Here is a 72,089-nt window from a genome sequence, read left to right as displayed (position 1 = left end):
AGCAACAACAGCTTCGAGCTGATCAAGATTTGCTAGTAGACAGATGGGCCGAAGTCCTTGCGGCCGAGGAATATGAACTCGAGCGCCCCTCCAAGAGTTACCCAAAGTGCAGGTCGCTACCCCGACTCAAGGAGGAAGCATTGAAACCTACATCACCAGTGTACGATGCGGCTGACCAGCCACCTCGTGGCCGAGCCAGAGAGGCGTTTCGGCCTGAAGTTCAGCCTGCACCCCGCCGCCACTCAAACAAAAATACCAAGGCCCGGGGCAACACATGGGACCTGCGAGACGTATTGGAAAGAAGGGCAAAACATGCAAGGTCGATATACAGGTCACGGGGGCGCGCACTAACGCGGGGCGATGACCGTCACGCCGGATACACTAAAAGTAAATCCGGCCGGGCCGAATACAGCAGACAAGACTCATATGAACTGCGTCGTGATATAGCCTGGCACAGAGGCGCCGCACACCCCCTATGCTTCACTAATGAAGTTATGGATCACGAATTCCCAAAGGGTTTTAAACCCGTAAATATCGAATCGTATGATGGTACAACAGATCCCGCTATATGGATTGACGATTTCCTCCTCCACATCCACATGGCTCGCGGTGATGATCTGCATGCCATTGAGTACCTCCCACTAAAACTCAAAGGACCAGCTCGGCATTGGCTGAATAGCTTGCCAGCATACTCCGTCGGCAGTTGGGAGGATTTGGAAGACGCATTCCTTGACAACTTCTAGGGCACTTATGTGCGCCCACCGGATGCTGATGACATGAGACATATAACTCAGTAGCCAGGGGAATCGGCCAGGCAATTCTGGACACGGTTCCTAACTAAGAAAAACCAAATTGTCGACTGTCCAGATGCAGAGGCCTTAGCGGCATTCAAGCATAACATCCGTGACGAGTGGCTCGCCCGACACCTCGGCCAGGAGAAGCCGAAGTCTATGGCAGCCCTCACGACACTCATGACCCGCTTTTGCGTGGGCGAGGATAGCTGGCTGGCTCGCAGCAACAACACATCAAGGAATTTGGGCACTTCGGATACCAAAGATGCCTATGGCATACCACGTCGTAACAGACACAAGCGCCGCAACAACGGCGATAACGTCGATGATACGGCAGTCAATGCCGGATTCAGAGGCTTTAGATCCGGTCAGCGAAAAAAACCATTCAAAAGAAGTACTCTGGGCCCGTCTAGTTTGGATCGCATACTTGATCACTCGTGTCAAATCCACGGCACCCCCGATAAGCCAGCCAATCACACTAACAGAGAATGCTGGGTGTTCAAGCAGGCCGGCAAGTTGAATGCCGAAAACAAGGACAAGGGGCTGCATAGTGATGACGAGGAGGAGCCCCGGCCGCCGAACACGGGAGGACAGAAGAGGTTCCCCCCACAAGTGAAGAAGGTGAGCATGATATACGCAACCTAAATTCCCAAGAGGGAACGGAAGCGTGCACTAAGGGACGTCTATGCGATGGAGCCCGTCGCCCCAAAGATCAACCCATGGTCCTCTTGTCCGATCACCTTCGATCGCAGGGACCACCCCACTAGTATCCGTCATGGCGGATCCGCCGCATTGGTCCTAGACCCCATCATCGACGAATTTCACCTCACTCGAGTCCTTATGGACGGCAGCAGCAGCCTGAACCTGCTCTATCAGGATATAGTGCGCAAAATGGGTATTAGATCCCTCGAGGATCGAACCCACCAAAACCACCTTTAAGGGCGTCATCCCAGGTGTAGAGGCCCATTGAACGGGCTCAATCACACTGGAAGTGGTCTTCGGATCTCCGGACAACTTCCGAAGCGAGGAGTTAATCTTCGATATCGTCCCGTTCCGCAATGGCTATCACGCACTGCTCGGGCGAACCGCATTTGCAAAATTCAATGCGGTACCGCATTACGCATACCTCAAGCTCAAGATGCCAGGACCTAGGGGGGTCATAACAGTCAATGGAAACACAGAACGCTCGCTCCGCGGGGAAGAGCACACTGCGGCCCTCGCAACAGAAGCACAAAGCAGCCTTTTAAGGCAAACCGCCAATTCGGCGATACAGCCCCCGGACACCATCAAGCGAGTCTGGAGTAACCTGCAACAGGATCGCCTGGCACGTTCAAAGCTCGCCTAGCAATTTGGCCCCCGTCCCAGTCCCAGTCAAGCGACGAAATTCGTGTCGCGCGTACATAATTACGTACTGAAAATACCATGGGCATAGGCGGGGGCACGATCAGGGCACGTCCCGCAATGCGGCTTAACCGCCCTAGGGGCTGCATACCTTTATCATTTTTTCTCTTTCAGGACCTTACTCTCTGGAAGCCCTTTCCGGCAGTATGATTGCCGGACACATTACAGGAAGGGACAACCAAGGAGGCAAGAAGCTAAGACGTGCAAGGGAACCCCCAGGTGGTCTTTAATAACAATCGATATACCCGCTTTTTACTACCCATATGCAGCTTGCCCTTGGATAGGACATGTCAAATAGTCCTATTTTTTGCTTATTGCACTACTTGTATCAGTACGCTTCGACGTATTATTTAAATAACAATGCATAGCATTAGTCTATTATTGCATTATCCATTCCCTTTTTCTTATATGTTCATTTATGACAACTTGCACCCGTACATTCTGGTACAGTCAGTACGCCAGGGGCTTTCGTTTACCCCATAATACGGCGTGAGAAGTCCGAACACTTTCGACAGTGCAACACTCCGAACTTATAGCATTATATGCATCAGCTCCAAATCATGTCTTGGGTCAATAGTTGGGTTTTCCCGGCTCCCATGTTTTGGTACCTTACATTCCGCTATATCGGCTAAGGTAGCATTGGGAGAACTACTACGATTGTGTCCCTATTCTTCCGGACAAGCACCTCAGTAGAGAAAGCCGAAAATTGACTGTCATGATAAGGTGAGAGCTGGTCGCTGTTCGAGAGGTCTCAAGTCCATAAAGACTTTTTCCGGCGAGGAGTCGGCCTTGCCCGACTTAGGCGTATATAGCGCCCCAAATTCGGCCTTCTGAATACTAGAGGCTTCGCCAAAATTTAAAATTGTAGACTTCTATGGCTAAGTGAGTGATAAAGCCTTATAGTCCGATTGCCTGGTTCGTTGTGCTGAACACCTCCCTCGAAGGACCCAAAATTGGGATAAAGAGTGCTCAGGTTTATCCCGAACACCCCAGTACTAGTTACATGGGGGCAGAAGCCGACGACTGGCCAACTCTCGGATTTTATAAACGGCCGCACAGAAGGTAATATTTTAAATTCAAAAAGCATTGCATAGCGCAAATGAACTCGTTTCACATTACAGGATCACATGAGCATGTTCATTCAAAAATTACATCTCTAGCACATTCCTCCGCCACAAGGTGGGAACCCTTCAGGACACTGTCATAATACATTTCGGGGCAGCGATGCTCCTTGCCCTCCGGCGGCCCCTCCTTCACCAGCTTTACGGCGTCCAGCTTCGCCCAGTGCACCTTTGCCCGGGCAAAAGCCCTGCGCGCACCCTTGATGCAGACGGACCGCTTTATGACTTCAAGTCGTGGGCAGGCATCCACAAGCCACCTCACCAGACCGAAGTAGCTGCTAGGCAGGGGATCGCCAGGCCACATCCGGACTATAAGACCCTTCATGGCCTGTTCGGCCGCCTTGTGAAGCTCGACCAGTTGCTTCAGCTGGTCGCTCAAGGGCATTGGGTGTTCGGTCCTAGTATACTGAGACCAGAACAACTTTTCCATCGAGCTCCCCTCCTCAGCTCAGTAAAACTCCGCGGCATCCAGTACACTACGGGGAAGATCTGCGAACGCTCCTGGAGAGCTCCGAACTCGGGTAAGTAAAAGGAAAGCTTCCTTCACATGCTTTCTTTGCATAATGAATGCCTTACCCGCTACTATCTTCTTCACCGCATCAATCTCCTGGAGGGCCTTGTGGGCTTCATCCTTGGTGCTCCGTGCGCTTTCGAGCGCCTTCGCAAGCTCGTACTCTCGCGTCTTAGAGTCAAGCTCCAAGGACTCGTGTTTTTTGGCGAGAGCCTCGAGCTCTTGCTGCACCTCGCCTACCCGGGCTTCTTGCTTTTCCCGCTCAATGCGCTCCTTGGCCGCTTTGTCTTCGGCCTCGGACAACGCCTTCTTTAGGGTCGCCACCTCGGTCGTGGCTCCTGGCAAATTCATGATGATCCTATTACTTTACAACCGGATTTCTTTTTAATATATAGACAAGGTATTGCTTACCTTTGCTCTCCTCGAGCAGCCTCTTGGTAAGGCCGAGCTCGTCCTCGGACCGCTTAAGGTCCTGCTTTAGTGCAGCGACCTCCGCAGTACGTGCGGCAGTAGGCAGCAGTGAAGCCTGCATATGCACATAGACATATTCTGATTAGACTCCTGAGTCATTATTTGATCCTCTATTCGGCCTTTCTTCGCGAATGCCAAATAGAACATCAGGGGCTAATGTCTATGCGGTAATATTTTCCTATATTTTGATTGCTTACCTGAAAGCCTGTTAGGAGGCTGGCACAAGCTTCGGTTAGTCCATTTTCGGCGGACTGAACTTTCTCGATCACCGCACTCATGATAGTGCGGTGCTCTTCGTTGATGGAAGCGTTGCGAAGCACTTCCAGCAAGTTTTCCGGTGCCTCTGGATGGACAGAGGCCACCGGCATGAGCGGCTTGCCCCTCTTAACGGGGGGTCGCCTGCCGGAGTCCAGAACCACTGAAGGTTCCGGCGCGGTGTTCGGCTGGGGGCCGAACTTGGAGCCCATGGGAGTCTTTCTCCCTTTGTGCCCAGGGTCCGGAAGGTCGCCTCGAGGCGCCCCCAGGACTACCTCCCCTCGGCTCGGTGCCTTTTGAGACAACACCTCGACGTTTTCCGTAGGGCAAGGGGTGGAGGCGGTCGAAAGTGAATCGCTATTCATATCTGACGAATCCAAAGAACCGTCCGACAAAGATACGTCGAGACGGGCTCGGGACGGACTGCATAATCATATTTGGCGTAAGGAGAAGCAATGCAATAAAACATACCATGAATTACTATGGTATCCGGATACTTACGACTTCGCCAGGGGCTTGTCCCTGGGTAACCACTCATTGTCGTTGTAGGTGGCCGTCGTGGAGCAGTCCGGAAGGAGGGTCCTTCCCTTCTTGGACCCTTCGGCCTCCCCAGTTGGGGCGGCCTTCCTTTTCTTGTCTCCCCCGGCTGGGGGGAGAACTTTCCTCTTCCTCCTCCTCGTTTTCGTGGGAGGAGTGCGCTTCGGAGTTATTGGACGATGAGTCCGATATAACCTTGCGCCAGAGACCCTTTCAGGTCCCCGTGGCCTTCTTCCTGGCCTTCTTTATCGGCACCTCGTAAGGCGCCGGAACCAGCATCTCCGTTAGGAGAGCATCTGCAGGATCTTCAGGCAGGGGGGTTGGGCAATCGATCTGCTCCGCTGTCTTTACCCAGTCCTGTTAATGGCATGGAAGCTTAGATCCCGGACATGATTAAACTGGGGCAAATAAATATCCTGTGAGATATAAAAACTTATCGGATTGGCATGGCGCTTTGCGCTGAGTCCGCGGTCCTCGGTAAGGGAAGGAGGTACCTCAGCACCCTTGAACAGCACCTTCCAGACGTCCTTGTGTGTCGTGTCGAAGAGCTCTCACAGCGTTTGGTGCTTGGCCGGGTCAAACTCCCACAAATTGAATACCCGTCGTTGACACGGGAGGATCCGGCGGAAGAGCATGACTTGGACCACGTTGACGAGCTTGATTTTCTTGCTCATCATGTTCTTGATGCAGGTCTGGAGTCCGGTCAGCTCTACCGGGGAACCCTAGGACAGACCCTTCTCTTTCCAGGAAGTGAGCCGCGTGGGGATTCTGGATCGAAATTCGGGGGCCGCCACCCAGTTAGTATCGCGCGGCTCAGTGATGTAGAACCACCCCAATTGCCACCCCTTTATGGTCTCCACATAGGATCCTTCGAGCCAGGTGACGTTAGGCATTTTGCCCACCATGGCGCCTCCGCACTCTGCTTGCTGGCTGACCACCACCTTCGGTTTAACATTGAAGGTCTTCAGCCACAGGCCAAAGTGGGGCCTGATGCGGAGGAAGGCCTTGCACACGACGATAAACGCCGAGATGTTGAGGATGAAATTGGGGGCCAGATCATGGAAATCCAGCCCATAGTAGAACATGAGCCCGCGGATAAATGGGTGAAGGGGAAATCCCAGTCCGCGGACAAAGTGGGTAAGGAAAACTACCCTATCATGGGGTTCGGGCATAGGGATGATCTGCCCCGCATCTGGCAGCCAGTGCGCGATGTCCGCAGCCAGATATCCGGCTTCCCGTAGCTTTGTGATGTTCTCCTCCGTGACGGAGGAGACCATCCACTTGTCTCCCTCTCCATACATGCTTGGAGTGGTTTAAGGAGAAAGACGTGAACTTGGGTGCTGGAGCTCGAGTGTGCGAGAATGGATAAGCAAGGAGGAAGAAGGTGTGGGTAAAAAGGGTGAATCTTTGTCCCTTTATAAGGGCGGAAGAGGCGATGCACCTCCCCACTTACCTGGTAAAATCGCTTATTCCCCAAGCGTCGTAATTGATGGCGCGGTTGGGTTACCCATACCTGTATTGACGAGAATCCCGTGATAAGGGGACACGATCTCTGCTTCGACAAGACGTGTCAAGAAAACCGCATCGCGATATGTGCAGTTCTGGTTGAGAAAACGGTTTGAATAATGACCGGGCCATGACATGATGTTATGTTGCTAAACGTGTCAGCAGATTATATTTGTGGAAATATTATTCTCTCTACGGTGGTATGTGGAACTTGTTTTGCAGAGCCGGACACTATCCTTGTGTTCAAAATCTTCTATGGAGTTTTCGGAGGAAGAACCCGCCTTGCAATGCCGAAGACAAATCTGCGTGCCGGACTCATCGTCATTGAAGCCTAGTTCAGGGGCTACTGAGGGAGTCCTGGATTAGGGGGTCTCCAGACAGCCGGACTATATCCTTTGGCCGGACTGTTGGACTATGAAGATACAAGATTGAAGACTTCGTCCCGTGTCCGGATGGGACTCTCCTTGGCGTGGAAGGCAAGCTTGGCAATACGGATGTGTAGATCTTCTTCCTTGTAACTGACTCTGTGTAACCCTAGCCCCCTCCGGTGTCTATATAAACCGGAGGGTTTAGTCCGTAGGACAACAACAATCATACCATAGGCTAGCTTCTAGGGTTTAGCCTCTACGATCTCGTGGTAGATCAACTCTTGTAATACTCATATTATCAAGATCAATCAAGTAGGAAGTAGGGTATTACCTCCATCAAGAGGGCCCGAACCTGAGTAAAACATCGTGTCCCCCGCCTCCTGTTACCATCCGCCTTAGACGCACAGTTCGGGACCCCCTACCCGAGATCCGCCGGTTTTGACACCGACACGTTTATTCATAGATTTAATTGTCCTTTATATCACTTAATTGCTAGCGTTACCAGTAACGTTCCACTCTTAATGTACATTGAACCCTGTGTAACGGAGGGGAGCTGGGGTCCTGGCGCACTCTATATAAGCCACCCCCCTCCTCTGGGACAAGGGTTCGCATCTTTTGTAAACCCACACACACATACAAACCAGTCGACCGCCTCAGGGCACCGAGACGTATGGTTGTTACTTCCTCCGCGAAGGGTCTGGACTCGTAAACTCGTGTGTACAACTATTCCATAGCTAGGATCTTGCCTCCTCATACCTACCCCCCATTCTACTGTCAGTCTTAGATCCACGACAACTACTCCCTCCTCATCATGGTGGCCGCCGGGATGATGAAGATGACCTCGGGTGATGATGTCCCCCTCTGGTAGGGTGCCGGAACGGGGTCTAGATTGGTTTTTCGTGGCTACAGAGGCTTGCGACGGCGGAACTTCTGATCTCGGGTTATTTCTGATGGTTTCTATATTTATAGAATTTTCCAGCATTGGAATCACGCGAAGATGGGCCTCGAGGTGACCACAACCCACCGGGCCAAGCCAGGCCCCTCTGGCGCACCCTGGTGGGTTGTGTCCACCTTGTGGCTCTTCTGGCCCTCTGACGAAGCTTCTAGTGCCTCTTTTGTTCCAAAAAAATATCAAAAAATTTCATTGCATTTGGAGAACTTTTATTTCTACATAAAAAATAACAACATGGTAGTTCTGCTGAAAATAGCGTTAGTCTTGGTTAGTTCCATCCAAATCATACCAAAATCATATTAAATTGTTGTAAACATGGAATGAATACTTGATAAATTATAGATACGTTGAAGACGTATCAAACACATGTGTGATAGAAATACCTCTCGCACACACTTATGAAATCGACACGTTTGCGATAGTAGAGGCACAACACACATTTTACAGTTTCTGACTGTGTGATAATGTACCTATCACAAACAAATCGATAGATTAAATGTTTGTGATATCCATCTTTTGCATACGAGTATATCTGCGTAATCGTTTCGGATGTCTGCCGGATCAGAAATGTAACATCAAGGTCTAACGTGTGGGATAGTGTACGACTTCGCATACAACTACTTTAGGAAATCATCAGCAACCGCTCGCCCCATCGCAGACGATGATTTATCTGAGTCGTGTGTGATGGACCTCCCCTCCCCCCCCCCCCCCCCCCCCCAAATCGCGGACACAGGCAAAAAGACGGTTTAAAACGTTGTCCGAAAAGGGGGTAAAAATGATTTGTATAGAAGTTAACTGTACCAGTGACACTTTCCTTTTTTTTCATTCTTTTGGAGAGACATGTGGTAAATATTAAACTTCTAGCTCAGTTATCTAAACACTGTGGGTTCAGCGGTGAGGATAAACCTGCAATTGCAGAGTGGTTCTTGTACTGTCTAAGTATTAATTGTTGAAATCTAGGGCTTGTCCTTAAAATTTGGTTAAAAGTTATCCAACTATATCTTCTTTTGAGACATGTGTCCAACCAGTTACTACATATACTAATACTATTATTGTCTGTATATACCATCATACTGTGTGTGGTATATATGTACACAAAGACATTCTCTGTCTTGTCAACCAGGTTGGCATGCATCTGTTACTGGGATGGATACAAAAAACAAACACAAGCATCTTAAAATTCCTTTTCTCCACCCCAGCTAGGCACACTGTATTTAATTATAAGTACGGGACATTCTTTGTCTTATAGGTTGTTTGTCCATGCGTGTCACTGAACCTTAACAAATAGTAACATATTAGTACATCTCGATCCATATGCAAAAGCTTATAGCTAAGGACAAACCATGTACTGCAATAAAATGAGCACCGTGTAATTTACACCAAATCCCTGTCACGATCGAGAGCTAGCTAGGCTGTAGTGAACAGTGATCTCACTGCTGCATACCTCCACCATTACAATCTCCTATCTGGCATCTACTACCTCCGTCTGAAAAAACTTGTCATCAAAATGGACAAAAAGGGGTGTATCTAGAACTAAAATACATCTAGATACATCCCCTTTTATTCATTTTGATGACAAGTATTTCCAGACGAAGGGAGTAGCTTTTTTTTTCTCACCAATGTTTTTTTTTGCAATATATCGGTAATAATAAGTCTGGGTGTGTCCATTGGCATGGGCTGTGATTTCTTATTAAATTACTGCAGTGCTACTCACAATATGCACACTTGAACAGGATGGTCATCTCTCTGTCAAATCTGAACGTGACACACAGCTGAATGCATGTGATCGAGACAATACATTCCTCATAAGACGACCTGTAGATAGCACAAATAATCAATTCAAAATTTGCTCACCAAGCTAGGTGGTAGTGACATTCCCTTTTCGATTTTGGTAGCATAAGAAACTATGTAACTAATCCAATATACGGAGAATGCGTGCGTCGCGATGCAACCACATACCAGATAAATAATAACCCTCAAGCTGCCGGCCCTGCTTTAGTTGTTGGTGATGTCCACTAGATGCCAATATAATTTATATATGAAATGAACAATTTATTATTATCCTGGTCGTCCTTTGACGTTAGGTGGTAATATAAAAATCAGGACTCATTCTCCGTGACTCGGCTCAATCAAAGTTTGACATTACCCAGAGAAATGGATATGATCAGAGTGTCTAACCTGTTTCTGTTCCTGGAGGTTCATGCACATCTCACCGATGTCTTCGCCAAGCACGATGCGGATAACAGCATGTTAAAAAATAATACATGTGTATCACCACAAATATGTGACGAGGGTAAGGAATTTGAGCAGTGGGATCTGACCCAACACACGAAAATTACGACCGGCTGAATAAATCTGGTTTAAAAGAATTCAAGTAGAACTTTCAAGGATACGATAATCGATACAAATTAATTGCACCCATATTAACGGAATTGGTGTCTTTTCAACTCCAAACCTTCCATCCCACTTGAAGTTTGTGTGATCCCCCAACTTCTCCAATGATGTAGGTTCGACAAGTATCATGCACACGGCTAGAACTTGGAAAGGTTGTTTACCTCGTATAAAGATTGGTAGCTTCCTGTGATGATGAAGGACAACACAAATGCCTCCTAGTTCCACAATAATATAGCCAAATTGGTGGATTCAATAAAAAGTACCAAAATATTAAATATGGACGTCAGATTTTTAAGCATGGAAAATCTGATGCTCGGGATGGCAAATTGTGTTGTCGCGAGTATGGCAATTTCCTTCAACAAGCATGGCAAATTCTGGTAAAACTTGGCATGACAAGGATTTGCCGTGTTTGTTTGAGCGAAATTGCAATGCTCGCGACAACATAATTTACCATCTCAGATGTCAGATTTTCCATGCTTACAAATTCGACATCGGAATTGTAGCGAAATCCTAAAAAGTGTGCATGTAGTATGGGTGCAAACCCATACTACATGCACACTTTTTAGGATGAGTCTGCCCTTGTTAAAGGTGTTGGCTCTTATTCGCAAAAAAAAATTGTGTTGGCTCTAAGTTATGCTTCAAGGATGAAATTCTGAACATCGACCTTTGTTCGAGATAACATCGCGGGTAGATCCAATTTGGATGGCTACATATTTATTTGTAAGCGGGCATCAAAACTTGGCTTTGCTTTGTATTATTGAATAATTACTAATATTTGAGTGTGTGCATCAGTCGATACAAATGACATGAGTTATTCTCTTTTCCAGAAAACAAACGTTCTATAAAAGCTGGGTGTTTACACCTTTTTGGTGAAACGTGTCTGATTTCAAATAAAACATGTGAAATTAATTCGATAAAATCGGGTTGATTCATTAGAGCATGTATGGTGCAAGTTCATAGAGGTGCTTAGCAAATCAAAACATGACTTTTTTTATCCAAATATGATAGCAATGGTACTTATTTGGCGCTATGCATTTAACCACTACTTGATAATATATAATATATCATATAAGCAACTACAATAGAGAGTGGCGTTTTGGCTCCTAGGTGCATATGCACCCATTGTCGAAATCCAAATTCCTAGAAGTTGAAAAATTCGAAACAAAAATCCCGCGTGTATATCCGGACATTTTGTATGCGTTCACAAGGTTTCGGTGAAAAACGACGTTTTTTGTGGCTTGTGTAAAAAAGACAATTTCTGATGCTTCATTCTAACTATTCACGAGGCATTTCTTTATCTTTTTTACACAAGCCACAAAAAACGTCGTTTTTCACTGAAACCTTGTGAACGCACATAAAATGTCCGGATATACACGCGGGATTTTTGTTTCGAATTTTTTAACTTCTCGGAATTTGGATTTCGACAATGGGTGCATATGCACCTAGGAGCCAAAGGCAATTACCGTCATATAAGCAACTACAATAAAAGCAGCACCGGGAGATATGAAATTTGTATAGGTGCTCAATGATGTGGCAATATTCTTTTAATTTGCACACTAACATATAAACACCTTGCACATATCCGGAATTAACATGCCCTAGCTATTAATAGTGCTCCCTCCAAAATAAGTATCTTTCATTTAGCACAATATTACACTTATTTTAGGATGAAGGGAGTAGTACATTACGACGATGAAGGGAATAGAGACCAGACGAATTTGGCCTACTCAATGTGTGTGGTATATTATATAGGCACTCCTAGCCACATACGTATTTTATTATATTTTTTGCAAACCCTAGCCACATACGTATAGTGTCAACGCGAGAGGAAAAATCTTTCATAGAGAATCTACTAGCTAGAGTACATGACAAATAGTCAGTGTAATTTAAGAAGTGTACATTTTTAATTATGCACTGCTATACATATTATATACTGATATTTTATATTCTCGGTAGGCACTTTTTAGACGTGCAGATTCTGGTGTCGACGGTCCATGTGGTCGTATATAAAAACAGCAAAGTCTTGGTGTTTGACTGACTAGATATGTAGCTCCCACACCTGTCTAACGTAACTTTGGTGAAGGAGCAAACATGGCAGGTTTCAGAACTTCGCCAGCAGCTATTTCTGTGACATGCTACCAATAATATTTTCTTGGCTCCATCGAATTAAAGGTATGACTGTAAGATGCAGTACTACAACAATCTATACCAACATAATTACACGATTTGAGATGAGTAGTTTTCGTACAAGCCTTCAGAAATCATGGTTCCTATTGCCGTATGCATGTCGTAATGTGTCGTTTGCAAAGCTATTCAGATATTTTATTTGTCATTCACTTGTTCTGGAGAAAGGTTAGACTCTTCATCACGCATAGCCTCATAACAGTATTGAATTCATTGTAACTAACCCCTAATTTAGACGATACTGGGTTAGAGGCGCGGCTTACGTCGTGCATCACCTGCTGCTAGAGAATGCATGTTTCTGGGTGGTTCAACTGCCTGACAATGAGTAATTTGGGTAGGCCACAAACCTCACCTAGGTTAAGCACGAATATTTTAGAATTCAAGTCCAAGGTAGATGGGTCAAATATTTATGCTGCCATATTACATACTGATATGTCACATGGGATACGATTCATGTTTCACGGAACAACATAATTTCCATAGAGTACTAAGCAATCCTGTAGTTTTCTTGTTCATATGTTTCTTAATTCATGTGCATGAAACATGACGTTAATTGGCAAAAATGCGAGTAGTGAATAGCAAACCAGAAGTCCACATCACAGAGCATTTTAGATGTGGAGTCGAGATGTGTGAAGCAACATTCTTAGTGCACACATAAGCATCCATGTTAGGGCCATGAAACCTTGCTCTGGTTTAGTCGTAACGACAGCTAGTAGGTAACGGTGGTTGTTTAAGGAAACAAGTAAAGTTTTTTGGGGTAATGAAATGAAAAGGACGACAATACTCATAGTTTGTGGATGGTTTTCTACTTCTCCGGGAATATAGTATCAGCGTGACCGTGTGCACGTTCATCTTTTGAGTCTCTTCATGAAGTACATGAAAGTGCATCTAGGCTGCCATATTGGGTTTTGATGATTCATGGGAACAAGATTAAAATACCAACATTTTACTCTAAGTGTTGACTCGCTTTAGTCACAAAAGATGCTAGCTGGAAAATGGCTATTGACCCACGAAATCTATGGAGAATGGATTAGCTATATTAAGGATCTTCTACCTTTTGTAATCAAAGATCACTATGAATTATAGGTATTCTGATACTATCGAAAAGGTATCTAGGACCTAGTAAAGACATCTCCAACGCCAACCATCAAATCACCGCAACCATCCAGACCGCACGGTCCGGACGTGTTGTCATTCAATGCAGGTCTGTATCAGTCCAGACGCATTTTTTCCTGCAAACCGGAAATAAACTAGGGGCTCTTTGTGGGCGCCCAAACCGCTACCACGTCCGCTTCTGTATGCCCTAGCCCACCATTAACCCTCTCCCTCGCCCGCACGCGCTTCCTGCCCGAAATAGTCAGTGCCGCTCTAGAGTATCAGTGCCGTATTCATGCCCAACTAGAGCGGACGCGACCTCTCACTGCTGCCGGCATTGAAGCAACACGCCAGCCGAGAGCGCAACTCGCCCCGCTTCTCGGTGCACGCAACTTATCTCCGCATTCAAACGGCACCAGTCTGTCCGCCTCCCTCCATTAATCGTGTGTGGTTGCTTAGGAACCTACTACAGCGCCACCCATCCGTCCGTCCGTCCGTCTACTGCCCACCATTAACAACACCGTTGTGGCCCATTGTCATCTGCCCACCATATAAACTCTAGCCTCGGTAATAGCCGCAGTCGTCCTCCTTCTATCCCTTTCTCCTCTCTGCACCACGCCAGCCATGACCTCCTCGCACTCCAAATCCCTCTGGGACACCCTCTCCTCAGAGCAGAACAAGGAGATGGCCGGCATTACCGCCGGCTGGCAGTCCGGCCAGCAAACGGAGGTCGACGAACCGGTGCCACCCTCCTTGTCGGTGCATGACAGCCTCACCCTCGGCGAGGCCCGTGCGTACTACACGGACATGCTGCAGGAGGAGTAGGATGCCAAGTTCCGACAGTCACAGGCCGACCAAGCATATAACCTCGGCCTCTTGAGGAGCACCGGCGCGCGAAGGAGCAACTCGCCGCCGGCACAACCATCTTGCCGATCGTGGACGTGGCGGGGCATGAGGCACTCGTCGACTCCTACCACTCCGCTCGCAAGATCCTCCACGACCGCCGGCGGTACCGCCTCTATCAGTCGGAATTGGTGTCCACCTACTGGGAGTTCGACTAGGCGGCGGAAGAGGTGTGGGGCAAGAGCAACAACGATGAGAACATTGCCAGCTCCGCCCCGGCTGCGGCTCGGCGCTACGACCATGAAGTCGGCACCTCCGCGGGCAACGCCGGCAACGGGGAAGGCCACCACTCAGGTCCCAAGAAGGCCACCGCTCTTCCCCTCCCGTTGAAGCAAAGCTTGGTGGCTTGGACATCGTTGGTCATTAGCCGCTTGGTGGTGACGTGGAGGTGGACAACACTTCGCGGGGCTCTGAAGGCGGAGCTGGAGAGCGCCGAGGAGGAACTGAAGAAGAAGAAGAGTTCTTGGGGCTCATGACCGTACATAGGGAACGGGCGTTGTCAATTATTTAGATTAGGTTTAGAGTAGGGATTAGTCCACTTTATATGAAAAATGTAATGAATTTTGTCTGGTTTATATGAAAAATGTTTGAAATGTAATGAATTTCGTCTGGTTTATATGAAATCTCTCGTGTTTGTATGAGTTTCTTCCGTTTAATTCATATAGTGGTTGAAATGTATGCAGGCAGAGTTGGATGGCCGGCTCCCGCATCCGTGTCCACAGACTGGATACCGGAGCAAATTTGCGGGTCGGCGCTGGAAATGCCCTAAGGAGAAGAGTTTTGCTAAGTGCTCGAGCTCAAACCTCCAAAACTCTCATAAACACCTTCGCTCTTCCACTCAAACCTCTCTTAGTTATCCGTGTGCGGAGCCTCCGACTGGTCCACCTTAGATCAGGTGAGAGAGAGAGAGAGAGAGAGAGAGAGAGAGAGAGAGAGAGAGAGAGAGAGAGAGATGGTTAGGTTGAGTGTTATTCGAACTCTACAAATGAGGTGTCCAGATATTCTGGGATGCTATAGAGACATTTTCCTCATGTTTGGTTCCTCTGAGTAACATATGTTTGGAACCTTTGAATTTGTCTATATTAGAGAATAAGGCTAGTTCGGACACTATCCATTTGGGCAAATCAAAAGAGACTAACAGCAAAATTCTAGAGTCCAAGTATAGTTCAGACCCCTAAATGGTGAGTGGTTGGAGCCTTCGAGTTGGGACTACAATGAACTATCCAAAAATTATAACTATTATTTGGGTCCCCTGAATGGTGTTACTCCGATCTTTCAGGACAGGTTCACAAGAGTTGGTTCGAAGCCACATAGTATCTTTTGTTCAGACTCTCCAAGGTATTTTATTTCTGCTCTAGAGCTGTTTGGAACCTCCAAAAGGGGTTGGTTTGAACCTTCCAAGAATAGTACTCCTCCCTTCCAAAATATAAATCATTTTTGACACTACCATAGTGTCAAAAACGGTCTTGCATTTTGGGACCGAGGGAGTACAACTTATCAGGTATAGCCTTCCGGACCTCGTAGCCGTGTAGCTTCGCACGTAACACTCAGGGTCTTTTGAATACTTTTTTCTAGAACGTCACACACACCAAGTTGAAGCTCGAGCTGAACCAGAGCACATGGCACAAGCAGAAAAGGAAGAAACAAAAGGGGAGACTGGCAACAGGAGCCATCCGAACCCCTCGAGGCCTCGACAGAAACAACCTCGGGGAAACAACACCTTAGAGCCTGACAAGGTAACCGCTGACGTCGTTGAAAGCCCTGCTCGCCCGAGACAACATTGCACACACTAGTGTGCTACCAACGTTGTCGAACCGCACCACAAAGACCAAACTATATAATCAACCAACAAAATCACCAACCTGACCAGAAGACACCACCACGAGGTCTCCAAGCCACGACCCGATGAGGATCACTGACGGCACGGAAGGCACGTCGCACAGAACAAACTCACCGAACCTCGGGAGCAAAAAAACCCACCACAAAGGACATTGTTTTGAATAATCCTTCCTCCCTAAAACCTAAAGATCTATACTGTGGGAGTTTGAGAGTAGAGGAGATTGATTTGAGTACAAGCAAGGGATTCTCCATCAAGCCAATAGCAAGCTCTTATTACTTTTGAAGGGCGTGCACATCCTATATCACTATTCTCACCCCAGAGTAATTAAATTCTCTTTTTTAATCTCTCCCAAACAAAACAGCATACAAACTTGAAATTTGTAAGGTCAACAAAACATTGAACTACAGTATGTGAAAAACATTTCTAATTTGTAATTCTGATGCTTTAGGAAAACAAAACATTGACATGTGAAGCTTCAAAAAGATTAGGAAATTTCTATGCACAGATCTTGATGCAGCAACAAAAAATGGCTAGCAAAGGGTGTGCCTGCTAAGGCCTTGTACAATGGGAGATGCTTAGGGAGGTGCTTAGAAAAATAAACCGGATTTTTTGAAACACCGGTGACTATTTCTATAGGAGAGACGCTTAGTTAAGCGTCTATCCTGTACAAATAAGCACCGGTATTTAAGAAAATTCTGATTTATTTTCTCTAAGCACCTCTTCTAAGCACCTCCCATTGTACAAGGCCTAAGTAGAATCATGGGGTTCGGGCACAGCTCTCCCATTTCTCATTCGCATGAGAAATAGCATGACCTTAGTTTTATTTCTCTGAACATTGGAGTCAGTAGGTGTGCAATCTCGCTGGTCCTGGTCGCGGTTAACGGTCGCGCCTGCATGCATGCAGCATCCTCAACAAGTCAACATGCATGCACTGATGCACACGTTGCTCACCCAAGTGTGCATGGACCAGTACCGGGCCTGGTTCGTGGGATGTGCAACCTGCAACGTAGGCCGGAGAGGAGGATCTGCCCCCATTAAGCACGCACGACGGATCGAGGAACCCGTCGGCGGCGTTCGTCTGTTCGTGTGCCACCGCCACTCGCGGCCGGCGGCGAGCGTCCAACGGCCAGTGTCAGCTCGACCTCGACCTCGACCTACATGAATGAAATGCATTGATGCATGTTCCCAATATCGATCCTAAAAAACGGCGAAAACTCGAAAGGCGAATCTACTGTGGCCGCATGATGCATGCGGCAGCTCGCTAGCTAACTTTCAGGGGAAGATGCCATGGCCGGCCCATGCGTACGATGGACGGATGGATGGGTCGACGCCGGCCACAAAGCGAAACGTCAGATCCGGCGCTCCATCAATCGCCTCCGTTCTGCCGCCCGTACGGTCGTCCGTGCTAGCTAGCCAATCAAGCTGGACCGGCTAGCGAGGGCGAGATTCGACCGTGACGTCGTCGTTTTCTCCGGGGACGGACGGGGCCGGGCCGGCCGGCGGGGGGGCATGGACGACGACGGAGGGCAGGTTCGCTGTTCAGGCAGGTGCGGCGTGCCCGTATAAAGGTGTGCTTTGCGGGCATCCGAATCACTACCACACACACCTCCGACGCCACTGACATGCTCACATGCATATCATTGTTAGAGCTTGGAGGAAGAGTCCCCCTCGATGAGTTACTAGTTACTGCACACATAGTGAAAATTATCCACATGCAATACCAAACATATACAACATGAAAATATGTATCATGATGTATTTAATGATATGCATTTCTATTTATACATATTTTTCTCTACAGACTTGATCAAACATTATAAAGTTTGACTTTTGAAAAAAAAACTATAGGCACTTTTATAAGAAATAGAAATGGAAGTTAGGTAAGAACTGAGAATCGTGGCGGTGAGCTATACAAAATATGTACTATTTCTCTATTACCAACATCAAGGTTCAAGGTATGACTATCATCCTAACCATTCAACCATAGGTTATCTTGCTGTTATGAACCTTGTTGGGTAGATGTTTTGCACTCCAAGATCACTATGTCGATGACACCGTGATATTACCAGTATGATGTGGTTGTGAACCCTGTCCACACTACATGAATCAACTAATTTGTTGTCTGTGAGGGTCTTTATCGTCAGCTTTTCGTCGGGGCTGACTGCAAAAACCACTTTTGCCGTCGGCAGCTGATGGCAAAATAGGCTTTGCCGTCTGCCTTTTTGTTTACTAACAGCTAAGAGCTCACTTTGTCGTATGTTTTTCTCTTACTAACGGCAAAGAGCTTACTTTGCCGTTTGACCAAGGTGAGCCGACGCTCGTCCCCGTGCAGTTGAACAATACTAAAATCATAACAACCTTTACATAGTTTAAGAAAAAAAATCTAGAATCTTTTATATATAAATAGCTAGCCCTCACTAACATATTTCTTTCAGCATGCAAGTATGCCACATCATCACACAACATGCATGAAAAAAAAGGTCCATCCTCGCTATCCTATTTCTCTAAACATGCAAGCATGCCACATCATCATGCAACATACATGGGAAAAGGCAGACTAAGGCATAGCCTAGTGGTGGGAAGGGGCTGATGTCTTCCCACTAGTCCTGGCCATGGGCAGCCCGGCCCGAAAAAGCCTGACCCGGCCCGGCCCGACGCCGCTCCCGGGCCGGGCTCGGGCCTAGATTTTGAGCCCGAAGGCCGGCCCGGGCCGGGCTCGGGCCCATCGTTTTCGTGTTTTCTTGAAGGACGGGTCAGGCTGCCCCGAAGCCCGACGGGCTTTTACGTGTTCGGGCCGGGCTCGGGCCCAAAAAACAGGCCCGATGGCCGGGCCGGGCCGGGCTCGGGCCTGGGTTTTTTGCGTCGGGCTTAGCTAGGCCCGGCCCGGCCCGAGGTATGGCCAGGTATACTTCCCACCCATCCAGGTTTAAGGCATGGTACTTGCAATTTGGGTTTGTTGCACCAATTATACTGTAAGGGCTTCCCTTACAGTCTTTCAGTCAAAAAAAACATACATGGAAAGGACTCACCTCAACATGCACATCACACAACATGCATGAAAAAAAAGGAACATCCTCGCTATCCTATTTCTCTAAACATGCAAGCATGCCACATCATCATGCAACATACATGGGAAAAGACTCACATCAACATGCAAACATGCATGAAAATTTCCATTCTATTATGATATTATAATTTAATAAATAGCATATAACCATACAATAATCAAACACAATAAGTTATATGTATTTTCAGTTCTGGCTCTTATATTATTACTCCAACTCTTCATGTTTCATACAAGAAATCTCATTGAAGTAAGTTGCAAACTATCCCGCAACAACATGTGGGGGTATCATCTAGTTAATGTAAAAACGCTGGCAAGAAGGAGAGAGTGGAAAAAATACGCACACAAGAATGTGGATAGATGACCACTTGGACATGGGCTATGTCGTGACCGAAAAGGGCTAGCCCATGGGCTCTTTCTCGGCCAGAGTGGGCCTATAGCAGGTTTCCGACGCATCATCATACTCCCGCCATAGGCGAGCGTCTATACATCTTGCTTGTAGCAAGATAGATGGGGGAGCTCCTATTTGGGGAAAGTATCTAGTGCTCTCAGGCTTGGGGTGCTCCTGGTGCTCCAAATGTCCGAAAAACATTTTTAAAATGTTCAAAAAATTCTGAAAAAATTGCAGCACATCGACAGAACATCGATGTCTCTTGTCACAAAATTTTAAGTCAAAATTCGAAACATTGCTTGAGATACAAAAATGACAAACTTTTGTACATAACATAAGTTGGGCTTTAGTTTTGACCCATTATCACATTGATGTCAAATTTGTCATTTTTGTATCTCGAGCAATGTTTCGAATTTTGATTTGAAATTTTGTGACAAGAGACATCGATGTTCCGTCGATGTGCTGCATTTTTTTCAGAATTTTTTGAACATTTTAAAAAAATGTTTTTCGCATCGGAGCACCGGGAGCACCCTAGGCCTGGGAGCACTAGATACTTTCCCCTCCTATTTGGTGTAGTAGGGGCTGGTGAACGAGGCAACGCCCATCCGCATCCCCCCCCCCCGTGCGCTTTTGGGCAGGTCCTTGTGTGGGCGCCCTATCTTTTTAATTTTGTTCTTTTATTTATTTATTTTGTCTTTTTCCTTTTAAAATATTTCAAGATTTAAAACAATCCAATTTGAAATCACTTGTGAATTTTTAAAAAGGTTCAAGAAAACAAAAAAAAATGCAAATTCAATAAATGTTTGTGATTGAAAAATGTTTGCATATTTAAAAAATGGTCATGCATTTGAAAAAAGTTTGTTCAGAAATTTATCAAGTTCATGATTGTGGATAAAATATTCTTGTGTCAGAAAAAGTCTTGAATTTGCATAATATTCACTAATTCAAAAAATGTTCAAACAATTTTAAAAAATCACACTGGTCAATAATGATCGTGAATTGCAAAAAAGTTCATGAATTCAAAAAAATGGTTGTCCAAACAAAAAACGTTCATGAATTTAAAAAAAATGAAATTGCAAAAAATGTCCCTCAACTCATTTTTTCACATATTCAAAACAATTTTCAAGAGTTCGGAAAAATGTTCACGATTTTAAAAATGCTGGCAAATTCAAAAAAGTTAACAGTTCTAAAAATGATCAAGAATTTGAAAAAATGTTCACAATTTCATAAAAAAATCATGAATTTGTAAAAATGTTCATGATTTCAAAAACAGGGAAAAAAGAACGAACATGAAAAAGGGCAAAGAAAAATCAAAAAAGAAAAAAATGAGAATTTGGAAAAAGCAGAATAAACCAAATGAAAAAACATAAAAGTAAGTACAATAAGTTGATGTAGATAGGCTCTAAGACATTAAATATTATGTTTGTGCAACGTCGGAGGAAAGAGAAGATGAGAGATAAGAGAAGCGGGCTACAGATAACCGGCTACAGCACGCGCTCGTAAAACTATATGGGAGAGTGAGGTGTGTCCTGTACCATAAAGTAGTACGTATTTATATCTAACTATTTACTTGTCGGCTATAAGTTTGACTATAAATGACGTGTCAACATCATATAACCAGCAACTAGCTATACTATGAATCATGATCTAAAAACGGTTTGGGAGGGTCCTCGAACCTTTCCAAAACCGAAAAAGCTAATGGGCTGACCCAAATTGTATGTAGTGGCTGGGGGGTACGCATTCGGTCGCCAACCATTGACCTCTGCGCCAAATAGAATCCCCGAGATTGACGTCCGCCTCGCCTACAGGGACATTTGTTGGCCTCGACCCCGAAACTTGGTTAAAGCACGCACGATAGTTATAAAAGAACTAACGTGCCAGGCGCTAGTTCGGTACATGATAAGTACGATTTTAATTTTTAATCACTTTATCCATTTTCTTCTCTATATATATCTTTTGATTTTTTCTATGAATAAGAATGGTTTTACTTTTTTGACATTTTCCGTTTTCTTCTTTTGAAAAATATTGCAAAAACTTATATGCATATGTATGTTGTGTATTAAGAATATTCATCATGAATTAAAGAAAATGCTCGTCAAAATTTTGAAAAAATTAGTAGTTTGTCTGAAATTCCACATCTTGTATTAAAAAATATTCATCGGCTATTTGGAAACTTCCCACCTTGTATTAAAAATGTTCAAGGAATTAACAAAATGTTCATCATGCAATAAAAAATTATCAAAAATAAAAAATGTTAGTCATGTATCAAAAATAATTAATCATAAATTAAAAAAATCATAACACGCACATGATTGTTCATTGTGCATTCAAAACATTTTACAATTTTTTAATAATGTTCAGTGATGAATTTAAAATTAATACACAAGAAGCTTTTGGAAAAGAAATCTTGATTAAGCCTTTTGAGATTCATCGTGAATATTTTCTAAAATACAGATTAACCATTTTTGAAATTACACAATGAATATTTTTTGGTACATCATTACCATTTTATAAATACATATGAACATTTTGGAAATACCCGACAATTTTTATAAACGCTATGAACATTTTTTTAATACACGATGAACATCTTTGAAAACGCGGAGAATATTTTTTAAATGCATTATTATTTTTAAGCATTGAACATGTTTGAAAGTGGTGAACTTATTAAAACATGATGAACAGTTTTGAAATATCTAATGTGCATTTAATATAATATGGTAAATTGTTTTGAAAATATACTATAGACATTTTTATGCATGTTGCAAAGAGAAAGTTAAGGACCAAAAGAAGCAAACTAAAAACATAAAAAGAAAAATATGAAAATAAAAATTTGAATTAGAAAATAAGGACGACTTTTAAATACATGATACATATTTTTGAAAACACTATGATCATATTTTGAAAACATTATGAACAAAGAGAAGAACCAATACAAGAGAAAAAAAGGAAAGGGAACAGAAGGAAAAAAGAAAAACATAATAGAAAAAAGATGAAATGGTAAAACTGATACTATCAGTCTAAGACATGGATAATCTGCTCGTGAACTGAAATACACCCACATGAACATAAAATTCTAAAATATAGTAAATACAATAAAAAATTCTGAAATTTTTGTGGATGAACATTAACAATTTTTCTCACATCCTGCCAAATTTCACCTTGAAAGGACATCCATATAGGCATGTATAAAAGAGGCGAGCCTCAAAAGACACAATTTGGAGGACTCTTTTTTGGTTTTTAGTCACACACCTCTACAGTTGTTCTTCGCGGATAAATTTTGCAGGACATTAGAAAACTTGTTGATATTCATCCACCAAAAAAATTATATTTTATTATTTTGTTAACTACATTTTTGGAATACACTGTTCATGCGGGTGCATTTGTCCTCGAGATTAGAGTAACACTTTGATCTAATAGACTAGTATAATGAAAAAGACAAGCAGTCTAATAGATTAGTGAAACATGACACAGTGCAGCACGTATCTTGGATAAAAGAAAACGTGTTGACTCCACCAACTGATACATTCAAACAGTCAGCTGCCTCCCGCCTCCGCCATGGGTTCCACATCACACCCATTTTCTTTTTACACTCAAAACCCTCTTTATTCGTCGAGTTCGCCACCAGTAGTAGTATAGCCAACCCTACCCTATCATATCACATCATTGATAAGTAGAGGGATTAAGACCTAAGGAGTACCATCTATCCAAGTTTCCGGTGGTTAAAAATCTAGCTAAGTGAAATGGTTCGTCATCTCCTTTTTCTACTTAGAAAACTATCATCCTTTTGTTTTCCCATCCTCTCTCCTAACAGAAGCTCCTACGGTCCTTCCCCTCCACGCAAGGTATGCCTTCTTTCTCTCGCAGCCACACGGTCATTGCAAGCTCACCTCTGCTACCTGAAGGCGCCACGCCACCACCCCAACGACGTTGCAATAGGTGTCGCCGCATGCAGGGCGCATCGTAAAGCTGGCACGATGTTGGTAAAAACTATAAGAAAGGTCATAAAACACTAAACATCGTATGATGTATTTGTTGCCCCTGTGCGTGGTAGAGAACGGGGCTGCGAGGTGCCAAGTTCGAGTCCCAGCTGCCATGTTAGCCTCACAGTGTGCCACTGACACAGCTACATACGTGAAATAGCATCCTATTTTCATCTCCATGCAAGTTCACGGACCAGAAACATGTATTTTACAAAAAAAATGAGTTTTTTTTTACAAATTTATATGCCAAACTGACCGCGCCGCGCAAGTTGTGAGACCAGTGTATTTACCTCAAAACAGAAGGCCGAAACCAGCCCAAATACTCTTCTGGGTTGTAAAATGATGGCTCAGTCCGGCCCAAAAGGCAAAACCAACCCGACCCAGCCCGGTTTTGCCGGGCCGTCGGGCCGCTGTGCAACCCGAGTCCTCACCGGACCTTCCAACCCGAGTCCTCGCACCGTGCCGTACCTTAGCCTCATCGCCGACGCCGCAGCCCCGGCCCCGTCTTGCGCACACCCGGCGCACCTTCTGGATCCGCCCCTGCGCGCAGCACTCGCCCCCCGCCCCCCGCCCCTGCTCGTCGAGCCCTCGCTCCCCGGATCTCCAGCCATGTACGGCGGCGGTAAGATCCCTCGCTCCTGCCCCTGCCCCTGCCCCTGCTAAACCCTAACTAAACCCTGGAGATCCCCCGCGGCGACCGCTAATTTTTGCTTGCTCTCCCCCCACGCAGACGAGGTCTCGGCCATCGTCATCGACGTGGGCTCCTACAGCTGCAAGGCCGGCTACGCGGGCGACGACACCCCCAAGTCCGTCTTCCCCTCGGTGAGCTTCCGCCGCCGCTGCTCCCAAACTGTTGGAATTATGCTGTTTGTGTTCGTTTATTAATTGGGAGCGGAACCGACACCATGTGCTAAATTTGTGCGCATTGCATCCGCGCAAGTTTGTGCTGGTGGTGGACGGATTAGTGCTCACTTACCCATTGGTTTCAGCGCAGCGCGTGCAGTCTTGTTAATCTACCGACGACGAAGTTGGTTCATGATTCAGGCTCTAATGTCTCAGATTTGCCACTAGCTATTAGTGTTAGCTACTGTGAGCCTTTCTTGCATGCTGCACTATGAGTCAAACAAAAAGGAAGAAGCTGAATTTCAAGTGTTAGTGGGATTATTGGGCTAATTTTTGCAGTCTGGCAGTAAATTGCTAGTTTCACTCTGTTTCTGATGAAATAAACGAACTACTCATGTAATAACATTGAAATAAAAATGAGATTTTTTTTAAGAAAATGGTTTAAATTTGGCCATTTAGGGCCTGTTCGGTAGCCCTCCACATCCCCAAACTCCTCAACTCCTTAGCCCAAAACCTGCAGCCAGCTTCTTGTTGAAAACCCGGAGTTGGACAGATCGTTTGCCTCGACAGCTTCTCGCTGGTTAGCGCGAGCATGGGCTGGCAGCCCAGCCTGAATCCCCTTTTCTTTTTCCTCCCACGTGCTCACATCTTGGCCCACGTTGGATGCTTTTTCAACCTGCAACACGGACGAACATGACGTCTCCTGGAGCTGCCAATCCCTGTCAAATTAGGGAGATTAAGGACACGATTTGTCTCAACTTTAATATGTAATTTGTTGCCCACTGTCCTCCGAACCCATTCCATCAAATAGCACAATCTATTACTCAGTAACGGACTAACGGTAGAGATCGGAGTGCAGCCGTGGCGACGGATGAGGCGGATGGGGACAGGGGACACAGTGGGATGGGGTGGGAGAAACCCGATGGCGGCGCCAAGGGCTTGAGTCCGTCGAGGCTCGGCTGCGCCTAGGACTGGGAGTCGAAGGAGCAGCTGCTGAAGCTCAGCGGGGAGGGACGGTGAAGGGAGGTTCGAGGAGAGTGGAGGAGGAGAGGAAGCACTTGGGCTCTTTTTTTCATTCGTGAACAATACCGGTTCGCTACCGTGGGTCACTTGGCGTGGCAGTACATTTTGGCCAGTACAACTTATCGCATTCAGTATCTGGTTTTGATATGTTCAGGTTGTTGGTTCAATTGAACAAGCGGAAGATACCGATGAAGCTAAGCCAGAGAAGGAGGCTGACTCTGCATCAGATCCTAAGAATGGATCCAAGCCTATGGATGTGGACAAAGCGAAGAAAAACCGCAAATTTTATGTAGGTCAAGAATTAGAATTCAGGAGGGATCATATGGAGGTCAGTAACCACACATTCTAAGGGTGATTTGTTACTCATGATTTCTATTAGCTATCGCTTATTGGCCCCCCCTCCACAAAACAGGTGATCTCACCGATGAAAGATGGAACAGTTACGGATTGGGATGTTGTTGACAACATATGGAATCATGCTTTTAGGTAAATTTATTTATCTACTTGATGCAGCTCAGAGCAATTTCTCCTCTTTAACATGGTCCGTCGATAATCAGCAATGACACCAGCTGAACTACAATTAAGTTATTAGTTCAAGTTTAACATTTAGCATTCTGTGTTCATTTCGCTGAGTATACTATTGTGAAATTGTTAGTTTGTGAGTAAGCGAGACAGGATTCGTTGTTTTCCCTCCTGTTTTTTTTTTTTTGCGGGGTAAACCCTCCTGTTTTATTTCATATGTTGGGATGCTTTGTCTTCTGTAATAGCTAAGGTTGATTAAGTACAAGGATTTCCTCGTTATGATGCTATGTAATTTTTTGAAGTTACTATTTCTGTGGATCTACTATATTGTCATACTGACTTGTTCTATATTTCAGACGGCGGCTATTGATCAATCCTGAAGAGCATCCTATGCTCATAGCGGAACCATCTATAAACAGTGCACAGCAAAGAGAGAAGTATTTTCTATGTTTGTTTTTAAAATATTTATATTGCTAACCCATATCAATGCTTTCAAGCCTGACTCTTAGTTTCCATGTTCTGTAGAGCAGCAGAACTTATGTTTGAGAAGTACAAAGTGCCAGCGCTGTTCCTAGCAAAAAATGCAGTATGTCTCTCTCAGAAGTAATCTTTGATGCAACTAGTTTATTATTTTTAATTGTTGATTGGTTTGTCAGGTTCTCACATCTTTTGCATCTGGACGTGCTACATCTCTAGTGGTTGACAGGTCAGCATTTTCTTGATGACATTTTATCTCTGCAACCTGCTGCTTTCCTTAGAAATAGATGAAGGCCCCTTGTTTGCTATGTTAGCCCGATTAGTTTATGAACAAGTCCACTGTGTTGTGGTGACTGATTGGTTCTTAATTTCCTACTCTATGTCTGAAGTAAATTGCTTTTCACCAATACGTTGCACATAACACACAGATAGTGTGTAACAGTCCATCCGCACCAAGGAAATACTCATGAAGAAGTTGGTTCTAACTTCTAACTGTTAATGCTTGAATTTCCCTATTTCACTTTCCTTGATTTGAACACCTTAATCTGGTTTTGTGCTTAGGTGACCTTCTCGATTCCTTAAGAAGCAGTGTTATTAGAGTTGAACAAGCTGGTGTCAAACATATATCAAATTTATTTCATCTTAATTTTACTGCTTTGGGTCTTTATCATGATAGAGATTTCTGGAATATGACAGAGCGATCATGTTTGGTGCAGTGGTGGTGGGTCTACTGTGGTTTCTGCTGTGCATGATGGTTATGTTTTGCAAAAGGTATGTTATGCTATCAATATCCTGATTTTCAAGGGGAGGTGTAGTGATTTGCCTGTTTTCACATTGTACATTTCTTTTGAAAATTTGATTAATCCAGGCTGCTTTAACATTTGATAAAATAAAATGCTAAGTTATCATATGGACTCTGGGATATGCAACATTATTATCGCTTTTGCCTTGGCTCTTCTGAAGCCTTTTCTTCTACCATTTTGATAACTTGTTGTCATGTGGCAGTCTGTGGCAACTTCTCCGATTGGTGGTGAATTTTTAACTGACTGTATGATGAAAAGCTTGGAGAGCAAGGGCGTTGTTGTAAGCACCTCTCTTAGTTAAGATAGCATACTAGTCCTTGCTGTATTTTCATATCCTGTTTGTTCACTTCTCAGATCAGGCCCCGGTATTCATTCAAGAAGAAGGAAGTGAGCCCTGGAGATTATAAGGTGTAGTTTCTATAACATTGCATCTGATATTGACATCCTTTTCTTGTCTGCTTGTGATTCCTTTGGACCAAGAGATAACTCTTCACACCATTCGATGTGTCCCTTTGTTGAAACTCCTTGTACCATTGAATGTGAGCTGAGCCATTGGTATAGTTGAAATCAACACACCACCAGTAAAGAGGAGGGGCAAAATATACCTATCATCCTTGTCTTCTAACGAAAAAAAGTGAGAGAGCCTGCAAGGTGGTCTGTACCCCTCCTCCCTTGCCAAATTCGTTTCTGGCACCAATTAAATAAATCTCTCAGTAGACATCGAATACTATTTTGGCATTTCCAATATCATGAAGTTACGCCTTCCTGTACATATCAATATTCACAGATACATGCGCACTAGGTGGTTCTCTGACTATATATAGCCATCCCTTTAAAATATCTTTAGTGTTTTTCTTCGCATTTATGTGGTACTAAGGTTCTGAATTTGCCATGTTAATTAATTAATCATGGTTACATTCTAATTTAGTTAACATTACACTGGACGGATATAAGGGAAACTATGCGGTGTTTATTCTGTTGACCCATGTTTATCTTTTCAGGTTGTAGACCTTGATTTTCCAAACACCACGGATAGTTACAGGTTGTACCACATGGTATGTTCATTGGCAAATCTGTAATTCTTGTTTTGCTTTGTTAATTTTTGTCTCGATGCATTTAATCGTGATGCTTACTCTGTATCACAGAGAGCTATTGCTAGTGACATCAAGGAGACGGTTTGTAGAGTTCCAGATACTCCTTTCGATGGTATAACATTTCGAAAATACATTATTCCTGTGATTGTTTAGATCTGCTATATTGATGCGCAAGCTTGGACCATACTGGCATGTACGCAAAATCTGAGGATCAAGCCAATTGCAGTTGATCCATCTTCCCCTTATATAATAATAAAGCAAATAGTGCTTCTGGTCGTCCGTCATTAAAACTGCCTCTAAAGTTGTAAATTATTACCCACCAATGCCACCGGTAAGTGAGAAAAACGTTTGGTTTCTTATATTTTGTTTCATCTGCGGCGGGCATAGCTCAATAGGAGGAGATCCCCTCATATGCAATAACCATGCACGTAGCTCATTGGTTGGTACCTTCACATACCCGCGCTGGAGGTTGTGGGTTCGATCCCTACCCTCCCCTTTTTTACAAAAGATCAAATACTTTTTGAAATTTTCATATCTTTCAAACCCTAACTCCAAATCTAACATGTCATATATGAAAATTCATCAGAAAAATGTGTAGATTCCAAATATGCCTTCATCATTAATTTTTTTAAAAATATGTTCGATCCCTACCCTCCCCTTTTTTCCAAAAGATCAAATACTTTTTGAAATTTTCATATCTTTCAAACCCTAACTCCAAATCTAACATGTCATATATGAAAATTCATCAGAAAAATGTGTAGATTCCAAATATGCCTTCATCATTAATTTTTTTAAAAATATGTTCGATCCCTACCCTCCCCTTTTTTCCAAAAGATCAAATACTTTTTGAAATTTTCATATCTTTCAAACCCTAACTCCAAATCTAACATGTCATATATGAAAATTCATCAGAAAAATGTGTAGATTCCAAATATGCCTTCATCATTAATTTTTAAAAATATGTTCAGGGTGCAAACTTAAATAATACGTTCTTTATATGATGAGATATTTTAGAAATGCCTATTACATATGCCCTTATAGATTGGTTGTTTTTGGTGGAGCTATCCGATATGTTTGCAACCAAATTAAGTCTTGAATTGAATTATGGTTGCAAACACACATATTTTTATATATGCAAACACATATATGACAAAAATAATGCTCTTATGCACATGCTATCATTGAATACTAAAATGTACTTTGCTATTTTCATTCTAATGCAATATTCTTTGGACATCACCGAGAAACAACATCAAATGCATAAACATATACCGGCAGCTAGGTAGATATTTGTGTTGTATAATGAATTCTAAACACCTTGAGTACACTTCAAAAATCATCACACATTTATGTTTTTTCACAACACCACTTAGCATGTTGCTTGTTGCGTGGCATCACGAAAGATTTCAAGGGATTTGCTGTGTCGTCAACTGTGTGTATGAGGGATGATTTTTTTTTCTCCCGTTGCAACACACGGGTATGTTTGCTAGTTAATGAATTATATATATGCATACAACTATAATATAGTTGGCTACTTTTTATGCATATCCATGTCAATTACCATTATTTTTAGGGTTTTTATCATTTATACCACTACTGACGGAGCGATGGCATTTCTGAGTGGTTGTAACTTCTAATGGCAAAACTAAGTAGTGGGACACAACTAGTGGCATAAATGATAAAACCCCCTTTTTTATTTGTTTGACTGATTTGACATATCTCGTTGTATGTTTTATTTAAGGTTCTCCTGTTCACTTTCCCTGCTTTATTTTCATGCAGAAGTGGCATATGCAAATGTTCCTACAACTTCATATGAGCTTCCTGATGGGCAGTAAGTTATCAATAGCATATAGACACTTCTCTCAAGTCAGATTAATTTCATTTTATTAGCAATTAGATATTGAATATGGGCTAGTAGCTACTTTTCTGGAGTGTATCTGAGGCATCTTGCCCCTCTTACTCCATTGGGCATGCCCTCTTCAGTACGCCCAACAAATAGCCATGACAAACTTCGTTGTTTACAAATCGACATAAAACTAATATATCATAACACCGAGAACTTGTGGTTTAGAAACCATAAAGTTTCTAGGATCTGTGCATGTGCCACATTTTAGTATAGCCCCGAGTTGCAATTTTGCAGCCTGGTAGACCATATCATGATGCAGCTACCATGATGATTATAGATTTTCATTCCCATTACAAGTATGCATGGTATTCCGATTTCGGATGCACAATGCACCTATAAGGTGTTAGGATTCTAATGTCTCCACTTTCTCTGTTTCTGTTACTGCAATTTTGTGGTAAATATGTTGTTTATGGTTGTACTGCTTAAGTTATAACTTATCTATGTTATATCTGAGCAGAACTATCGAAGTTGGTGCAGAGAGATTCAAGATTCCTGACATTTTGTTCAACCCATACCTTTCTCAGGTGAGTGAGAAATGTATAATTTGCTGTGTGCATGTATGTTAGTTGGTCAGGTTTTGTGCTAGTGGTTGATTACACTATCCAGGAACAGAACAAGTTCATTGCTTCTTCAGTAGATGCTATCAATATTCAATAATTTCTTTTGGACCTAGCTGACTTGTCTTCAACCCCTCTCCTGCACACTAATTTTGTGATCAACAGACTATTCCTGGGATCGATGGATTTGGAGATTCCACTTCGATTCGTGGACTTCCACGAATGGTGAGTTAAATTATGGGTGCTTATATTGTTGTGCAGCTTGGACAGTTCTTCATGTTAATGAAGTTGCTGCCACCATTGTTTTTCATCAGGTCCTTGAGAGTGTAAATAGGTGTGATGTTGACATTCGCAAGGAGCTACTCAGCAGCATCTTGGTAAAGACATTAATTCCAGTGCTGCATTGCTACTTCTCTCTACATGCCCGCATGCACGGGCTTAGTGAAAGAACTTGTATAACATAATCTTCAATTCTCCTGTTATAATTTGTTAATACAACTCTAACATCTTCAAACTTGTATTCTTGATAGCTTTCTGGTGGCTCATCATCAATTCTGCAGTTAAAGGACCGTCTAGAAAAAGAAGTACTGGAGGTAAATAAAAAGGCAGCTGAAGAAGCTAGGATAAATGTTGCTGTATTTTACATGTTTTCACCGCTTTCAAGCATGTTTCAGTTTATGTATTCTTTTTCTTCGAAGCTTTGCTGTTAGTTCAATGCAATAACTTTTTTTTCGAGAAAACGCAAAGGACTTTTTGCGTTTCATTTCATTGAAGAGATGAGAAAGTACAATCCTCCTAGGAGGTGGTGGTTATATGGATTGGCACCCTATCAGTGGACATCCCAGCTAGTGGGGAGGACTACCCTGAGACCCAAAGCGCCAGCTTGTGCCCAACATTTGGCTTCGGCCTTAATCCTATCTACGAGTGCGGTAGCCGAGGGCCGTGCATTCGTGAAGACGCACTCGTTGCGCTGTTTCCAGATCATCCAAGGAACGAGCATGGTGATGGATTGCAGACCTTTCTGTAGCGCCTGTGGGGTCTGCCCTTTCGTTCGTTGCCACCAGTCCGTGAGGCTGGGTTCATTGCTTGGCGGTTGAGAAAGTATCCTCGCCCAAGCCAGCACGTCGTACCAAACCTGCCGCGTAAACGGGCACTCTAGGAGCAGGTGCCACATCGACTCAGGGGCCTGATCACAGAGGAGGCATCGTGGATGGTGCTGTAGGACGCGACGGGCGAGTCTATCCGCTGTCCAACACCGGTCCTGGCTAGCCAACCAGTGAAAGAAATGGACACGTCGCGGTGCCCAGCTCTTCCAGGTAAGCTTCCAGGAGGGGCATTTCATAGATCCGTGGAAGGTTGCAGCGTAGCATGACCGTGCCGTATAGGTGCCACTAGCCGTCCATCTCCAGAGCATCTGGTCAGGCCGGTTTGGTAGGCTGATGTGCTGCACGGCATGCCAAAGTCTGAGATATTGGCCAATCTCATGAATCCCTATCGCTCCTTGGATGTCGCGAGCCCAAGCGTTGCCCGCAAGGCCTGCGGCCACCGTTCTTGACTTGCGTCGCCATTTGGGGATGCATTGGTAGAGTGCCGGTGCGAGTTCGCGCACGGACTGACCATTGAGCCATCGGTCATTCCAAAACAGTGCCGTCAGTCCATCACCGAGCACCATGGTCGTCGATGCGTAGAACAACGCGCGCTCCTCGCTGGAAAACTGGAGGTCGAGGCCTCGCCATGCGCGATCGTCGTCCGTGTGGGAGAGCCACATCCAGCGCAGGCGCAGCGCGAGGCCAGCGCGCTCCAGATCCTGGACCCCAAGCCCGCCGTACTCGAGCGGGCGGCACACACGTCGCCAGTTGATGTGGCAGTGTCCGCCATTAGCAACGGCGCGCCCGGCCCACAAGAAGCCGCGCTGGATCTTTTCGAGCTGTCTCAAGGTCTTCTTGGGCGGCGCAAACGCGAGCAGTTGATGTATCGGGATCGCGGCGAGCACCGATTTGACCAAAGCCAGCCGCCCGGTTTTGTTCATGAGCCATGCTTTCCATGTGGGGAGCCGAGCAGCCACCGAGTGTTTGTCAAAACATGCTTTAGACAAAGCTTTCCACCTTATTTCTGCGGCCTTCCTAAAAAAATAGAAGAGTAAAATGCATCTCATTGATTCTTTTGGTTAGTGACTAGTCATTACATGGTTCATAAAAAGGAGAATCTATGGTTAAGGCTGTTGAGAATTGTTCTTTTGTCTTGGTTTTTACTGGTTAGTTAATGTTGTTCCTGAATCTCTGAGCTTATTCTTATTTGTAACTCAATTATCGCAGGAGTCCCCTCAAAATGCTCGTGTAAAGGTTTTGGCAAGTGGAAATTCAACAGAGAGGCGATTCAGGTAAGACCTAGTATATTTGCTTGTCTTTGCATGCACTGACTGCTCCGTGGAGCCCGTTAGCAGCAGAGGAATTTGAATGATTGCTTGTGTTGCCATTGGAAAGTAAAACTGTTCCTTTTGCTGTTTTAATTACATGAGTAGCTTAATGCAAGAACTTGTCGTGGCCCTGAAGGCGGTCTAAAATTTGATGAAAGCATGCTGATCGCAATGCCAGGAATAAAACTTATCCTTGACCATAGGGAAGGGCCACCACAGTTAAAATGCATGCCGTGTAACTGGTTTTGTCTGTGTGGCCGCTAGTGCTGAGATTCATCATCGGTTAGATGTTGATTGACATGACTGACACATTATAATTTGATGAGTGCAGTGTCTGGATTGGAGGGAGCATCCTTGCATCCCTTGGGTCGTTCCAGCAAATGTGGTTCTCCAAGGCAGAGTAAGTTTGATTTTCTAGGTTCTGTTTGGTTGCCCTGATCTTCTGTATCGCACGCCTAAGAATATCTATCTTCTCGCAAACAGGTACGAGGAGCACGGCGTTTCCTATATCCAGAGGAAATGCCCATGAAATGGCGAAGCATGCATGCAGCCCAAGCTTTGTGTTGCCCAAAGATGTGTGTGGGCAACAGTTAGATGCAGGCGACCGACTATCTTTAGGTCCGTGAGTGCAGCTCTAGAACAAACTCAGCTGATACTTGTACGTGCGTGCCCAAAGATGTGCGTTGGTTGCCACCTTTGTTATCTGGGGGATATTTATAATTGTTGTCGTTACCGAATTATCTTTAGCTCCACGAGTCCAACTTGAGAACAAACTCATCTGATACTTGTCATTGATGGTAGATACTAGCAGTTCATGCGATGAATTTTCTCGCCGTTGATGTAGAATGTGTAACAGTTTACTCTGCAGACGTCAATCAATGTATCTGCGATTCAAGTATTAGCCATTTAGGTATGCAGCTGGTTCTTGAATTGAAGCTGTCACTGATGGACTACATCTTAGGTCAGTCATGTTAAACGGTTATTGGACTTGCACCGCCGAGCTCAGAACGAGCTCCATTCACATCAACGCTGTTGCTGGTTTCCTGGTGTTTGTTGTTAATGGCGCTACGAGCATACCGGTAACAGTGACTCTGGCATGAAGCGGACAACATAATATTAGTTGAAGAAACTACTTGCATTTCACAGGAACTGCGGAGGTAGATGTGAACATATGAAATTGCAGCAGTTTATTATAGCTAGCTGTTTCAAGGAGAGAGTCGAGATGATCACAACTCCACAACTAATAATACAAGCCATTCCTTAGTGTACAGATTCCATACGCACTAGTCAGTTCCTCCTTTGGGGAATATAACACTGTCGACACATCCATGGCCGCTTTTATTGCTTCAGAAGAACGCAGCACAGAACAGAGATCACACAGCGCCGCCGGCAGGGGGAATCGATCGAGCATCGGCGGGCCCAAAATCCAAATTAGCGCTTCCTGGAGTCGATGAAGTCCTGGAGCGCGGCCACCTGGTCCCTGGTCGGGGGCTGGTCGTTGTTCTTGATGGAGCGGTGCACGTCGTACGTCGTCGCCCCAAAGAACACCAGCCTGCATACAGCAACCACCCAGATTTGATGATTAATCAAACCACGGAGGACTGGAGGAGCAACGAGAGAGACCAACAGAACGCCTCTTGCCTACCCTGCGGCGAGCAGCGCCATCTGCCTCGGCGAGACGTGCCTGCCCAGCACCCTCATCCTCGTGCGGTGCTCACAGGCATCGGTTCGCTAGCTCCGAGACTGCTTCCGAGCATACGTGCCTAGGGATGGCAATGGGTACCCATTACCCGCGTACCCTGCGGGTAAAAACCCTATTAGGGTAAAGGTATGGGATAAAAATTTACCCATGGGTACTTAAATGGGAAAATATCATACCCGTCGGGTGGAAAGGGTACAGGTATGGGATCGTATAACCCATGCCCGCTTACCCATGTACCCATCTAAAATGTTAACAAATGGGTTTCCGTTAATATCATAACGTATTAATTTTACCCTCCTAATCACGCTAGATAAAAACTCTAATGTGTAGTAAAATTATCTCTACGATTTATCTTGATTTTGTGAACTTAAAGTGTATATGTATGTGTTGTTATGTATGATTATGTGTTGTTTTTTTTTTAACATTTTTATGTGTCACTTTATAGGCAAGTATTTTTGTTTATGAGAATGTGTTATTGTTACAATATGTTATTGTACATTGTTGTTTAAAATTTGTTGCTATTAATAATTTATGATTATATATTGCTTTTTACAACTATTTTCTTCTCAACTGATGTGTTGTAAATGCGGGTATATTTACCCGCGGGTACCCATATACCCTGTCGGGTGATGGGTATGAGAAAAAATTATACCCTTGATGGGTATGGGTATGGGTGATGGGTAAGTTCAGGGTGGATGGGTAAGGGTATGGGGTAGCTCCACCCGTACCCATACCCTGCGGGCGCCATCCCTATACGTGCCGTGCGTGGCACGGGGTACCTGTTAACTTAAGGCGTGGGATCCATCCGTCCGTGTCCTGCCAGGAGGAAATATGCGTTGCAACGGCACATAACCACAACAGATCTACTTCCTTTTATTTTAACACCCACATGACATTACCAAAAGAACCCATGCGTTGCAACGGAAGAAAAAAAAATCACCACATGCCCCGTACCCGATAACCGTTACTCAAGACCCCAATAGGTTCACGTGCATCCCATCTGTGTTGCCGCTTATTCGACTTCCCACCCTCGCCGACGGTGGCCTCACGGCTCACACACCCACAACGTGTTTGAATGTGGGCAATTCTAAGTAGTGTATCTCCTCATAAGATGAGAAATCTGCTATGAAAATAATGTTGTAGTCAGGGTTTAAAAGCTATGGATATTTTTAAGAAGCATTTGAATCCGCTCCCAAAAAATAATGTTGTTTTTCAGAGGGCTGCGAGTTTATTAAACGAAATATCATGGGGTTTTATGCAAAAAGAAACAAGTTTTCTAGATTCACTTAAAACAGAACCGTGGGTTAATTAACCAGAAGATCAAGGGGTTTCTGCAAAAAATGAAACGTTTTTCTTATTCACTTAAAACAGGACTGCGAGTTGATTTCAAGAAATGGTAGTTTTTTTTGAAATATCATCAACGGACTGGTAGAAGCACTTCATTTTTTTGGTGATCTCAAATATTTCAAATGGGTCATTTCAAATATTCTAAACTGGCTTTTTCAAATATTTCAAACCAGGCGTTTAGATTATCTCAAATAAATGATTCCAATTACTTCTAAACAGTGGTATCAATCATTTCAAGAGATCCCAAATCTGTTTCACATGCTGATTTCAATAAATGAAATAACTTCAGATATTCCACATGTGCGTTTCAATTATTTAAAAGTAGAGATAATGATTATTTTAACAAGGGAAATGCTAGCTGTCAGACGCTCCCTGGAAGTCCAACCCCAGCAAATGCCCGCATCGCCATCACACGAATCTCAAAGCAGGGCCATTGCCACGTCGAATGGCTGGAGGCGTTCGTTGAGTGCTAATTCCTGGTGAACACTCGTTTTCCCGCAACCTGCGCGTGGGGGGAGGTTTCAAACCCGCGACCTCCGGCGAGAGCGCGGGGCTTTTTGGCAATGCTCCAGAGATGTGATTCATGAACATTCGTGATAACTTGCATTTTTGAAGCTTTTTTTAATTTCGTCCAAAAATCTCCTTTTCTTATCTTTCTCACATGGCAGTTTTTTTTATAAGAGGATGTCATTTTTATTATAAGAAGATGACATCTAACATTCTTAAGAAGTTGCTCCCCACTTCTACCTATTCTCTCATCATGCAGCCTATCCACATCATCATTGTGCCACATCATCTTTTCCTCCTTTTTATTAGACAAATCAACCTTTTTTTTCCTCCCAACCTTCTCTCCCGCAAGAAGTTGTGGAACCAACCGTCTGACCATACGAGCAAACAACCTGGCCATTTATTGTCACGGACTCACGCTTTTGTCTTCTGGACTTCTCCTCTGCCCGTTCGTTTGCTCTTCCATCCCCTTCTGTTCCGTCAACTATGATGATCCTCCTGTGAGGCTGTGAGCCCCTCTCCCTTCCAAATCCACTATGAGGACCGCGGCCATACTCATGCTCTACCATCGCTGCCATGGAAAATTTGCAAGGCTCGACAGAGACCGGCACAACAGGCACCGGACAGGTGGCCACCCCAATATCCAAGCAGGTCCAAAACGCCATTGGTGGCAGGAGGAAGAAGGTGAAGAAATCAAGATCAATAGTATTTCGTGGAGTTGTGCAGTGTTGCTAATTCTGATTTTTTTTTTCCAGAGCAACTCCCTCATGTTGTTTGCTCTGCTCTGAATCCTCCTTGCGCCAGCGGCATCGGACGAACCAGGTGCGTCCCAGTTCGAGGGGGGTCCAGCGGGATGACCCTGGGACGGAGCAGCTCGCCGGCACCCCCGCCTCCTCGCCGCCGCCATGGCCTGCAAGCCATATCAGTGCAGCCTATTTAGCCCCTGCATGGCCGTGAGCATCTTTCCCCCTTCTCCCGCTTGGCTTGATTTAGTGTTCTCATCAGGTGCGTATGCTTTTTGGTGCTTGCGGTAGCTCCCAGGTGGTGTTGTGCTCCTGTTTTTCTTCAGTATTAGCAATGTCAGTAAACTTGGTTATTCGTCCCTTGCTGCATTCCCACGGCATCAGGTTTATGGTACTATTGGAAATTAATGTTTCCATTTACTGTTAATTCTGAACTTTTTCAGGTGAGTGAGGCGAGCTCCCAAACTGCCCATGTCTTCCTGAACTTTCCATCTGCCTCTACTTCGTCTTCTTGGATTGCACTAAATGTTACTTTATCAATTAGTTATTATAATGGATAAAAGATACAGATTGAGGATGTTGCAAATCACGCCCTGACTAAAGATAATGGCGCCGCCGCTACTTGTTGACAACAGCGGCCGTGGATCTCCTGGAGGTCTCGGAGGTACGCTGCTTGGGGTGCAGGCTGATGTTGGAGGCATAATAAGGTCCGACGGAGTTTATCTGTCCTGACTGCAGTCTCAACGTACTATGCCCGCCGCCCAGGGAAGACACTGCCCCTGCCACCACGGACGCGCACGCGGTAATGTTGTCATGTGGTGCCCTCGGCGAGCTCCTGAGCATGTTGGTCAAGGTATCGTGTTGCAGCCAAGCTGATCGTCGACCCCGTGCACCTCCTGAACTACAATTTGTCCTCGCCAGCCGCAGCTGGCCGCTACAGTGTTCCACACTGATTATTGCTCCTCGGGAGGTATCTACTCTTTAGGGTTCTGATCATTTTTTTTGAAGGGTTACGATTTTGGTATTCCATAATTGAAGAAATTGCAATTCAATTAAAAAACTACCATTTTTTTGCCTCATAATACCTTGCTTCATCTCATGCTGGTTTAAGAGCCTTTCTCCCTCATTTAATGATTCCATATATAGAACTTTGTAGTGTGACTACGATATTTTAATTTCCCCATGGAATGGTACCATATTGCTTTCCTTAATGGCAGGCTATAGCTTCTCTTCCCAAGAATGGCTCATATATATCACAAAGCTGCAGATTGTAATTCTTTCTCTAAGCATACCGGGTGTGGTTTGTTTTAACATTGTAGACTGAGCGGAGGAATCGATAGTTTTGGTTATCTGCCCAATACTCTTTTCTTGCTGATGATTATTTTGTTTAATGTTCCGCAAGTTCTACTTTACAGGATATTCCAGATGTATTGTTCTCAAAAATCCTGACAAAATATAAACCGCTAATAGGTTTTAATCATTTTTATGTCAGGGATTCTATTCTAAAACCACGTGCTCACTTTCACATCAATATGCCTTTTCCTTTTTATGAATAAAAACAATAAGGAGTCATTATTATTCATAGCAATGATTGATTTGGTTAATTGTCTCATATGCCTGCTCTTAATTGTATTTCAAGAAACTTTGAGCTACTAATTCCCGCTGTAATGCGCGGGGAATCATCTAGTTTTTATTATAAGAGGATGTCAATTTTGTATTATAAGAGGATGGCATTTTTATTACTAGAGGATCAAAGTTTTATTTTTAAGAGCATGTGATTTTTTATTTTATAATATGGTAGCAATTTTATTATTATCAGGATGACATTTTTAATATCTAAGAGGATGGAATTTTATTATAAGAGGATGTCATTTTTATATAAGATAAGAGGATGGCATGTTTATTGTAAGAGGGTGGCATTTTTATTATTAGAGGATGGCAGTATTATTTGTAAGAGCATGGCATTTTGTATTTTATAATAGGATGAGCATTTTTATTATTGTGAGGATGGCGATTTTGTTATTTTAAGAGGATGACATTTTTATTATTGAGAGGTGGCATTTTCTTTCACTGCCACTTTTTTTTGCACACAAGTTTTTTGGTTGATGACTAGGAACATGGCAACTTTTGTGGCATTTTTTCATTTTCCAATTTTTTTCATGGCATTTTCTAAAAACAACTATTTAGTGGGCCTTTGAGCCAACTAGGGATCGCCATGGCCCTCCCCGCTGGCGAACGGGGGAAACGTTCGCTGGAGGACCTCCCCCATGGCGAACGAATACGTTCATTGGGAGGCTCCTCTTGGCAACCGGACGCCATGATTGTTTCAAAACACATTTTGATTATTTACCATAAGTGCAATATTGCAATTTTTTTGTTTCACTAATTTGGAATATTTATGAACTATATATATGTAAGTACATTTTTCAGTTTCACTTACCTGAAATATTTCACTTATTTTAAATATTTACAATTCCACTCCCTCCGCCCACAAATATAATATGTTCTAACTTTTTCTGAATCAGATGTATATAGACACAATTTAATGCGTTTGTTCACTCATTTCAATCTGTATGTAGTTCACATTAAAATATCCAAAACATCTTATATTTGTGAATGGAGGAACTATGTCTCAGTAATTACAGTACACATTTCAGTTTCACTTAGTTGGAATTTTAACATATCACATATTTGATTTATTTCAATTTTTCTAAAACATATATCTATGTATTCAACTACATATTTCAATAATCTATTTACTTTCATTTTTTCACAAAAAGTGATTTCAAATATTTCAACATGGTGATTTCATTTTTTGCAAACCAACGATTTCAATTACTTTAAAACAATAGTTTCAATCATTTCATGATATCCCACATCAGTTTCATGCCATGGTTTCAATAAATGCAATAACTTCATATATTCCACAGGTGCATCTCAGTTATTTACAAATAGAGATGATTATTTCAATAAAGTGATAATGATGTTTCAGAATCACATTTCAACTATTTCACATATTTGAAACATTTGAGAGTTTTTATTGAATATCTTAGTAAATTCCACACCTATTTCAATGTTTTTAAACAATTGAAATGACTTTTTTTCCGAGAATAAAATAGTTTTTTGAGTCCAGGAAATAACGAAATCACCTTATATTTTTTTGAAATCATGGTTTTGAAACAACTTAAGTTATTTTCATTTCATAAATAACTAAAATAATTTCTGAAATAATTGAACTCATTTTCAAAATAGTTTTCACTTGTGAAATCTATTTCAATCAATTTTTAAGCAATGAAATTTAAACAAGTTTAAAATATAACCCATGTTTGTCTTATTTGAAAGGTCTTGTTGCCAGTATTGCAAATATATATAAAGTCTCAAAAATATATTCTTAGTTTATAAGATATCAATCAATGAATAATCAAACTATTCCAAAGAAATAAAAGGATTGGTTTTGATTAGGGAGAGAGGAGAGAGATTCTGCATGCATTGTCCTTTCTTTGTGAGGGCACTCTCTCCACCAGTAGGTACCTTATTCAAGGTTCCCAATAAGATGAAGGTTGTACTCTGGCGCCTGGCTCATGACTGCCTGCCTTCTAGTGATCAACTTAGTCAGCGACAAGTTCCTACCAGGACAGACTGTCCGTTTTGCGGCAAAGAGGAAAGAGTGGAGCATGCTCTGCTCTTCTGTCCCCTTGCTCGTGCTGTTTGGGACGACATCAAAGGCTCCTTCGACATCAGACTCCGGCGAGCTGGTTTCTCCAGTCCCAAGCAGTGGCTTTTCGACTTCCTCTCTACGTGCTCAGATCGAGAGGTGACTGTGCTTTCGGTGGCTATCTGGCATATTTGGGAGGCTCGCAATATGGCGAGGAATGAACCTGTTACGCCCCAGCCGAAGCGCACTGCTGCCAGGGCAAAGGCTTACATCGACCTCATCTTCCAACATCTATATGATCATGTTCCTGCTACTAGGCGTGAGATCTCCGGCTCCGGTCGTCTTTGGTCTCCGCCGCCGCAGGGTTCGGTTGTTGCCTTCTCTGACGCTGCCGTGTCGGAAGAGCTGGGCAAGTCTGCAGTGGGAGTGGTGATGCTTGACCATGAGGGCCGTTGCGTGGCCGCGTGCTCGGAGCCCCTATCGGGCGCACTGTCTCCTGAGGTGGTGGAGGCCATGGCGCTTCGACGGGCTGTCTCTGTGGCTCGGGAGGAGGGCTTCACCAATGTCTCCTTCAACACTGATTGTCTATCGGTGGTGCAGCATCTCTCGTCTTCCCTCATTGATCGCTCGGCTGTGGGATCTGTTCTCTCGGAGGTGAAGTCCTTGGCCAGCGGGCTTTCTTCTGCTCGCTTTCAGCATGTCCGTCGGCAATGTAACGTTTTAGCTCATATCCTAGCTAGAGCTAGTTTGAACTCTTCTAGTTTTTGTTTTTTCCATTCTGCTCCGGATTGCATCCGGGAGACTCTGTGTAAGTCTGTTGCTTAATCAATAAAGGCCGACATTCTCTCTCTCAAAAAAAGTAGGTACCTTATTGACTGTTTCTGCAAACAAAACCCATGTTTGGCAACAGTTTTGGTGTTTTGCACACTTATGTCCCATGTTATACCTGAGTACTCCATCTGCTTTAGAAATCTAAGATCTACAAATATTATCTCCACAAATATAAAAAGTTTGTAATGTTTGACCAAATTATAAGATTTATTGCTCAACTTCCACAATACCAAATAACTGTTCATAATTATATAAAATCATAGAGCCATAAAAACTATTATGGGACATATATGTTTGATTCGATAAAACACATTTGTAATCAAATCCTATTTTTATATTTCATATTGTGTTGCTGAAAAATATAACTAGGATATTAAAAAATGATTATCTTTATATCCAACAAATTCAATCTACTAAATGTTAATAGACTGGTATATCTTGAAGCCTAAAAAAGCACCACAAATATGGATACTTAAATTTTAATAGACTGGTTCTACATTCCATCCGCAAAAAAAGATTCTACATTCCATAAATTTCCACAAATTACATACGTTTATCTGTGTTTTTTTTTACCATAAAACAGTAAGGCAAAAGCCCTACTGTGTGTCATTTTTCATTAATAAAGGAAAACATAGAATAGTTTTACAATGGTTGATGGGGGAACAACCAGAGATACTCTAGGGGTACATAATAAACGGAAAAGAAAGGAAAACTTAAATATTATCAATCCAGGATGACATGCCATCCTTTAGACTACGTTTGTCTGTGTACAACAATGATGCGAGTTACTCCCCCCATCCGGTGTTTATAAGGCGGGCACAAATTTGTAGGTCTTCAGTCTTTTTTTTTGCTGGTGTTTAGGTCTTCAGTTTGACTAACGAAATATGTGTGCCACCAAAATGTTTGTAAACATAGTGCATTTCGAATTCAGATGTATTAGTAATACAGTAATAAAATCAAGAAGAATACTCACAAGTCACAAACATGAACAGTGTGCATATAAAAATTAAATTACGGATAATAACTCTTGGCAAGCACAGTATGGATCAAAGCCCTGGGCGGCGTAGCTTTCGCCGTTGCTGTCGTACGTCCAGAATTCAGACAAAAGAAAACGCCAATTAGCTAGTCGCGCCCATTATCTTAGAATATGTGGCCGGCCGGCCAAGATCAAATTCAACAAATGCAGACATCATCACCAGCTCGTAGGGCAGTTGGAGGGGACAAAATCTGATTGGATCAAATTTAATTGCATTTGAAAACGTGTGTGTTTTTTCGAAGGAAAATGCTAACATTGGACTAAAATTCTGAGGCCGTCACTGCAACAGTACAGGCATATATGGCCCGTCTCTGCAATCGGCAAGGCAACTGATTGATCACTCCTCTGTATGCCTAGCATGGACGGGTGGCTGAGCTTGTGTTTCATAGCACTATGCACCAAAGTTTTAAATAGCGCGCTAAGCATCTTAGCGCCGGACCTCTTTCAAATGCTATAGCGTGCTATAGCGGAGCTATAGCGCGCTATTTAAAATGTTTGTTTATTTGTTTGGACCAAAATTTCTTAGCGCAAGACCTTTTGTAAACGCTATAGCGGGCTATTTGAAACAGTGCTATGCACACCACTCGCCCTCTGGTGTCTCAAGCTCGCCGGCGGCAAGAGAAAGCCACAGAAGCACAAGCTGCCCCCGGGGCCATGGACTCTCCCGGTCATCGGCAGCCTACACCACCTCGCTGGTGGCGTCCCGCACCGGAAGATCACGGAGCTATGCCGCCGGTACGGCCCGCTGATGCTCCTCAGGCTTGGGGAGGTCCCGGCCGTGGTGGTCTCCAGCGCCGAGGCTGCGGCGCTGGTGATGAAGACCAACGACCCCGTGTTCGCGGACCGGCCGAGCAGCGCCACGGTGGACATCGCCGGCTGCGGCGGCAGGGGCATCATCTTCGCCCCCTACGGCGACCACTGGCGCCAGATGCGCAAGGTGTGCATCATGGAGCTCCTCGGCTCCACGCAGGTGAACCGTATGGAGGGCATCAGGGCCGAGGAGACGGCCAGCCTCCTCCGCTCCATCACCGCCTCCGCCGGCGCCGCCACCATCAACGTCACACAGAAGGTGATGGCGCTCAGCAACGACGTCGTGACGAGGGCGGTTTTCGGCGGCAGGTTCGAGCAGCAGGACGAGTACCTCGGTGAGTTGCACAAGGCGTTTGAGCTGCTGGGCGCCTTCTGCCTCGTCGACCTCTTTCCGTCGTCCAGGTTAGTCAGGTGGCTGAGCAATGGCGAGCGCCACATGAAGAGAAGCTACGGCCGCACCCAGCGCATCATCAGAAAGGTTATCGAGGGGCGCAAGGTCAAGAGAGCTGCCGGCGTCGGCGCTTCCGGAACCTACGACGAGGACCTGCTGGACGTGCTGCTCAGGCTGTAGGAGGACTCGTTGGAGTTTCCCCTAACCACAGAGACAATAGTATATCTTTTTTTTAATCTACGTCTTGTTTGTGAGTATATCTTTTTTTTAATCTGAGTATATCTCTAGTTTCAAGTATTTAACCGTTTTTTATTTATCTGAATAGTATATTCATTTTCTCTATAACTACCATATCTCATTTTAGCGTACTGATAAATAGTTTTCCCCAATGATAAGTGTCACACATGTGGCATGAAGCACTCCGGGTCCTGATAATTTTTACAACTAAAGTTGCCATCCGAAAAAAGAAAACTAACCCAAAAAATAAATTGAAACTTGCCATCCGAAAAAAGGTGCCATGCTCACGGCAAATAGATAAATAAATGTACGTGGTGCATGCCTGGGTGCGCTAGGTGCGTGAAAATTTATATGGTGTTTCGATATTTGAGGAGCTCGTGGCAATAAATAAATAAATAAATTCTGGCTCACAAAAAAAAATGTTTTTTCAGTAGAGCTCTTCAAATGTTATTTGACCACAAAAATTTACACGCACCTAGCGCATCCAAGCATGTTGGTTATCACAAAATTTCATATCTCTTTGAATTTGTTTGCTTTTTTTTGAATTTACTGTTTCACAGTTAAACCTGGTCAACATAGTCAAGCCTGGTCAAACGTGGTCAAACCCAGTCAAACCCTGATCAATGTGCTCAAAATCTGGTTTTGGACCAAACTTAGCCGGTTTTGAGACTTGAAGTATCAAATGTATACCAAAAAATCTTGAGGAACCAAGTCTATAATTTTGAGAAACTTGACGAACCAAAAACATAATTTTCTCGACAGAGTTATATACAAGCACATGGGGCTTTGCCCATGGGGCAGGGAGGTCAATTAAGTCAAATCAAACTACAACAGTAGGAATGAATTGGTCTAGGTAATCGGAGATCTCAGAAGAGACCTTATACTTTTAGAAGTTTCAAGTCTTCCTTGAATTTAGAAGCCCAATGTGGAAATTCATCCACTAGAAACTTACGGAAATCTATGAACTAAGCTGGTCTTGGATTTTTCTCAGCTTTAGCCTTTAGGCCTCCCTTAGTTAATAGGATATGAATATCATAGGAATAGAAAAATCATATGAATTGAAATGACATGCATTTCAATTCCTATAGGAAAAGAGATGTCACTCTTGATTAATAGGATAGAAACTTTTCTATTGGGTCTAGGCTAATGTTTTTTTAACATGTGAAGGATTGGTTCCTATCTTATATAGAAATAAGAATCCATTCGTACAAACCAAAGGGTTCTAAAGGAATTTGTCCTACAAAATTCCTATTTAGAATTCCTACAAAATTCGACGAAAAAGGGTTCCCCCTGCTTTGTATTACAAAGCAACCAACCAATACAACCAATGATAGGTGCTACCACAGACACGCCCAAAAGAAATGAAAGAAAAAATACAAAAGGAACAAATGCAGACAACAGCGGATCGACAAAAAACACGGAGAAGCCACGCAACCACTGCGCCCACCAGAGATCTCTCACCAAGCTCCTAGACTCCGAAGCGCCGACACCAAACAACACCTCCAAGAAGGGACACAATGATGATGACGTTGCTGCCAAGGGTTTTCCCCGGTACGCGACAAGGAAAGAAGAAGGGTAGCCCCCAACGCCCTCCAGGAAGGTCTGGTGGCACCCTCAGGCGCCACGGCGTCGGTATCGGCCATAAGAATAGGGATCTCTCCGGATCCCCACCTTCACCTTAGGTGCTCTGGAGCCCGCCACCAAAACCGACCACCACCCTGCGCCAATGCGGTCTGCACACCACGAAGTGAGGTCTGCACACCGAGGAAGAGGAGCCGAGACTAGAGGCAGCAGCACCGTCGGCACGCGGGAGGGCCCAACCTCCACCGTTAATGACGGTAGCCGACCGGACGCAATAGCAGGAGCATACCAGGCCCATGGGCCCAGGCCCGGCCGGGTCCCCCAAGGCCCATAAAGCTCCAGCCCTCGCGCTGAAACAAGCATGCTGTCGGGGTCGCTACCCCTGGTCCGAGCTGCTCCACCTCCTCACCATGCAGAAGACAACGAAGCCATGCCGGGGGCTGACCCGCTAGGACCCAGATGGGGTTCGCAGGGCCCAGATCTGGGTCGGGGGCGCGCCGCCGGCCACCCTGTGCCACCAAGCTGCCCCGCCAAGCCGAGCGACACCGCCGCCATCCCCCGCCCCGGGCAGGAACGGCACGCGCGCGGGGAGAGAAGATCCCGCCGCCGGCGACACCACCCGGTCCAGAGCCGGGGGCGCCCGCCGGTGGCGACGGGGGGGGGGGGGGACAAGGCGAGGTGGGAGGACGAAGGAGAAGGCACGCGCGCCGCCCCGGCCGGCCCCCGGGGAGGCGGCACGAGGGCAGAAAAAGGGGAAGGAGGGAAGGAGTGGGGGAAGGGGAAGGCGGATCTAGCCCGCGCGCTGGCGAAGCCCGCTGAAGCTAGCCAAGATCGAGCTTGGGAGGTGGCGGCAGCGAGGGTTAGGTGCGGGGGGAGGGAGCTGTTAGGTGCGGGGAGAGGCCATTGACATTTCATTCCTACAAAATTCCACTGGACCAAAGGAGGTCATAAGGGCCACCAAAGATACTTTCCAACTAGCAAAGAGAATAAAACCCTATAATACTTAACAAAATCATTAGTATCTTAATTTTCTTGCCAATGATCAACCAAAATCCATATAGGGGACATAGATGCACTCTCATTGTCAAATGCACGCAATAAAATTGAAGATCATTGGCGCGTGATGGTACATTTTACACATGCAAATTTATTGCCATATCAGTTTGTCATTGGTTATGTAATATTATTACATGCTTTACTTTGATCTCTAATACTCCCCTAATGGTGTGATGTTAAAGTCGTTAGATGTATTCAATATATTTGATGCATTAATATGGTATCCAATTCACAAGAAACATATCACATCTGTACCATGTTCATAGAACACGGGTTACTTAATCACAGTGTGATGTCTACATCATACAAAAAACAAGTTACAACATTGTTCATGAAAGATAAAAAGTTAATTACTACCTGCAATGATTCCTATGTTTCTACATAGCTTTTGATTTTGAAAAATTCTTGGATTGGCACAAATCTATATATGCACATATAAAGGTCTAATTGTACTTAATTTCCACTACTTTCATTTACAGGATGTATTTGCAGGTGCTACGGAAACAATAGGATCTGTTTTGTCATGGGCCATGTCAGAGCTTATGCACAATCCTGACACAATGGCTAAAGCACAACACGAAGTACGTGAGGTACTTGGTAAAGACCGAGGTGTCATTAATAACAATGACCTTTCTGAACTCCACTATATGAGAATGGTCATCAATGAGGCCCTTAGGTTGCATCCACCTGGTCCTCTTGTCCACCGCATGGCCAGAGATGATTGTACACTTATGGGTTATGACATCCCTAAAGGCACCAATGTGTTCATTAATGTTTTTGAAATTTCTCAAGATCCTAGACATTGGGACAATCCTAAAGAGTTTAGGCCAGAGAGATTTGAGAACAACGACGTAAACTACAAGGGGACACGCTTTGAGTTCATTCCCTTCGGGACTAGGCGACGACAATGCCCTGGGATTCATTTCAGCTCGTCGGTCACTGAGATGGTATTAGCAAATTTCCTATATCACTTCGAGTGGATGCTCCCTGACGGGGATAAACTTTCTTCATTTGACATGTCTGAGAAATTTGGCCTTACGGTAGCATAAGATATGACTTGCAACTTAAACCTATTACACACGTGTGGTCCAATGCTATGCCATAGAAGTGATGTGGAGAACTTGTATATTCACATGGCAATGGATGTTCAGGTACCTTCACCTTAACACATGTCATTATTGTTGTAAATGGTTGTACTTTTATGCAGTAGAATGAGAGAAGTGCATTGCAAACATTGTGTACTGCATCTACGAAACCATTGTGGTATTGTACTGAAGTATACATTATTATTGTGCATGCTAGAATATGTTATGTAGTTCGATCATATAGAACATGATTGTGTAGTTAGGTATAATTTATGCACTTTTAGATATACAATGGCTATTAAATTAACTATGTGATTTACCTTTATAACTTGTTGCATTTCTTTAAGCACATATGGTTTGCGTATATGAACAAGTGGCGAGTTACAAAAACAACTGCCATAGAGTGTTTATGAGTAAGCAGGCAGCTGAGGATGCTTACTCCAAGGACGTGCTCAAGCAGGCATGCACTGTTGAAGTTGGCAAGTCAGATTGACAGTTTGAGCTAAAGAACTTTATCATCAGCGTCCAGTTCGTCATGATTGCAGTAGTGTTCTACCGGCGTGAACGTGTGTAAGGTGTAGCTGGTAAGCTCACAGTGTAGGGTACAAGGTAACAACACCTTGTTGCCCGTATGCAACCAAACAACATGTGCAATAGTATGAGCCCAGCCAGTGCGAGCAATCAAACATAGTGCATAGAGTCATTGCTACGATGCAGAAAAAGGGAATGCATGCAACCAATCAATATGCATATATTTATTTATTTTGCCAGCATTAGCTCAATCAAGCTAATTTGAAACAAGTATGCAAAATGACAAAAAAGATTCAAGTAACCAAACGCGTCATTAGCGCTTGAAGATGAGCTCTTGCGGCGCCCTGGCAGGGACGACATGAGTTTTCTGTCCGGCCGGATGGTGAATGGCAGCAAGCAACAATAACTGCGGGTTTTTCTGTTGTGTCCTGCAGGCACAAGAATCACTAGGCTTGCAATGTGAAGCTAGAGGAAGTTGCACAGTGGAATGAATCAGTACCATCCAATAGTGGTAAATTTTCGTATTTTGATCCTTTTCTGAAACCTATTCGAGATTTGATCTTAGTTTGAATTTTTTTCGAGATTTGACCCTTTTGCTATCGTCAAAGTCCATGGCGGTAGGGTCTAACAGCCTACCGCCAGGAACTTTGGCGGTAGAAAACATCGCTACCGCCAACCGGGCTGACGGTAGTCTGCACAACCCTACCGCCAAGGTGCTTGGCGGTAGGCACGAGCACGCATTGTGTTCAATACTTAGGAGTTTTTTGGCGGTAGGGCATGCAATCCTATCGCCAGGGACCTTGGCGGTAGGTTGTTATACCCTACCGCCATGGTCCTGACGATAGCAAAAAGGTCAGATTTTAATTTTTTTTTCAAACTAGGGTTAAATTTTGAATAGGTTTTAGAAAAGGGTCAAAACACGAAATTTGGCATATATACTGTCCCACTTGCACCGCGCAACCACCTACCATACCATACCATATTATATCTTCGGTCGGTCGATCGCCACGTCCAATACCGGTCAAACTCCACTGTATCACTGTCGATCTTCGCCGTGCTCCCAGCCGCCGACTGTTCCCTCCCAATGGACGCGCAGCAGCGGAGCGCCGCGGCCAATCAAGAGACATCATCGACGCTGGCGCCGACAGCCGCCGCCACCGACGAGGAGCACGAGCATCCCACGCTGCACATGCACAACGCGGCCGAGGTCATCCCGGCGCTGCCGCTCGAAACGCGGTGGCCGCCGTTCGCGCTCCGCCGGTACCGCGGCTACTGGCTGGCCGAGCGGTTCCTGCCGGGGCTCGCCGCCTTCAACGACCACTTCGAGCCGGCCCCCGGCGCCACGGACGTGCTCCTGGCCACCTGCCCCAAGTCCGGCACCACGTGGCTCAAGGCCCTCGCCTTCGCCACCGCGCACCGCGCCGCGCACCCGCCGTCGTCGCCAGGCCACCCGCTCCTCTGCCGCAGCCCGCACGGGCTCGTCATGTTCCTGGACGACATATTCGGCCGCCCCGTCGAAGACGCGCGGCGCGTCCTCGCCGCCTACCCGTCTCCGCCGCGCCTCTTCGGCACCCACTGGGCCTACTCTCAACTGCCGGAGCGCGTCACCGCTGGATGCCGCATCGTGTACCTCTGCCGGGACCCCAAGGACGTGATGGTGTCCTGGTACTGGTTCCTCAAGAAGTTTCTCCCCCACGACGCCGGCGACCTCGACTTCATGGAGCTCTTCGAGGTGTTCTGTGAGGGACGCAGCGGGTACGGACCGGCTTGGCGGCACGCCGCCGAGTACTGGGAGGCGAGCGAGGGACACCCGGACAAGGTGCTCTTCCTCAGGTACGAGGAGATGCTGCGCGACCCTGCTGAGAATGTCGGAAAGCTCGCGCAGTTCCTCGGGTGCCCGTTCACATCGGCGGAGGAGGACGCCGGCGTGGTAGAATCCGTGGTGGAGCTGTGCAGCCTGGAGAAGCTGAGTAGCCTGGAGGTGAACAGGAGCGGCGCGCCGGCGCTGGCCGTGCCCAACGACGCCTTCTTCAGGAAGGGGGTGGCCGGCGACTGGCGCAACCAGATGACGCCGGAGATGGCGGCGAGGCTGGACGCCATCGTCGAGGACGCCCTGCATGGCACAGGGTTTTCATTCGTCCACTCCGGGCACGCGGTGGAGCACCACGGGACCGGCGCCGGAGCACCATAGATCGTTCGACGGCCCAAGAAAAAAAATGAATAACATGATGCGATCAATGCAGGTCGGGTTTCCATGTGGACTGAATCAAGCAAGACTGCAGTGTTCCGTTTTCTGCAGTTTCTGTAATGTAATGTGTGAATTACTAGTAGAGTACATTGGTAAGAACAAGTATTACATCAACACCTTCCAGAGGGGGAATGAATGCAGCTAATTAAGCTAAACCGTGCTCATTTGTTAAATTTTCAAAACCTTCATATGCAGCTTTTTATTATGTTCTGCTTTCCATGTCATCTCAAGAAGGGGAATAGATGCATTTTCCAGAGCATTTTGCTGGTTGTTGATCATTTAGCCTGACCGTCATGCTGGCCTCCAAGAAACCTCAAGGAAACCATTCTTTTACTGTTACTCCCTCCGTAAAGAATTATAAGTCGTTTTAAATCAAACATTTGGTCTCTAAAACGTCTTATAATTCTCCACAGAGGTTTTACATTGGAGCAATACATCACCAACTAAAAACCGATTTCGCAATTCGGAAAAAGAAGACACTTCTCCAAATGACATACTAGCCAAGCAGTGGGTGGAACCACAAGGCTTCGATGCAAGTAGTTCAAACGATATATCCTTCCAACCACAAGGCTTTAGGGCGTGCGGGTCCTTCCTCCCCCAATCAACTATTCTACTGGTCCATGTCAACCAGTCCGGTAAACGTATTAAATCCCCGTTGATGTGGCATTTGCGTGCATGAAACCACCTACCTACCATATCGTAAGTACCCCCTCTGTTTTTATTTAGTCTTCATATTAACTTTGATCAAAATCAAGCTTTGTAAACTTTGATCAAGTTTATAAAACAAAAATATTAACATATATACAATAACAAATCAATACTATATCAAATGTGTTTTCACATCATATAGATTTGTTATGGTAAATGTTTAGATTGTTTTCTATAAAGTTGATCAAACTTTATGAAGTTTGACTTCATTCAAATCTAATATACACAGTAAATAAAAATGAAAAGTGTATTTTGATCGCCATGTCTAATCACGACCAACACCCTTATTAGGATCGCTAGATGCAACCAATCATACGTCCTCACCACCTTGCACTCGCAGAGCGCCGCACACAATTATTGGACACTAGTAGTTGGGGCGCCACCCGGTGGTGCCTCCTGAAAGGAACTTAGGCTGTGCCAGGTAGGAGGCGCCCTTTCACTTTTCTATCATAAAATTGATAATGCACATTACAGAAGTTTTTTTAGAATTTGACATTACAGAGGTGGTTTAGCAAGCTCTTCCACCGAGAGCAAACCCAAAAGGGGAAAACAGAAGCCCAAAACACCCTACAGGCCTTCAACGGCCAGCAACAGCAAGAACAAGTGCATTGTGCTATCATTAGAGTTGATCTTCCCCAAAAGGTCATGTATAAACAGAAGGAAGTTTACACATCAGTGGCATGAATACTCTCTCTTTCATGATCTAGAGCATCTGTACCGTGCCTGGTAGGGCAACGCCCTTTTCAGTAGCTGCCAGTACATGCAATGCCCTTTTGAGTAGCCTTTTTGGCACTGCCAATGGACTGACACGAACATGTTGATGCTTGTTGCAAGAGAGAGATGCAGCAACAAACGTAGGACATTCATAAAGTACAGCAGGAGCATCAATCCTTTGGCTGTCAAATCACTAAAGAGATTAGAACCAGGAGGTTAGGAACAAGGCCCACATGTGAGAAAAGGGGATGGATGGGTTCCTGATACAAATAATGTTATTACAAACTATTACAACACACACCAATCCTGAAAATTATCAAAGGTAAAATTGAAGTTAAATGTCTTTCATTGGCTTTTTTACCAGTGCATCTGAAAAACTGCAGGTGTTCTGCAATCTACTCTGGCACATTCTTTTCTTCCAGGATCTAGATCTAAGCCTGTCTTCAACACCTTTCAGAGGGGGAACAAATGCAGCTATTTTGCTGGTTGTTGATCATTTAGCCTGACCGTCATGCTGGCCTCCAAGAAACCTCAAGGAAACCATTCTTTTACTGTTACTCCCTCCGTAAAAAAATATAAGTCATTTTAGATCAAAGATCTAAAACATTTGGTCTATGAAACGTCTTATAATTCTCCACAGAGGTTTTACATTGGAGCAATACATCACCAACTAAAAACCGATTTCGCAATTCGGAAAAAGAAGACACTTCTCCAAATGACATACTAGCCAAGCAGTGGGTGGAACCACAAGGCTTCGATGCAAGCAGTTCAAACGATATATCCTTCCAACCACAAGGCTTTAGGGCGTGCGGGTCCTTCCTCCCCCAATCAGCTATTCTACTGGTCCATATCAACCAGTCCAGTAAACGTATTAAATCCCCGTTGATGTAGCATTTGCGTGCATGCAACCACCTACCTATCATATCGTAAGTACCCCTCTGTTTTTATTTAGTCTTCATATTAGCTGATCAAAGTCAAGCTTTGTAAACTTTGATCAAGTTTATAAACAAAAATGTTAACATATACAATAACAAATCAATACTGTTAGATTCATTACCAAATGTATTCTCACATCATATGGATTTTTTATGATAAATGTTTAGATTGTTTTCTATAAAGTTGATCAAACTTTACGAAGTTTGACTTCAATCAAATCTAATATGCATAGTTTACAACCAAAATGGAAGAAGTATTTTGATCGCCATGTCTAATCACGACCAACACCATTATTAGGATCGCTAGATGCAACCGATCATACGTCCTCCACCACCTCGGACTCGCAGAGCGCCGTGCCCAATTATTGGACATGCTGCAGGTGCAGACCACTACGGCCAAGAGCGGAGGCGCCATAGAAGAGATATCGTCGACGCCGACGCAAACCTCGGCCACGTTGTGCATGTGTAGCGTGGCATGCTCGTTGTGCTAGTATACATTCAATTTAGCCAAAAGTTAGAACATACTATTATACTATTTGTGAACGCGAGGGAGTACATTAGAGCCTCAGAGAAACCATTTTTAACTCGGACATTGGAGCAATACATTGCTAACTGAAAACCTATTTCGCAATTCTGACAAAGACACTTCTCCGAATGCCGTAAGTACCAGTTCAAACGAGACATCCTTCCAACCACACAAAACAAAAATCTTAATCATCCTACTTCCTAATTAACTGACCCAGAAAAGGTTATAATAAATATAACCAGAACTGCTACCAGCTCAAAAGAGTAAATGCAGCTCAATAATGCTCTTTCCTTGATGCCACTTCATGCCACCCAACTACCCTGGTATCTTTTTTCTTCAGGTTGCATTTCTGTGTCAGGAAAAGGAGAATAAGGTTAGATAACTAAGTATGAAAATGATCAAATGGACAACACAGACAAATGTCTAGTACAATGATAGTAAGACACTTATGTACTCGTGCAGTCAAAATAGCATTTGTTCAACAAAGTTTTTTTAAGCTCCAGGGAATGGTTTAGAATCCTTCATATCTTAAACATATATATTTCCAGTAAACCTCTGATCACATACAAGGACAAATGCCATGCAATCACAAATTACCCACTAATAACTCATACTGTTATCCACTAGTCTATTTTTTTTTCACTTCGATATAGATGACATGCATAACAAATATACACACGACTAAGCAATACCCACACATAAAACATGTATAGAATGTTCATCCGTTATACAGAAAAAGTCTTAAGAAAAATGTATTTTATACTTACTTAATCAGGCCCAATTTTTTGTTTTGCACTTATGCACACCTAACTGTTTAGGAAACAATGATGTGGCAGAATGAAAGATCCTTGTTAAAACAAAAAGCACCACTAGAATCTATACAAGGGGAAGACCGTAAGAATAAGTTCATGAAGTATGCCATCCGTCGCAACACAAGCTTTAACAAAAGCAATTACTCTATTGAGGTGGTCTGCCATAGTCAAATACTATCTCTGTACCAAAATATAAGATGTTTTTACAGTTCAATTTGAACTGCGAAAACGTCTTATATTTTGGTATGGAGGGAGTACATCAGGACATGCCTGGCAAAAGACAACAACCATTGACATTGTCAAATATAATTCTATAACTAGTGCCGAAAATATCGCTAGCTTCTAAAAAATGACATTAAGGATGACATCATATTGGCTAATACAATTGTAGGAAAGCAAAATGTAATTAAATTTGTACCCATGCATCTTAGGGGTCAGCTATGGTGTCACTCAATTAGTATTGTCAAAATGCCCAAGCGAATCAATCATATACCTAATGCAATAACACAAATGCATCAAACATTGTGACGAACGATGCACTGCAAAAGAATGTAGCTTCAACATATGATTTAAAGGCGAAAAGGGCAAACCTTTCGGAATCATATTTGAGCGTGGGAAACGTGGGAGGCCAGATCATCATAAAAGGATAGATGTCAACCAAACAACCATTTGTTATTTCATATACTTTACGTAGTGTCCTGCACTTGATATCCAAGTGAAGTACGCATCCGCCCATCTCCAAGAATAGAAAGTCGCCATAGTCCACCACTTGGTTCATGAGACGAACAGTATGCTCATCCTTCACCATGCAACCTGACATCTTCAAATTAGCACACATCTCACGCAAACAAATGGAATCGATGAGCAACCAGCTGTCGTCTCCCTTGTGGAGCCAAATGCGTAGTTGAAGCTCCCTGACATGGATAAGATAAATACCAGAAGCGTCATCATCCCTTGCCAACATAGTGGTGCCGACCTTGCTATGCACTACACCCTGCGGAGGCTGAGTTGTGGAGAAACTCAAGGTCGTTAAATCCAAGACGATAATGTCACTCAGGCCTGCCGGGACATAAATTTTATTGTTGGCAAGCACAATCTTAGGTTCGTGAGGCACGAGAGGGAGTTGGTCCAAAAGTTGATGCTTGCGGCAAAAACCATCTTGCAACATATATATGTGCAACCTAGATTCTGGTTTATCTGGTGTAGTCTCCTCCACATACAAGTAGTAGTAGGATAGACCATCCCCATCTTCTTTGGAAAGAAATTGCAAGGAACGACAGAAACCGTTTCGGAGCTTTGGGTATATAAGATTGGTGGGTTGAAGGTCAAGCTGAAGGAAATATACCCTAGAGGCAATAATAAAGTTATTATTTATTTCCTTATATCATGATATATATTATTATTCATGCTAGAATTGTATTAACCGGAAACATAATACATGTGTGAATACATAGACAAACAGAGTGTCACTAGTATGCCTCTACTTGACTAGCTCGTTGATCAAAGATGGTTATGTTTCTTAACCATAGACATGAGTTGTCATTTGATTAAAGGGATCACATCATTAGGAGAATGATGTGATTGACTTGACCCATTCTGTTAGCTAAGCACTTGATCGTTTAGTTTGTTGCTATTGCTTTCTTCATGACTTATACATGTTCCTATGACTATGAGATTATGCAACTCCCGTTTACCGGAGGAACACTTTGTGTGCCACCAAACGTCACAACGTAACTGGGTGATTATAAAGGTGCTCTACAGGTGTCTCCGAAGGTACTTGTTGGGTTGGCGTATTTTGAGATTAGGATTTGTCACTCCGATTGTCGGAGAGGTATCTCTGGGCCCACTCGGTAATGCACATCACTATAAGCTTTGCAAGCATTGCAACTAATGAGTTAGTTACGGGATGATGTGTTACGGAACGAGTAAAGAGACTTGCCGGTAACGAGATTGAACTAGGTATTGAGATACCGACGATCGAATCTCGGGAAAGTAACATACCGATGACAAAGGGAACAACGTATGTAGTTATGCGGTCTGACCGATAAAGATCTTCGTAGAATATGTGGGAGCCAATATGAGCATCCAGGTTTCGCTATTGGTTATTGACCAGAGACGTGTCTCGGTCATGTCTACATAGTTCTCGAACCCGTAGGGTCCGCACGCTTAAAGTTCGATGACGGTTATATTATGAGTTTATGTGTTTTGATGTACCGAAGGAGTTCGCAGTCCTGGATGAGATCGGGGACATGACGAGGAGTCTTGAAATGGTCGAGATGTAAAGATCGATATATTGGACGACTATATTCGGACATCGGAAAGGTTCCGAGTGATTCGGGTATTTTCGGGAGTACCGGGAAGTTACGGGAATTCGTATTGGGCCTTAATGGGCCATACGGAAAAGGAGAGAAAGGCCTCAAAGGGTGGCCGCACCCCTCCCCATGGGCTGGTCCGAATTGGACTAGGGAGGGGGGGGGGGCGCCCCCTTTCTTCCTTCTCCTTTTCCCTTCCCTTCCCTTCCCTCCTACTCCTACTACTTGGCAGGGCTCCTAGTTCTACTAGGAAAGGGGGAATCCTACTCCCGGTGGGAGTAGGACTCCCATAGGGCGCGCCATAGAGAGGGCCGGCCCTCCCCCTCCTCCACTCCTTTATATACAGGGGCAGGGGGGCACGCCAAAGACACACAATTGATCTTTTGATTTCTTAGCCGTGTGCGGTGCCCCCCTCCACCATAATCCACCTCGATTATATCATAGCGGTGCTTAGGCGAAGCCCTGCGTCGGTAGAACATCATCATCGTCACCACGCCGTCGTGCTGACGAAACTCTCCCTCAACACTCGACTGGATCGGAATTCGAGGGACGTCATCGAGTTGAACATGTGCAGAACTCGGAGGTGCCGTGTGTTCGGTACTTGATCGGTCAGATCGTGAAGACGTACGACTACATCAACCGCGTTGTGCTAACGCTTCCGCTTTAGGTCTACGAGGGTACGTGGACACACTCTCCTCTCTCGTTGCTATGCATCACCATGATCTTGAGTATGCGTAAGATTTTTTTTGAAATTACTACGTTCCCCAACAGTGGTATCCGAGCCAGGTTTTATGCGTAGATGTCATATGCACGAGTAGAACACAAGTGAGTTGTGGGCGATATAAGTCATACTGCTTACCAGCATGTCATACTTTGGTCCGGTGGTATTGTTGGATGAAGCGGCCCGGACCGACATTACGCGTACGCTTACGCGAGACTGGTTTTACCGCTGCTATGCACACAGGTGACTAGCGGGTGTCAGTTTCTCCAACTTTAGTTGAACCGAGTGTGGCTACGCCCGATCCTTGAGAAGGTTAAAACAACACTAACTTGACAAACTATCGTTGTGGTTTTGATGCGTAGGTAAGATCTGTTCTTGCTCAGCCCATAGCAGCCATTTAAAACTTGCAACAACAAAGTAGAGGACGTCTAACTTATTTTTGCAAGGCATGTTGTGATGTGATATGGTGAAGACGTGATGAGATATAAGTTGTTGTATAAGATGATCATGTTTTGTTGAAGTTATCGGCAACTGGCAGAAGCCTTATGGTTGTTTCTTTATTGCATAAGATGCAAGAGCCAAATAATTGCTTTACTTTATCGCTATGCGATAGCAATAGTTGCAAGAGAAATAGTTGGCGAGACAACCATGTGACGACACATTGATATAGATCAAGATGATGGAGATCATGGTGTCATGCCGGTGACGATGGAAATCATGACGATGCTTTGGAGATGGAGATCAAAGGCACAAGATGATGATGGCCATATCATGTCACATATTTTGATTGCATGTGATGTTTATCTTTTATGCATCTTATCTTGCTTTGATTGACGGTAGCATTATAAGATGATCTCTCACTAAATTTCAAGATAAAAGTGTTCTCCGTTAGTATGCACCGTTGCCAAAGTTCGTCGTGCCCAGACACCACGTGATGATCAGGTGTGATAAGCTCTACGTCCATCTACAACGGGTGCAAACTAGTTTTGCACACGCGGAATACTCAGGTTAAACTTGACGAGCCTAGCATATGCAGATATGGCCTCGGAACACTGAGACCGAAAGGTCGAGCGTGAATTATATAGTAGATATGATCAACATAATGATGTTCACCATTGAAAGCTACTCCATTTCACATGATGATCGGTTATGGTTTAGTTGATTTGGATCACGTGATCACTTAGATGATTAGAGGGATGTCTATCTAAGTGAGAGTTCTTAAGTAATATGATTAATTAAACTTTAATTTATCATGAACTTAGTCCTGGTAGTATTAGCATATCTATGTTGTAGATCAATAGCTCACGATGTTGCTCCCAGTTTATTGTGTTCCTAGAGAAAAATTATGTTGAAAAATGTTAGTAGCAATGATGCGGATTGGATCCGTGATCTGAGGATTATCCTCATTACTGCACAGAAGAATTATGTCTTTGATGCACTGCTAGGTGTCAGACCTATTGCAGGAGTAGATGCAGACGTTATGAACGTTTGGCTAGCTCAATATGATGACTACTTGATAGTTTAGTGCACCATGCTTAAACGGCTTAGAATCGGGACTTCAAAGACGTTTTGAACGTCATAGACCATATGAGATGTTCTAGGAGTTGAAGTTAATATTTCAAGCAAATACCCGAGTTGAGAGATATGAAGTCTCCAACAAGTTCTATAGCTAAAAGATGGAGGAGAATAGCTCAAGCAGTGAGCATGTGCTCAGATTGTCTGGGTACTACAATCACTTGAATCAAGTGGGAGTTAATCTTCCAAATAAAATAGTGATTGACAGAATTCTCTAGTCACCATCACCAAGTTAGTAGAACTACGTGATGAACTATAATATGCAAGGGATAACGGAAACGATTCCCAAGCTCTTTGTGATGCTGAAATCGACGAAGGTAGAAATAAAGAAAAGCATCGAGTGTTGATGGTAAACAAAACCACTAGTTTAAAGTAAAGGGACAAAGGGAATAAAGAGGAATTCAAGAAGAACGGCAAGCAAGTTGCTGCTCAAGTGAAAAACCCAAGTCTGGACCTAAGCCTGAAACTGAGTGCTTCTACTGCAAACGGACTGGTCACTGGAAGCGGAACTACCCCAAGTAATTGGCGGATAAGAAGTATGGAAAAGTGAGGTATATTTGATATACATGTTATTGATGTGTACTTTACTAATGTTTATAGCAACCCCTCAGTATTTGATACTAGTTTAGTTGCTAAGAATAGTAACTTGAAACGGGAGTTGCAGAATGAACAGAGACTAGTTAAGGGTGAAGTGATGATGTGTATTGGAAATGGTTCCAAGATTGATATGATTATCATCGCACACTCCCTATACTTTCGGGATTAGTGTTAAACCTAAAATAAATGTTATTTAGCATTTGCGTTGGGCATGAATATGATTGGATCATCTTTATTGCAATACGGTTATTCATGTAAGTTAGAGAATAATTGTTGTTCTGTTTACATGAATAAAACCTTCTATGGTCATACACCCAATAAAAATGGTTTGTTGGATCTCAATCGTGGTGATACACATTTTCATAATATTGAAGCCAAAAGATGCAAAGTTGATAATGGTAGTGCAAATTATTTGTGGCATTGCCGTTTAAGTCATATCGGTGTAAAGCGCATGAAGAAACTCCATACTGATGGACTTTTGAAACCACTTGATTATGAATCACTTGGTACTTGCGAACCGTGCCTCATGGGCAAGATGACTAAAATGACGTTCTCCGGAACTATGGAGAGAGCAAAAGATTTGTTGGAAATCATACATACTGATGTATGTGGTCCAATGAATATTGAGGCTCGCGGCAGGTATCATTATTTTCTGATCTTCACAGATGATTTGAGCAGATATGAGTATATCTACTTGATAAAACACAAGTCTGAAACATTTGAAAAGTTCAAAGAATTTCAGAGTGAAGTGGAGAATCATCGTAACAAAAATAAAAGTTTCTACGATATGATCGCAGAAGTAAAATATTTGAGTTACGAGTTTAGCCTTCAGTTAAAACAATGTGAAATAGTTTCATTACTCACGCCACCTGGAACACCACAGTGTAATGGTGTGTCTGAACATCGTAACCGTACTTTATTAGATATGGTGCGATCTATGATGTCTCTTACTGATTTACCGCTATCATTTTGGGGTTATGCATTAGAGACAACTACATTCACATTAAATAGGGCACCATCTAAATCCGTTGAGACGACACCATATGAACTATGGTTTCGCAAGAAACCTAAGTTGTTGTTTCTTAAAGTTTGAGGTTGCAATTCTTATGTGAAAAAGTTTCAACCTGATAAGCTCAAACCCAAATCAGAGAAGTGCGTCTTCATAGGATATGATACCCAAAATAAAATGTTGGGTACACCTTCTATCACAGATCCGAAGGCAAGATATTCACTGCTGAGAATGGATCCTTTCTAGAGAAGGAGTTTCTCTCGAAAGAAGTGAGTGGGAGGAAAGTAGAACTTGATGAGGTAACTGTACCTGCTCCCTTATTGGAAAGTAGTCCATCACAGAAATCTGTTCCTGTGACTACTACACCAATTAGTGAGGAAGCTAATGATGATGATCATGTAACTTCAGATCAAGTTACTACCGAACCTCGTAGGTAAACTAGAGTGAGATCCGCACCAGAGTGGTATGGTAATCCTATTCTGGAGGTTATGTTACTTGACCATGACGAGCCTACGAACTATGAGGAAGCGATGATCAGCCCAGATTCCGCGAAATGGCTTGAGGCCATGAAATCTGAGATGAGATCCATGTATGAGAACAAAGTATGGACTTTGATTGACTTGCCCAATGATCGGCGAGCCATTGAGATTAAATGGATCTTCAAGAGGAAGACGGACGCTGATAGTAGTGTTACTATCTACAAAGCTAGAATTGTCGTAAAAAGGTTTTCGACAAGTTCAAGGTGTTGACTACAATTAGAGTTTCTCACTCGTATCTATGCTTAAGTCTGTCCGAATCATGTTAGCAATTCCCGCATTTCATGAAATCTGGCAAATGGATAAACAAAACTGCGTTCCTTAATGGATTTATTAAAAAAGAGTTGTATATGATGCAACCAGAAGTTTTTGTTAATCCTAGAAGTGCTAACAAAATATGCAAGCTCCAGCGATCCATCTATGGACTGGTGCAAGCATCTCGGAGTTGGAATATATGCTTTGATAAGTTGATCAAAGCATATAAGTTTTATACAGACTTGCGGTGAAGCATGTATTGACAATAAAGTGAGTGAGAGCACTACAACATTTCTGATAAGTATATGTGAATGCCATATTGTTGATCGGACATAATGTAGAATTATTCTGCAAAGCATAAAGGAATGTTTGAAAGGAGTTTTTCAAAGAAAGACCTCGGTGAAGCTGCTTACATATTGAGCATCAATATCTATAGAGATAGATCAAGACGCTTGATAAGTTTTTTCAATGAGTACATACCTTGACAAGATTTTGAAGTAGTTCAAAATGGAACAGTTAAAGAAGGAGTTCTTGCCTGTGTTACAAGGTGTGAAGTTGAGTAAGACTCAAAACCCGACCACGGCAGAAGATAGAGAGAGAATGAAAGTCATTCCCTATGCCTCAGCCATAGGTTCTATAAAGTATGCCATGTTGTGTACCAGACCTATTGTATACCCTCCCCTGAGTTTGGCAAAGGAGTACAATAGTGATCTAGGAGTAGATCGCTGGACATTGGTCAAAATTATCCTTAGTGGAATAAGGATATGTTTCTCAATTATGGAGGTGACAAAAGGTTCGTCGTAAAGGGTTACGTCGATGCAAGTTTTGACACTGATCCAGATGACTCTAAGTCTCAATCTGGATACATATTGAAAGTGGGAGCAATTAGCTAGAGTAGCTCCATGCAGAGCATTGTTGACATAGGAATTTGCAAAATACTTACGGATCTGAATGTGGTAGACCCGTTGACTAAACTTCTCTCACAAGCAAAATATGATCACACCTCGATACTCTTTGGGTGTTAATCTCATAGCGATGTGAACTAGATTATTGACTCTAGTAAACCCTTTGGGTGTTGGTCACATGTCGATGTGAACTATGGGTGTTAATCACATGGTGATGTGAACTATTGATGTTAAATCACATGGCGATGTGAACTAGATTATTGACTCTAGTGCAAGTGGGAGACTAAAGGAAATATGCCCTAGAGGCAATAATAAAGTTATTATTTATTTCCTTATATCATGATAAATGTTTATTATTCATGCTAGAATTGTATTAACCGGAAACATAATACATGTGTGAATACATAGACAAACAGAGTGTCACTAGTATGCCTCTACTTGACTAGCTCGTTGATCAAAGATGGTTATGTTTCCTAACCATAGACATGAGTTGTCATTTTATTAACGGGATCACATCATTAGGAGAATGATGTGATTGACTTGACCCATTCCGTTAGCATAGCACTTGATCGTTTAGTTTGTTGCTATTGCTTTCTTCATGACTTATACATGTTCCTATGACTATGAGATTATGCAACTCCCGTTTACCGGAGGAACACTTTGTGTGCCACCAAACGTCACAACGTAATGGGTGATTATAAAGGTGCTCTACAGGTGTCTCCGAAGGTACTTGTTAGGTTGGCGTATTTCGACATTAGAATTTGTCACTCCGATTGTCGGAGAGGTATCTCTGGGCCCACTCGGTAATGCACATCACTATAAGCCTTGAAAGCATCGCAACTAATGAGTTAGTTGCGGGATGATGTTGTTGGGGAACGTAGTAATTTCAAAAAAATTCCTATGCACACGCAAGATCATGGTGATGCATAGCAACGAGAGGGGAGAGTGTGATCTACATACCTAGTAGATCGACAACGGAAGCGTTTGGTTGATGTAGTCGTACGTCTTCACGGCCCGACCGATCAAGCACCATAACTACGGCACCTCCGAGTTTTAGCACACGTTCAGCTCGATGACGATCCTAGGACTCCGATCCAACAAAGTGTCGGGGAAGAGTTCCGTCAGCACGACGGCGTGGTGACGATCTTGATGTACTACTGCAGCAGGGCTTCGCCTAAACTCCGCTACAATATTATCGAGGACTATGGTGGAAGGGGGCACCACACACGGCTAAGAATATGATCACGTGGATCAACTTGTGTCTTTCTGGGGTGCCCCTGCCTCCGTATATAAAGGCTCAAGAGGGGAGGCCGGCCGGCCAGGAGAGGCGCGCCAGGAGGAGCCCTACTCCCTCCGGGAGTAGGACTTCTCCCCCAATCCTAGTTGGAATAGGATTCATGAGGTGGAAAAGAGAGAGAGAGAAGGAGGAGGGCGCCGGCCCCCTCTCTCCTTGTCCTATTCGGACTAGGGGGAGGGGCGCGCGGCCCAAGCCCTGGCTGCATCTCCTCTTCTTCCACTATGGCCCATTAAGGCCCATATAGCTCCCGGGGGGTTCCGGTAACCTCCCGGTACTCCGGTAAAATCCCGATTTCACCCGGAACACTTCCGATATCCAAACATAGGCTTCCAATATATCAATCTTTATGTCTCGACCATTTCGAGACTCCTCGTCATGTCCGTGATCACATCCGGGACTCCGAACAACTTCGGTACATCAAAATGCATAAACTCATAATATAACTGTCATCATAACCTTAAGCGTGCGGACCCTACGGGTTCGAGAACAATGTAGACATGACCGAGACACGTCTCCGGTCAATAACCAATAGCGGAACCTGGATGCTCATATTGGCTCCTACATATTCTACGAAGATCTTTATCGGTCAGACCGCATAACAACATACGTTGTTCCCTTTGTCATCGGTATGTTACTTGCCCGAGATTCGATCGTCGGTATTCCAATACCTAGTTCAATCTCGTTACCGGCAAGTCTCTTTACTCGTTCTGTAATACATCATCCCGCAACTAACTCATTAGTTGCAATGCTTGCAAGGCTTAAGTGATGTGCATTACCGAGAGGGCCCAGAGATACCTCTCCGACAATCGGAGTGACAAATCCTAATCTCGAAATACGCCAACCCAACATGTACCTTTGGAGACACCTGTAGAGCTCCTTTATAATCACCCAGTTACGTTGTGACGTTTGGTAGCACACAAAGTGTTCCTCCGGTAAACGGGAGTTGCATAATCTCATAGTCATAGGAACATGTATAAGTCATGAAGAAAGCAATAGCAACATACTAAACGATCGGGTGCTAAGCTAATGGAATGGGTCATGTCAATCAGATCATTCACTTAATGATGTGATCCCGTTAATCAAATAACAACTCATTGTTCATGGTTAGGAAACATAACCATCTTTGATTAACGAGCTAGTCAAGTAGAGGCATACTAGTGACACTTTGTTTGTCTATGTATTCACACATGTATTATGTTTCCGGTTAATACAATTCTAGCATGAATAATAAACATTTATCATGATATAAGGAAATAAATAATAACTTTATTATTGCCTCTAGGGCATATTTCCTTCAGTCTCCCACTTGCACTAGAGTCAATAATCTAGATTACACAGTAATGATTCTAACACCCATGGAGCCTTGGTGCTGATCATGTTTTGCTCGTGGAAGAGGCTTAGTCAACGGGTCTGCAACATTCAGATCCGTATGTATCTTGCAAATCTCTATGTCTCCCACCTGGACTAGATCCCGGATGGAATTGAAGCGTCTCTTGATGTGCTTGGTTCTCTTGTGAAATCTGGATTCCTTTGCCAAGGCAATTGCACCAGTATTGTCACAAAAGATTTTCATTGGACCCGATGCACTAGGTATGACACCTAGATCGGATATGAACTCCTTCATCCAGACTCCTTCATTTGCTGCTTCCGAAGCAGCTATGTACTCCGCTTCACATGTAGATCCCGCTACAACGCTTTGTTTAGAACTGCACCAACTGACAGCTCCACCGTTTAATGTAAACACGTATCCGGTTTGCGATTTAGAATCGTCCGGATCAGTGTCAAAGCTTGCATCAACGTAACCTTTTACGATGAGCTCTTTGTCACCTCCATATATGAGAAACATATCCTTAGTCCTTTTCAGGTATTTCAGGATGTTCTTGACCGCTGTCCAGTGATCCACTCCTGGATTACTTTGGTACCTCCCTGCTAGACTTATAGCAAGGCACACATCAGGTCTGGTACACAGCATTGCATACATGATAGATCCTATGGCTGAAGCATAGGGAACATCTTTCATATTCTCTCTATCTTCTGCAGTGGTCGGGCATTGAGTCTTACTCAACTTCACACCTTGTAACACAGGCAAGAACCCTTTCTTTGCTTGATCCATTTTGAACTTCTTCAAAACTTTGTCAAGGTATGTGGTTTGTGAAAGTCCAATTAAGCGTCTTGATCTATCTCTATAGATCTTAATGCCTAATATGTAAGCAGCTTCACCGAGGTCTTTCATTGAAAAACTCTTATTCAAGTATCCCTTTATGCTATCCAGAAATTCTACATCATTTCCAATTAGTAATATGTCATCCACATATAATATCAGAAATGCTACAGAGCTCCCACTCACTTTCTTGTAAATACAGGCTTCTCCAAAAGTCTGTATAAAACCAAATGCTTTGATCACACTATCAAAACGTTTATTCCAACTCCGAGAGGCTTGCACCAGTCCATAAATGGATCGCTGGAGCTTGCACACTTTGTTAGCTCCCTTTGGATCGACAAAACCTTCTGGTTGCATCATATACAACTCTTCTTCCAGAAATCCATTCAGGAATGCAGTTTTGACATCCATCTGCCAAATTTCATAATCATAAAATGCGGCAATTGCTAACATGATTCGGACAGACTTAAGCATCGCTACGGGTGAGAAGGTCTCATCGTAGTCAATCCCTTGAACTTGCCGAAAACCTTTTGCGACAAGTCGAGCTTTGTAGACAGTAATATTACCGTCAGCGTCAGTCTTCTTCTTGAAGATCCATTTATTCTCAATTGCTTGCCGATCATCGGGCAAGTCAACCAAAGTCCATACTTTGTTCTCATACATGGATCCCATCTCAGATTTCATGGCTTCAAGCCACTTTGCGGAATATGGGCTCACCATCGCTTCTTCATAGTTCGTAGGTTCATCATGATCTAGTAGCATGACTTCCAGAACGGGATTACCGTACCACTCTAGCGCGGATCTTACTCTGGTTGATCTACGAGGTTCAGTAGTATCTTGTTCTGAAGTTTCATGATCATCATCATTAGCTTCCTCACTAACTGGTGTAGGTGTCACAGAAACAGTTTTCTGTGATGTACTACTTTCCAATAAGGGAGCAGGTACAGTTACCTCGTCAAGTTCTACTTTCCTCCCACTCACTTCTTTCGAGAGAAACTCCTTCTCTAGAAAGTTTCCGAATTTAGCAACAAAAGTCTTGCCTTCGGATCTGTGATAGAAGGTGTATCCAATAGTCTCCTTTGGATATCCTATGAAGACACATTTCTCCGATTTGGGTTCGAGCTTATCAGGTTGAAGCTTTTTCACATAAGCATCGCAGCCCCAAACTTTCAGAAACGACAACTTTGGTTTCTTGCCAAACCACAGTTCATAAGGCGTCGTCTCAACGGATTTTGATGGTGCCCTATTTAACGTGAATGCGGCCGTCTCTAGAGCGTATCCCCAAAATGATAGCGGTAAATCAGCAAGAGACATCATAGATCGCACCATATCTAGTAAAGTACGATTACGACGTTCGGACACACCATTACGCTGTGGTGTTCCGGGTGGCGTGAGTTGCGAAACTATTCCACAATTTTTCAAATGTACACCAAACTCGTAACTCAAATATTCTCCTCCACGATCAGATCGTAGAAACTTTATTTTCTTGTTACGATGATTTTCAACTTCACTCTGAAATTCTTTGAACTTTTCAAATGTTTCAGACTTATGTTTCATTAAGTAGATATACCCATATCTGCTTAAGTCATCTGTGAAGGTGAGAAAATAACGATATCCGCCACGAGCCTCAATATTCATCGGACCACATACATCTGTATGTATGATTTCCAACAAATCTGTTGCTCTCTCCATAGTACCGGAGAACGGTGTTTTGGTCATCTTGCCCATGAGGCACGGTTCGCAAGTACCAAGTGATTCATAATCAAGTGGTTCCAAAAGTCCATCAGTATGGAGTTTCTTCATGCGCTTTACACCGATATGACCTAAACGGCAGTGCCACAAATATGTTGCACTATCATTATCAACTCTGCATCTTTTGGCTTCAACATTATGAATATGTGTGTTACTACTATCGAGATTCAACAAGAATAGACCACTCTTCAAGGGTGCATGACCATAAAAGATATTACTCATATAAATAGAACAACCATTATTCTCTGATTTAAATGAATAACCGTCTCGCATCAAACAAGATCCAGATATAATGTTCATGCTTAACGCTGGCACCAAATAACAATTATTTAGGTCTAATATTAATCCCGAAGGTAGATGTAGAGGTAGCGTGCCGACTGCGATCACATCGACTTTGGAACCGTTTCCCACGCGCATCGTCACCTCGTCCTTAGCCAATCTTCGCTTAATCCGTAGTCCCTGTTTCGAGTTGCAAATATTAGCAACAGAACCAGTATCAAATACCCAGGTGCTACTGCGAGCATTAGTAAGGTACACATCAATAACATGTATATCACATATACCTTTGTTCACCTTGCCATCCTTCTTATCCGCCAAATACTTGGGGCAGTTCCGCTTCCAGTGACCAGTCTGCTTGCAATAGAAGCACTCAGTTTCAGGCTTAGGTCCAGGTTTGGGTTTCTTCTCTTGAGTAGCAACTTGCTTGCCGTTCTTTTTGAAGTTCCCCTTCTTCTTCCCTTTGCCCTTTTTCTTGAAACTAGTGGTCTTGTTGACCATCAACACTTGATGCTCCTTCTTGATTTCTACCTCCGCAGCTTTCAGCATTGCGAAGAGCTCGGGAATAGTCTTATTCATCCCTTGCATATTATAGTTCATCACGAAGCTCTTGTAGCTTGGTGGCAGTGATTGGAGAATTCTGTCAATGACGCAATCATCTGGAAGATTAACTCCCAATTGAATCAAGTGATTATTATACCCAGACATTTTGAGTATATGCTCACTGACAGAACTGTTCTCCTCCATCTTGCAGCTATAGAACTTATTGGAGACTTCATATCTCTCAATCCGGGCATTTGCTTGAAATATTAACTTCAACTCCTGGAACATCTCATATGCTCCATGACGTTCAAAACGTCGTTGAAGTCCCGATTCTAAGCCGTAAAGCATGGCACACTGAACTATCGAGTAGTCATCAGCTTTGCTCTGCCAGACGTTCATAACATCCGGCGTTGCTCCTGCAGCAGGCCTGGCACCCAGCGGTGCTTCCAGGACGTAATTCTTCTGTGCAGCAATGAGGATAATCCTCAAGTTACGGACCCAGTCCGTGTAATTGCTACCATCATCTTTCAACTTTGCTTTCTCAAGGAACGCATTAAAATTCAACGGAACAACAGCACGAGCCATCTATCTACAAACAAGCATAAACAAGCAAGATACTTATCAGGTACTAAGTTTCATGATAAATTTAAGTTCAGTTAATTTACTTAAAGAACTCCCACTTAGATAGACATCCCTCTAATCCTCTAAGTGATTACGTGATCCAAATCAACTAAACCATGTCCGATCATCACGTGAGATGGAGTAGTTTCATTGGTGAACATCATTATGTTGATCATATCTACTATATGATTCACGCTCGACCTTTCGGTCTCCGTGTTCCGAGGCCATATCTGTATATGCTTGGCTCGTCAAGTATAACCTGAGTATTCCGCGTGTGCAACTGTTTTGCACCCGTTGTATTTGAACGTAGAGCCTATCACACCCGATCATCACGTGGTGTCTCAGCACGAAGAACTTTCGCAACGGTGCATACTCAGGGAGAACACTTCTTGATAATTAGTGAGAGATCATCTTATAATGCTACCGTCAATCAAAGCAAGATAAGATGCATAAAAGATAAACATCACATGCAATCAATATAAGTGATATGATATGGCCATCATCATCTTGTGCTTGTGATCTCCATCTCCGAAGCACCGTCGTGATCACCATCGTCACCGGCGCGACACCTTGATCTCCATCGTAGCATTGTTGTCGTCTCGCCAAACTTGTGCTTCCACGACTATCGCTACCGTTTAGTGATAAAGTAAAGCATTACATCGCGATTGCATTGCATACAATAAAGCGACAACCATATGGCTCCTGCCAGTTGCCGATAACTCGGTTACAAAACATGATCATCTCATACAATAAAATCAGCATCATGTCTTGACCATATCACATCACAACATGCCCTGCAAAAACAAGTTAGACGTCCTCTACTTTGTTGTTGCAAGTTTTACGTGGCTGCTACGGGCTTAAGCAAGAACCAATCATACCTACGCATCAAAACCACAACGATAGTTTGTCAAGTTGGTGCTGTTTTAACCTTCGCAAGGACCGGGCGTAGCCACACTCGATTCAACTAAAGTTGGAGAAACTGTCACCCGCAAGCCACCTATGTGCAAAGCACGTCGGGAGAACCGGTCTCGCGTAAGCGTACGCGTAATGTCGGTCCGGGCCGCTTCGTCCAACAATACCGCCGAACCAAAGTATGACATGCTGGTAAGCAGTATGACTTATATCGCCCACAACTCACTTGTGTTCTACTCGTGCATATAACATCAACATATAAAACCTAGGCTCGGATGCCACTGTTGGGGAACGTAGTAATTTCAAAAAATTTCCTACGCACACGCAAGATCATGGTGATGCATAGCAACGAGAGGGGAGAGTGTGATCTACATACCTAGTAGATCGACAACGGAAGCGTTTGGTTGATGTAGTCGTACGTCTTCACGGCCCAACCGATCAAGCACCAAAACTATGGCACCTCCGAGTTTTAGCACACGTTCAGCTCGATGACGATCCCAGGACTCCGATCCAGCAAAGTGTCGGGGAAGAGTTCCGTCAGCACGACGGCGTGGTGACGATCTTGATGTACTACTGCAGCAGGGCTTCGCCTAAACTCCGCTACAATATTATCGAGGACTATGGTGGAAGGGGGCACCGCACACGGCTAAGAATATGATCACGTGGATCAACTTGTGTCTTTCTGGGGTGCCCTTGCCTCCATATATAAAGGCTCAAGGGGGGAGGCCGGCCGGCCAGGAGAGGCGCGCCAGGAGGAGCCCTACTCCCTCCGGGAGTAGGACTTCTCCCCCAATCCTAGTTGGAATAGGATTCATGAGGTGGAAAAGAGAGAGAGAGAAGGAGGAGGGCACCGGCCCCCTCTCTCCTTGTCCTATTCGGACTAGGGGGGAGGGGCGCGCGGCCCAAGCCCTGGCTGCATCTCCTCTTCTTCCACTATGGCCCATTAAGGCCCATATAGCTCCCGGGGGTTCCGGTAACCTCCCGGTACTCCGGTAAAATCCCGATTTCACCCGGAACACTTCCGATATCCAAACATAGGCTTCCAATATATCAATCTTTATGTCTCGAACATTTTGAGACTCCTCGTCATGTCCGTGATCACATCCGGGACTCCGAACAACTTTCGGTACATCAAAATGCATAAACTCATAATATAACTGTCATCGTAACCTTAAGCGTGCGGACCCTACGGGTTCGAGAACAATGTAGACATGACCGAGACACGTCTCTGGTCAATAACCAATAGCGGAACCTGGATGCTCATATTGGCTCCTACATATTCTACGAAGATCTTTATCGGTCAGACCGCATAACAACATACGTTGTTCCCTTTGTCATCGGTATGTTACTTGCCCGAGATTCGATCGTCGGTATTCCAATACCTAGTTCAATCTCGTTACCGGCAAGTCTTTTTACTCGTTCTGTAATACATCATCCCGCAACTAACTCATTAGTTGCAATGCTTGCAAGGCTTAAGTGATGTGCATTACCGAGAGGGCCCAAAGATACCTCTCCGACAATCGGAGTGACAAATCCTAATCTCGAAATACGCCAACCCAACATGTACCTTTGGAGACACCTGTAGAGCTCCTTTATAATCACCCAGTTACGTTGTGACGTTTGGTAGCACACAAAGTGTTCCTCCGGCAAACGGGAGTTGCATAATCTCATAGTCACAGGAACATGTATAAGTCATGAAGAAAGCAGTATCAACATACTAAACGATTGGGTGCTAAGCTAATGGAATGGGTCAT

The 72,089-nt window shown here is 44.0% G+C and overlaps 2 protein-coding genes and 1 pseudogene across 2 annotated transcripts; all 3 read left to right on the top strand.

Moving 5' to 3' along the window:
* Nucleotides 1-24,216: 24,216 nt before the first annotated feature.
* Nucleotides 24,217-34,338, top strand: LOC123104760 (actin-related protein 4). The gene is made up of 20 exons (XM_044526637.1): nucleotides 24,217-24,389; nucleotides 24,498-24,589; nucleotides 25,788-25,961; nucleotides 26,046-26,119; nucleotides 26,512-26,592; nucleotides 26,681-26,741; nucleotides 26,812-26,861; nucleotides 27,349-27,403; nucleotides 27,638-27,715; nucleotides 27,790-27,843; nucleotides 28,437-28,490; nucleotides 28,581-28,641; nucleotides 30,309-30,360; nucleotides 30,893-30,959; nucleotides 31,158-31,217; nucleotides 31,307-31,369; nucleotides 31,523-31,585; nucleotides 33,308-33,372; nucleotides 33,740-33,808; nucleotides 33,892-34,338. The coding sequence occupies exons 1-20, from the start codon at nucleotides 24,377-24,379 to the stop codon at nucleotides 33,935-33,937; spliced, it is 1,332 nt and encodes a 443-aa protein (XP_044382572.1). The 5' UTR covers nucleotides 24,217-24,376; the 3' UTR covers nucleotides 33,938-34,338.
* Nucleotides 34,339-43,578: 9,240 nt separating this feature from the next.
* LOC123107688 (ent-isokaurene C2/C3-hydroxylase-like) lies at nucleotides 43,579-48,409 on the top strand (annotated as a pseudogene).
* Nucleotides 48,410-49,945: 1,536 nt separating this feature from the next.
* On the top strand, nucleotides 49,946-51,358 carry LOC123107687 (cytosolic sulfotransferase 5). The gene has a single exon (XM_044529639.1). It carries the CDS (start codon nucleotides 50,005-50,007, stop codon nucleotides 51,109-51,111), a length of 1,107 nt encoding a protein of 368 aa, XP_044385574.1. The 5' UTR covers nucleotides 49,946-50,004; the 3' UTR covers nucleotides 51,112-51,358.
* Nucleotides 51,359-72,089: the final 20,731 nt, after the last annotated feature.

Source organism: Triticum aestivum, chromosome 5A, assembly GCF_018294505.1.
Source record: "Triticum aestivum cultivar Chinese Spring chromosome 5A, IWGSC CS RefSeq v2.1, whole genome shotgun sequence".
Lineage (NCBI taxonomy): Eukaryota > Viridiplantae > Streptophyta > Magnoliopsida > Poales > Poaceae > Triticum > Triticum aestivum.
The sequence above is the reverse complement of the archived record's forward strand: the minus strand, read 5'-3'. Positions and strand labels throughout refer to the sequence as shown.

What these genes read in the sequence shown, in the direction of transcription:
- LOC123107687 (XM_044529639.1), top strand. Translation starts at nt 50,005, where the DNA reads ATGGACGCGCAGCAGCGGAGCGCCGCGGCCAATCAAGAGACATCATCG.
- LOC123104760 (XM_044526637.1), top strand. An exon ending in AGTGCACAGCAAAGAGAGAA is followed by an intron (nt 26,593 to 26,680) that starts GTATTTTCTATG and finishes CATGTTCTGTAG; the next exon opens with AGCAGCAGAACTTATGTTTG. An exon ending in ATGGTTATGTTTTGCAAAAG is followed by an intron (nt 27,404 to 27,637) that starts GTATGTTATGCT and finishes GTCATGTGGCAG; the next exon opens with TCTGTGGCAACTTCTCCGAT.